Source organism: Procambarus clarkii, chromosome 26 (assembly GCF_040958095.1).
Source record: "Procambarus clarkii isolate CNS0578487 chromosome 26, FALCON_Pclarkii_2.0, whole genome shotgun sequence".
Classification (NCBI taxonomy): Eukaryota; Metazoa; Arthropoda; class Malacostraca; order Decapoda; family Cambaridae; genus Procambarus; species Procambarus clarkii.
Window position 1 is genome coordinate 45,120,798 of NC_091175.1, and position 71,265 is coordinate 45,192,062.

At 51.0% G+C, this 71,265-nt stretch overlaps 3 protein-coding genes across 3 annotated transcripts in view; 1 reads left to right on the forward strand and 2 right to left on the reverse strand.

Annotated features, from left to right (window-relative positions):
• Window positions 1-1,140, reverse strand: part of LOC138368968 (phospholipid scramblase-like) — a 39,811-nt gene extending 38,671 nt beyond the window's left edge. The window contains exon 1 of the mRNA XM_069331699.1: window positions 1,098-1,140. Within this exon, the coding sequence (XP_069187800.1) occupies window positions 1,098-1,140 (43 nt within the window). The remainder of the gene's footprint in view (window positions 1-1,097) is intronic.
• Window positions 1,141-11,055: 9,915 nt separating this feature from the next.
• Window positions 11,056-22,764, forward strand: LOC138368969 (mucin-22-like). The gene is made up of 4 exons (XM_069331700.1): window positions 11,056-11,682; window positions 15,286-16,284; window positions 21,460-22,458; window positions 22,750-22,764. The coding sequence occupies exons 1-4, from the start codon at window positions 11,056-11,058 to the stop codon at window positions 22,762-22,764; spliced, it is 2,640 nt and encodes an 879-aa protein (XP_069187801.1).
• A 49-nt stretch (window positions 22,765-22,813) lies between these two features.
• Window positions 22,814-56,890, reverse strand: LOC138368970 (dentin sialophosphoprotein-like). The gene is made up of 4 exons (XM_069331701.1): window positions 56,820-56,890; window positions 32,013-33,427; window positions 25,973-27,314; window positions 22,814-23,804 (listed from the first exon to the last, which is right to left on the reverse strand). The coding sequence occupies exons 1-4, from the start codon at window positions 56,888-56,890 to the stop codon at window positions 22,814-22,816; spliced, it is 3,819 nt and encodes a 1,272-aa protein (XP_069187802.1).
• Window positions 56,891-71,265: the final 14,375 nt, after the last annotated feature.

Below are 71,265 nucleotides of genomic sequence, written 5' to 3' on the forward strand. Positions count from 1 at the left end.
TTTTCTCTCGGGGATGGAGAACTCTGGATTTAGTTATAGAGATAACAAGACCACATTCAATGCTTTTAGCAGCGAGTGAATCCAGTAGAGCTTGCAGTCTAGTTTGGGTGTTTGCAACAATGCATATATCATCGGCATAACAGATGACGGCTTCGTCAGGTAGTGTAGGAAGTATTTATTTGTTTTTTGTTTTTTTTATTAAGATATGAGGTACATGTGCATTAGTGCAGCTACCCTAGACTATATGAAGTGGAGTACAGTGTGTCAAAAAAGCTAACTAGGTGATGCTAAAAAATCCCCATCACACAGGATGGTTAGTCATACAGAGGCATGTGGTAAGCGGTCTGCACTGGCAGACTCCGGATGCATTTTGAGGATATCAACAACACAAGATTGAATAAGGCAGCAGTGGTAATACAAGTCCCCATCTCGCAGGATGGTTAGTCATACAGGGCCATGTGTTTAATAGCCTGCACTGACAAATTTTGGGTATACTGTGAGGATATCTTCAAGAATACGAGAGTGAATACAGTAATTGCAAAGCTCCAGGTACCTCATGCCAACTGGTCTGAAAGGTCTAATAACTGGGCATTCAGTGATGTAGTGCGGGAGATCATGCCGTAGTTCCTGCTCACAGAGTTTGCAACTGGAGTGCTCAGGATTGGGAGACCCGTCACCTGCAGCCACCTGCCACAGGTAACGGTAACCCAACCTGATCCTGGCAACCACTGTGTCGCACAGTCTAGTGTACGCACAGTCTCACCTGTACTCACCCAATGGGTGAGTACAGGTGAGTCTGTGAGTACAGGAACACCTAGTACCCAATGGGTGAGTACAGGTGAGTCTGTGAGTACAGGAACACCTAGTACCAAATGGGTGAGTACAGGTGAGTCTGAGAGTACAGACAGACAGACAGACAGTCAGGCATTATCTCTAAAAGATGGAGATATATAAGTGTTAAAACTTGAGTAACGATTTTATGAAGCTTAAAGGTAATCTTTAGTGTTGAATTGCCTTTGTGACCCCTCCCCCCGAGTCATGGGTATGGGGTGCATAATGAATGACTACACTAGCTGTGCTCCTGTGAGAATACTTACCAATCGGGGAAGAGTCATCAAGTTTCTGTGGGTCCCCTCCCATGTTGGGGATCTCATCCCATGTTGGAATATGTGGGAATGAACGAGCATATGTGCTGGCTGCTGAAGGCGCTGAAGGAGACCATATTGAATACTTCATACCCAAGACTCAACTACAAATTAGAGGTATTATCAGGCAACATCACCGTGACAAGGTAACTGAGGAAAGGAGGATAGAAGCACAAACCAGTGAATCTGTACGATGGTACAACATGGTTGCAGCTGGCAATCCCAATCACTATGGCTGAAGAGGAGGAGGACGAGGGAGAGAATCAGTAATAGCGAGAATCCGTCTTGGATACAAATATCCATGGAGATTTGGAATGGAAACAACAGTTGATCAGCGAAGTTGCAGAATCTGTGGTGAGAGTGATGGACACCGCCTTGACCACTATCTACGTGAATGTGAACACCTGAGAGACATTAGGAATAACTGTAGAATAATAAACCCCACATTGTTTGAGTTAGGAAAACACTATTTGTCAAATATTGATACTGATCTTAAAAGATTTCTCCATTTTGCACCCGCAAGATAACGTAAGCTTTTAAGGGTTGATAAATGTTAATCTTCTTGTTTGAGGAGCTGTTCACTTGAGACAGTTAAGCAAGTCCCAGCTGTGTCTGGGTACAAGTGACAGGATGAACAACCCAGCGGGTTTTCTTCCTATTGGGGAGTGTTGTACATTCTGCTATGGCGGTGTGTCCACTCACAAGATGAGTGGCGCTGCCCAATAAACTCGCCCCTCAGGGAAAAATTAAAAAAAAAAATTTTGTGCTCCTGGTACTTAGAAAGTATCTTTTAGATACTAGTAGCTCCTTGTACCTCCACTTGTGTACACCACTTGTGTACAAGGCACCAAGCTTATCTGAGGGTGATCAGGATGGGACCCCATCGTTAAGGCGATTGTGCTCTGTGCTGGTTGGGGTGGTGGTGTAGGGTGGTAGAGGGTGGTGGTGAGGGTGGTATTAGAGGGTGGTGATAGGGTGGTGGTAGAGTGGTGGTAGGGCTGTGGTAGGGTGGTGGTAGAGGGTGGTGGTAGGGTGGTGGTAGGGCTGTGGTAGGGTGGTGGTAGAGGGTGGTGGTGAGAGGAGGGGAGTGGAGAGGGAGAGCAACAATATTTATTGGTTCTAGTGAGCCATGTTTGGTAAGGCAAGACCCGGAATATAGCAGAGGCTGGCCGTCTGGTGCTACCCTCCCCCATAGTTACACCCCCTGGCGCCCTCCTCCGCCCCTCACACGCTCTCACGCAAGCACACACGCTCCCACACGCTCGCACACACACGCACACACTAGGCACAAGGGGACACAGGTGGAAACTGAGTGCCCAAATGAGCCACAGAAGTATTAGAAAGAACTTTTTTAGTGTCAGAGTGGTTGACAAATGGAATGCACTAGGAAGTGATGTGGTGGAGGCTGACTCCATACACAATTTAAAGTGTGGTGGTGGTAGAGGGTGGTGGTGAGAGGAGGGGAGTGGAGAGGGAGAGCAACAACAAAAGGTATGCTGAACTCTGTAGTTACTATATGAGTACTGGAACACTTGATGATATATTGGACTTGTATCCAAAATTTACCATGTAATGTATCAATCATACAATGTATGTATGTGATGTAACTATATAACCTGAGCTTGTAAAAGCACCTTCATCACCTTCAGTGATTAAGTGCTTAATTGCACACTAGTTTCTTTATCAGCTACCTCACCCTGTCAGGGTAAATGAGACAAATGTATGTGAATGCATGTATGTGTGTATATATGTATGTGTATGTGTGTGTGTGTATGTATATGTATGGGTATAAAGCAAATATGGAAGCTGATCAGAATTACATTTCACCTTTGTGAATGTACATTAATGACACTATGTAAAAGACACATCTAATACTTTATGTAGGGCGTACGTAAATCTGTGTATCTTTGTATTTACGTATGTAGGTTAGCTTAGCATTTTAAAAGCACCGAATCACCTTCTGTGGTTGAGTGTTCAATAAACCCTTGAACTGTATGTTTAACACATCTCTAACCCTGTCCATGGAGGACAGAAGAAAATGTATATATGCTGGTTAGCATTGTAAATGTGTGGCCACGTCTGTGGTAGGAAAAAAAAAAAAAAAAAAAAAAAAAAAAAAAAAAAAAAAAAAAAAAAAAAAAAAAAAAAATTAAAGTGTAGATATGATAGAGCCCAGTAGGCTCAGGAATCTGTACACCAGTTGATTGACAGTTGAGAGGCGGGACCAAAGAGCCAAAGCTTAAACCCCGCAAGCACAATTAGGTGAGTAGATGAGTACACTCACACAATCACGGCAGGATTGATTGGGAGAACAAGGAACCGCATGGAGGCGAGGATACATGGAGAGCCAAACTACTGGAGGTGGCGACTAGAAACTTCTTAACCCAGCATGTCAGAGAACCCACAAGGATGAGAGGAAATGACAAACCAGCGAGACTCGACCTGGTCTTCACCCTGAACGACTCCGACATAAGAGAAATCAGTTTTGAGGCAACAGTAGGAATGAGCGACCACAGTGTATTGGTGTTTGAGTTCCTGATTGAAGAAGGGTTATTGAACTCGAGGAGGGATACCGAAACCAAAAGGTTAGCATACCGAAAGAGAAACTATGAGGAGATAAGAAAATTCCTAACAGATATAGTATGGGAAACAGAGCTCAGGGAAAAGATGGCCCAAGATATGATGGACTACATCACGCAGAAGTGCAAGGACGCAGCAAACAAGTTTGTCCCAGTCCAAAAGGAAAACAGTGAAAAGAAGATGAGAAACCCATGGTTTAATCAGAGATGTAGGCTAGCTAAGCAGCAAAGTAAAAGGGCATGGAGAAACTATAGGAATAACAGGACACTGGAGAGCAGAGAAAGATACCAGAATGCCAGGAATGAATATGTCAGGATGAGAAGAGAGGCAGAAAGACAATACGAAAATGACATCGCAAGCAAGGCAAAGACTCAGCCTAAATTGCTGCACAGCCACATCAGGAGAAAAACAACAGTAAAGGAACAGGTTATGAAATTAAAGATAGGGGCAGAAGGATTCACTACAAACGACAAGGAAGTGTGTGAGGAACTGAATAAGAAATTCCAAGAGGTCTTCACCTTAGAGCAAGGAGAAATCCCAGAGATAAGAGAGGGAATAGCCAACCAGGAACCACTGGAAGAGTTTGAGATTACCAGCGGGGAAGTAAGGAAGTGTTTACTAGAATTGGATGTGACAAAGGCTATAGGCCCAGATGGAATCTCCCCTTGGATACTAAAGGAAGGAGCAGAAGAACTGTGCCTCCCGCTCTCCATGGTGTATAACAAATCACTGGCAACAGGGGAACTGCCAGAAATTTGGAAAGCAGCTAACGTAGTCCCGATATACAAGAGAGTGGATTGACAGGAGGCACTGAATTACAGGCCAGTGTCCCTAACCTGCATACTATGCAAGATGATGGAGAAGATTGTGCGAAGAAAGCTAGTGGAGCACCTGGAGCAAAAGAACTTTGTAACACAGCATCAACATGGATTCAGGGATGGCAGGTCCTGCCTCACAGGGTTACTTGAATTCTACGACCAGGCAACAAAAATAAGGCAAGAAAGAGAAGGGTGGGCAGACTGCATATTTTTGGAACCAAGAACAAGTATGTTAGTGTGAGAAGAGCAGCTGAGAAAAGGTAAGAAAATGATATAGCTAATAAAGCCAAGACCAAACCAAAGCTACTACTGTCACATCAGGAGGAAGACAACAGTGAAGGAACAGGTGATGAAACTTAGGGTGGGCGAGGACAGATACACAGAGAATGACAAAGAGGTGTGTGAAGAACTCAACAAAAGGTTCCAGGAGGTCTTTACAATAGAACAGGGAGAAGTCATGGCGCAAGGAGAGGTGGCAGCAAACCAGGTGGCCTTGGAAAGGTTCGAAATTACAAGAGATGAGGTCAAGAAGCACCTATTGGAGCTGGATGTGAGAAAAGCTGTTGGGCCAGATGGAATCTCACCATGGGTATTGAAAGAGTGTGCAGGAGCACTTTGCTTGCCATTCTCCATAGTGTATAGTAGGTCACTGGAAATGGGAGACCTACCAGAAATATGGAAGACTGCTAATGTAGTACCAATATACAAAAAGGGTGACAGACAAGAGGCACTGAACTACAGGCCAGTGTTCTTAACTTGTATGCCATGCAAGGTGATGGAGAAGATTGTGAGAAAAAACCTAGTGTCGAAAAATCCGACACCATTTAATATAACATACAGACAGATAATAATTGCTGTATTGTATAAACAAGTTACCCATAGAAAATGTAACTGTAGTGGAATTACCGTCTATAGAAAACGGGATATCATCACCACATACTATTATAAATTCACCAGCTATTCTGCTGGGAATTATTCTTAAATACATTAGTCTTTGGACTTTACCATCATAAAACATTTCATATAAATTAACTTAATTATCAATATTAAAGTAGAGTAAATGTGACCCTTCTATCACTTTCTGTCATCTGGACAATGTAAACCAGGCGTCAGGGGAGAGGGAGGGGCAGCCATTGTTTATACTAAGACCACAGAGGCTCACGGGAGCAAATACGGCTCCTGTTAATTTTACTTGCACGTAGTGTTATGGAAACCAAAGGTGTACCATCTTCAACACGCTGTCAACAAATTCAAGTTAAGTGTTCTTCCGAAACCCATTTATCTTTCATTTATGGCCATTAATGTCTGGATATAGGGTGACCCGGTTAGAGCACGATATAGCCTCATACTAAAGGTAATTAAGCCAGGTCTTCATTGTTCCATGTACAGTGTTTTCTCTGATATAGCTTGTTATATATTAGGAACCTGGCTTCACAGTTAGCGCCCTTTTGACAGGTCAAGACAAGGAAGCATGCTTTGTGCATCAGTTACCAGGGTGATGGAAGCTACCTCAAAGAGGGAAAATGTGGTGTCTACATCCTGGTTATACCTGGTGTACTAAGGCCTGCTGTACAATAAGATAAGGAACCTCTTCAATGTATGTAGTCTATTACTGTAGTTTGATTGGCTGCATATAAATAAATTAAATTAATATAAACCCCCCCTAATGTGTAGAGGATCGATTTGTGAGATTATGAGATTATTGCAGAAATACAGTCCACTTATCATTATACAAATTGCTATCGAAGTATATAAATTAATGTAAATATAAATTCTATATAAATTCATATAAATTAAATAAATATAAATCTCACAGGTCGGTTCCCACACCTAGTAACACATCTGGAGAGAAGAGACTTCGTGACAACCCATCAACATGGGTTCAGGGAGGGTAAATCTTGCCTTACAGGCTTGATAGAATTCTACGATCAGGTGACACAGATTAAGCAAGAAAGAGAAGGATGGGCGGACTGCATTTTTTTGGACTGTCGGAAAGCCTTTGACACAGTACCCCATAAAAGGTTGATGCATAAGCTGGAGAAACAGGCAGAAGTAACTGGTAGGGCGCTCCAGTGGATAAAGTACCTAAGCAATAGAAAGCAGAGAGTTATAGTGAGTGGTGAGACCTCAGAATGGCGTGAAGTTATCAGTGGAGTCCCACAGGGCTCTGTGCTTGGACCTTATCCTGTTTCTGATATATGTAAATGATCTCCTAGAGGGTTTAGACTCATTCCTCTCAATGTTTGCTGACGACGCCAAAATTATGAGAAGGATTAAGACAGAGGAGGACAGCTTGAGGCTTCAAGAAGACCTGGACAAGCTGCAGGAATGGTCGAACAAATGACTGTTAGAGTTTAAGCCAAGCAAATGTAACGTAATGAAGATAGGGGTAGGAAGCAGAAGACCAGATACAAGGTATCATTTGGGAGATGAAATACTTCAAGAGTCAGAGAGAGAGAAAGACCTGGGGTTGATATCACGCCAGACCTGTCCCCTGAAGCTCATATCAAGAGGATAACATCAGCAGCATATGCCAGGTTGGCTAACAGAAGAACGGCTTTTAGAAACTTGTGTAAGGAATCTTTCAGAACATTATATACCACATATGTCAGACCCATCCTGGAGTATGCGGCTCCAGCATGGAATCCATATCTAGTCAAGCATAAGACTAAACTGGAAAAGGTTCAAAGGTTTGCCACCAGACTAGTACCCGAGCTGAAAGGTATGAGCTACGAGGAGAGACTACGGGAATTAAACCTCACTTCGTTGGAAGACAGAAGAGTTAGGGGAGACATGATCACCACATTCAAGATTCTCAAGGGAATCGACAGGGTTGATAAAGACAGGCTATTTAACACAAGGGGCACACACACTAGGGGGTCACAGGTGGGAACTGAGTGCCCAAATGAGCTACAGAAATATTTGAAAGAACTTTTTTAGTGTCAGAGTGGTTGACAAATGGAATGCATTAGGAAGTAATGTGGTGGAGGCTGACTCCATACACAGTTTCAAGTGTAGATATGATAGAGCCCAGTAGGCTCAGGAACCTGTACACCTGTTGATTGACGGTTGAGAGGCGGGACCAAAGAGCCAGAGCTCAACCCCCGCAAGCACAACTAGGTGAGTACACACACAAACACACACGCACACACACACACACACACACACACACACACACACACACACACACACACACACACACACACACACACACACACACACACACACACACACACACACACACACACACACGGGAATGGAGTTTTAAGGAGATGGCCATCCCGGGCTGTGAGGAGTTCAGAGACTACATAGCAGGCACCATAACAATGGGAGGACCAAGGATAGTAGTAGCAGTAATATACAACCCTCCACCAAATGACAGGAGACCCAGTCAAGAGTATGAAAACAACAACAAGGCAGTTAACACTATAATTGAGAGGGCAGCCTCTGCTGCCTGTAGAAATAGATCCCACCTGCTCATCATGGGCGACTTCAATCACGGAAAGATTGACTGGGAGAACAAGGAACAGCATGGAGGCGAGGATACGTGGAGAGCCAAACTATTGGAGGTGGTGACAAGCAACTTTTTAACGCAGCATGTCGGAGAACCCACAAGGATGAGAGGCAATGACGAACCAGCGAGACTCGACCTAGTCTTCACTCTGAACGACTCCGACATAAGAGAAATCGGTTTTGAGGACCCAGTAGGAATGAGCGACCACAGTGTACTGGTGTTTGAGTACTTGATTGAAGAAGGGTTATTGAACTCGAGGAGGGATACCGAAACCAAAAGGTTAGCATACCGAAAGGGAAACTATGAGGGGATAAGAAAATTCCTAACAGATATAGCATGGGAAACAGAGCTCAGGGGAAAGACGGCCCAAGATATGATGGATTACATCACGCAGAAGTGCAAGGACGCAGCAAACAAGTTTGTCCCAGTCCAAAAGGAAAACAGAGAAATGAAGATGAGAAACCCATGGTTTAATCAAAGATGTAGGCTAGCTAAGCAGCAAAGTAAAAGGGCATGGAGAAACTATAGGAATAACAGGACACTGGAGAGCAGAGAAAGATACCAGAATGCCAGGAATGAATATGTCAGGATGAGAAGAGAGGCAGCAAGACAATACGAAAATGACATCGCAAGCAAGGCAAAGACTCAGCCTAAATTGTTGCATAGCCACATTAGGAGAAAAACAACAGTAAAGGAACAGGTTATGAGATTAAGGATAGGGGCGGAAGGATTCACTACAAATGACAAGAAAGTGTGTGAGGAATTGAATAAGAAATTCCAGGAGGTCTTCACCTTAGAGCAAGGAGAAATTCCAGAGGTAAGTGAGGGAATAGCTAACCAGGAACCACTGGAAGAGTTTGAGATTACCAGTGGGGAAGTAAGGAAGTGTTTACTAGAGTTGGACGTGACGAAGGCAATAGGCCCAGATGGAATCTCCCCTTGGGTTCTAAAGGAAGGAGCAAGAGAACTGAGCCTACCACTCTCCATAGTGTATAACAAATCACTGGCAACAGGGGAACTGCCAGATATTTGGAAAGCAGCTAACGTAGTCCCGATATACAAGAAAGGGGATAGACAGGAGGCACTGAACTACAGGCCAGTGTCCCTAACCTGCATACCATGCAAGCTGATGGAGAAGATTGTGCGAAAAAAACTAGTGGAGCATCTGGAGCGAAGGAACTTTGTAACACAGCATCAACACGGGTTCAGGGATGGCAGGTCCTGCCTCACAGGGTTACTTGAATTCTACGACCAGGCAACAAAAATAAGGCAAGAAAGAGAAGGGTGGGCAGACTGCATATTTTTGGATTGTCAGAAAGCCTTTGATACAGTGCCACACAAGAGGCTAGTGCGAAAGTTGGAGATGCAGGCTGGAGTGAGAGGGAAGGTACTCCGGTGGATAGAGGAGTACCTAAGCAACAGGAGACAACGAGTCTGTGTGAGGGGTGAGGTCTCAGATTGGCGAGACGTCACAAGTGGAGTCCCGCAGGGGTCAGTCCTTGGACCTATACTGTTTCTGGTATATGTAAATGATCTCCCAGAGGGTATAGATTCGTTCCTCTCAATGTTTGCCGACGATGCAAAAATTATGAGGAGGATTGAAACAGAGGATGATAGTAGGAGGCTACAAGATGATCTGGATAGACTGAGTGAATGGTCCAACAAATGGCTGTTGAAGTTCAACCCGAGTAAATGCAAAGTAATGAAACTAGGCAGTGGAAACAGGAGGCCAGGCACAGGATACAGAATAGGAGATGAAGTACTTAATGAAACAGACAGAGAGAAAGATCTAGGAGTTGATATCACACCAGACCTGTCTCCTGAAGCCCACATAAAGAGAATAACGTCTGCGGCATATGCGAGGCTGGCTAACATCAGAACGGCGTTCAGGAACCTGTGTAAGGAATAATTCAGAATCTTGTACACCACATATGTAAGACCAATCCTGGAGTATGCGGCCCCAGCATGGAGCCCGTACCTTGTCAAGCACAAGACGAAGCTGGAAAAAGTCCAAAGGTATGCTACTAGACTAGTCCCAGAACTAAGAGGCATGAGTTATGAGGAAAGGCTGCGGGAAATGCACCTTACGACACTGAAAGACAGAAGAGTAAGGGGGGACATGATCACAACCTACAAAATCCTCAGGGGAATCGACCGGGTAAACAAGGATGAACTATTCAACACTGGTGGGACGCGAACAAGGGGACACAGGTGGAAGCTGAGTACCCAAATGAGCCACAGAGACGTTAGAAAGAACTTTTTCAGTGTCAGAGTAGTTAGTAAATGGAATGCATTAGGCAGTGATGTGGTGGAGGCTGACTCCATACACAGCTTCAAATGTAGATATGATAGAGCCCAATAGGCTCAGGAATCTGTACACCAGTTGATTGACGGTTGAGAGGCGGGACCAAAGAGCCAGAGCTCAACCCCCGCAAGCAAGTACAATTAGGTGAGTACACACAGGGAAGTTAAGATGGAGGCCCCCTTGGGAATGAGTGATCACAGTGTATTGATCTTTAAGTGCCTGGTAAAGCTAGGACTTATCTTCCCCCCTAAAAAAGAACCAGGAAACAAAGGGCTGGCATACCGAAAGGGGAATTATGAAGAGATGAGAAGTTTCCTAAGGGATATTTCATTGGAAATAGAACTCAGAACTAAGACCGTACAAGACATGATAGATTATGTCACCCAAAACTGTCAGGAGGCAGTAAACAGGTTTATCCCGGCCCGGCAGGAAAAACCCGCAAAGCAAAATAAGAATCCATGGTTTAATAGGGTAAGTATTGAAGCAAAGGAGCTGAACAGAAGGGCGTGGAGGAACTTCCGAAATAACAGAACACCAGAAAAGAGAGAAAGATACCAGAGAACCAGGAACGAGTATGTCAGGGTGAGAAGAGAAGCTCAGGGACAGTATGAAAATGACATAGCTAATAAAGCCAAGACCGAACCTAAGCTGCTCCACTGTCACAGGGGGACAACAACAGTGAAGAAACAGGTGATGAAACTTAGAACGGGTGAGGACAGGTACATAGACAATGATAAGAATGAGGCTACTGTTAGCAAAGTTTCTGTTAGCGAGGCTTCTGTTAGCGAGGGTACTGTTAGCGAGGCTACTAATAGCGAGGCTTCTGTTATCGAGGCTGCTGTTAGCGAGCCCACTGTTATCGAGGCTACTGTTAGCGAAGCTACTGTTAGCGAGGCTACTGTTAGCGAGGCTACTGTTAGCGAGCCTATTGTTATCGAGGCTACTGTTATCGAGGCTACAGTTAGCGAATCTTCTGTTTGCGAAACTACTGTTAGCGAGGCTACTGTTATCGAGGTTACTGTTAGCGAGGCTACTGTTAGTGAGGCAATTGTTAGCGAGGACCCTGTTAGCGAGGCTACTGTTAGCGAGGCTTCTGTTAGCGCGGCTACTGTTGACGTGACTACTGTTATCGTAGCTAATGTTATCGTGGCTGCTGTTGTCGTGAATAATGTTATCGTGGCTACTGTTGACGTGACTACTGTTATCGTGACTACTGTTATCGTGACTACTGTTATCGTGGCTGCTGTTGTCGTGGCTACTGTTGTCGAGGCTACTGTTATCGTGGCTACTGTTATTGAGGCTACTGATAACGAGGCTTCTGTTAGCGAGGCTACTTGTTAGCGAGGCTACTGTTAGCGAGGCTTCTGTTAGCGAGGCTACTGTTAGCGAGGCTTCTGTTAGCTAGGCTACTGTTAGCGAGGCTACTGTTAACGAGGCTACTTGCTAGCGAGGCTTCTGTTAGCGAGGCTACTTTTAGGGAGGCTTCTGTTAGCGAGGCTACTGTTAGCGAGGGTTCTGTTAGCGAGGCTACTGTTAGCGAGGCTACTGTTAGCAAAGCTTCTGTTAGTGAGGCTTCTGTTATCGAGGCTACTGGTAGCGAGGCTACTGTTAGCGAGGCTACTGTTAGCAAAGCTTCTGTTAGCGAGGCTTCAGTTAGCGAGGGTAATGTTAGCGAGGCTACTAATAGCGAGGCTTCTGTTTTCGAGGCTGTTGTTAGCGAGCCCACTGTTATCGAGGCTACTGTTAGCGAGGCTACTGTTAGCGAGGCTACTGTTAGCGAGGCTACTGTTTGCGAGGCTACTGTTAGCGAGCCTATTGTTATCGAGGCTACTGCTATCGAGGCTACTGTTAGCGAATCTTCTGTTTGTGAGGCTACTGTTAGCGAGGCTACTGTTATCGAGGCTACTGTTAGCGAGGCTACTGTTAGTGAGGCAATTGTTAGCGAGGCTACTGTTATCGAGGCTACTGTTAGCAAGGCTACTGTTAGCGAGGCTTCTGTTAGCGCGGTTACTGTTGTCGTGACTACTGTTATCGTAGCTACGGTTATCGTGGCTGCTGTTGTCGTGACTACTGTTGTCGGGACTACTGTTATCGTGACTACTGTTATCGTGACTACTGTTCTCGTGACAACTGTCATCGTGACTACTGTTGTCGTGACTACTGTTATCGTGACTACTGTTATCGTGGCTACTGTTGTCCTGACTACTGTTATCGTGGCTGCTGTTGTCGTGGCTACTGTTGTCGAGGCTACTGTTATCATGGCTACTGTTATTGAGGCTACTGTTAGCGAGGCTTCTGTTAGCGAGGCTACTGTTAGCGAAGCTTCTGTTAGCTAGCCTACTGTTAGCGAGGCTACTGTAAGCGAGGCTACTTGCTACCGAGGCTTCTGTTAGCGAGGCTACTGTTAGCGAGGCTTCTGTTAGCGAAGCTACTGTTATCGAGGGTTCTGTTAGCGAGGCTACTGTTAGCGAGGCTTCCGTTAGCGAGGCTACTGTTAGCAAGGCTTCAGTTAGCGAGGCTACTGTTAGCGAGGCTATTTGCTAGCGAGGCTACTGTTAGCGAGGCTTCTGTTAGCGAGGCTTCTGTTATCGAGGCTACTGTTAGCGAGGATACTGTTAGCGAGGCTACTTGTTAGCGAGGCTACTGTTAGCGAGGCTACTGTCATCGTGACTACTGTTATCGTGACTAATGTTGTCGTGGTTACTGTTGTCGTGACTACTGTTATCGTGGCTACTGTTATCGTGGGTACTGTTGTCGTGAGTACTGTTATCGTGGCTACTGTTATCGAGGCTTCTGTTGTCGTGACTACTGTTATCGTGGCTACTGCTATCGTTGCTACTGTTATCGTGGCTACTGCTATCGTTGCTACTGTTATCGTGGCTACTGTTGTCGAGGCTACTGTTATCGTGGCTACTGTTATTGAGGCTACTGTTAGCGAGGCTTCTCTTATCGAGGCTACTGTTAGCGAGGCTACTGTTAGCAAGGCTACTGTTAGCAAAGCTTCTGTTAGCAAGGGTACTGTTAGCGAGGCTACTGTTAGCGAGGCTACTGTTAGCAAAGCTTCTGTTAGCGAGGCTTCTGTTATCGAGGCTACTGTAAGCCAGGCTACTGTTAGCGAGGCTACTGTTAGCAAAGCTTCTGTAAGCGAGGCTTCTGTTAGCGAGAGTACTGTTAGCGAGGCTACTGTTATCGAGGCTACTGTTAGCGAGGCTACTGTTATCGAGGGTACTGTTAGCGAGGCTACTGTTTGCAAGGCTACTGTTAGCGAGCCTATTGTTATCGAGGCTACTGTTTGCAAGGCTACTGTTAGCGAGCCTATTGTTATCGAGGCTACTGTTATCGAGGCAACTGTTAGCGAATCTTCTGTTTGCGAGGCTACTGTTAGCGAGGCTACTATTATCGAGGCTACTGTTAGCGAGGCTACTGTTAGTGAGGCAATTGTTAGCGAGGCTACTGTTAGCGAGGCTTCTGTTAGCGAGGCAACTGTTATCGAGGCTACTGTTAGCAAGGCTACTGTTAGCGAGGCTACTGTCGTCGTGACTACTGTTATCGTAGCTATTGTTATCGTGGCTGCTGTAGTCGTGACTACTGTTGTCGGGACTACTGTTATCGTGACTACTGTTATCGTGACTACTGTTCTCGTGACTACTGTTATCGTGACTACTGTTATCATGGCTACTGTTGTCGTGACTACTGTTATCGTGACTACTGTTATCGTGACTACAGTTATCGTGGCTGCTGTTGTCGTGGCTACTGTTGTCGAGGCTACTGTTATCGTGGTACTGTTATTGAGGCTACTGTTAGCGAGGCTTCTGTTAGTGAGGCTACTTGTTAGCAAGGCTACTGTTAGCGAGGCTTCTGTTAGCGAGGCTTATGTTAGCTAGGCTTCTGTTAGCTAGGCTACTGTTAGCGAGGCTACTGTTAGCGAGGCTACTTGCTAGCGAGGCTTCTGTTAGCGAGGCTACTGTTAGCGAGGCTTCTGTTAGCGAGGCTACTGTTAGCGAGGGTTCTGTTAGCGAGGCTACTGTTAGCGAGGCTATTTGCTAGCGAGGCTACTTGCTAGCGAGGCTACTGTTAGCGAGGCTTCTGTTAGCGAGGCTACTGTTAGCGAGGGTTCTGTTAGCGAGGCTACTGTTAGCGAGGCTATTTGCTAGCGAGGCTACTTGCTAGCGAGGCTACTATTAGCGAGGCTTCTGTTAGTGAGGCTTCTGTTATCGAGGCTACTGTTAGCAAGGCTACTGTTAGCGAGGTTACTGTTAGCGAGGCTACTGTTAGCGAGGCTACTGTTAGCGAGGCTACTTGCTAGCGAGGCTACTGTTAGCGAGGCTTCTGTTAGCGAGGCTTCTGTTATGAGGCTACTGTTAGCGAGGCTACTGTTAGCGAGGTTACTGTTAGCGAGGCTACTGTTAGCGAGGCTACTGTTAGCGAGGCTACTTGCTAGCGAGGCTACTGTTAGCGAGGCTTCTGTTAGCGAGACTTCTGTTATGAGGCTACTGTTAGCGAGGCTACTGTTAGCGAGGCTACTGTTAGCGAGGCTACTGGTAGCAAGGCTTCTGTTAACGAGGCTACTGTTAGCGAGGTAACTGTTAGCGAGGCTACTGTTAGTGAGGCTACTTGCTAGCGAGGCTTCTGTTAGCGAGGCTACTGTTAACGAGGCTTCTGTTAGCGAGGCTACTGTTAGCGAGGCTTCTGTTAGCGAGGCTACTGTTAGCGAGGCTATTTGTAAGCGAGGCTACTGTTAGCGAGGCTTCTGTTAGCGAGGCTTCTGTTATCGAGGCTACTGTTAGCGAGGCTACTGTTAGCGAGGCTATTGTTAGCAAGGCTATTGTTAGCGAGGTTACTGTTAGCGAGGCTACTGTTAGGTAGGCTACTGTTAGCGAGGCTACTTGCTAGCGAGGCTACTGTTAGCGAGGCTTCTGTTAGCGAGGCTTCTGTTATGAGGCTACTGTTAGCGAGGCTACTTTTAGCGAGGTTACTGTTAGCGAGGCTACTGGTAGCAAGGCTTCTGTTAACGAGGCTTCTGTTAGCGAGGTAACTGTTAGCGAGGCTACTGTTAGCGAGGCTACTGTTAGCGAGGCTTCTGTTAGCGAGGCTTCTGTTATCGAGGCTACTGTTAGCAAGGCTACTGTTAGCGAGGCTACTGTTAGCGAGGCTACTGGTAGCAAGGCTTCTGTTAACGAGGCTTCTGTCAGCGAGGTAACTGTTTGCGAGGCTACTGTTAGCGAGGCTACTGTTAGCGAGGCTTCTGTTACCGAAGCTACGGTTGGCGAGCCCACTGTTATCGAGGCTGCTGTTAGCGAGGCTACTGTTAGCGAGGCTTCTGTTACCGAAGCTACGGTTGGCGAGCCCACTGTTATCGAGGCTTCTGTTGGCGAGGCTTCTGTTATCGAGGCTACTGTTAGCGAGGCTTCTGTTATCGAGGCTGCTGTTAGCGAGGCTATTGTTAGCGAGGCTACTGGTAGCGAGGCTACTGTTAGCGAGGCTTCTGTTATCGAGGTTTCTGTTATCAAGGCTACTATTATCGAGGCTACTGTTATCGAGGCAACTGTTAGCGAGGCTACTGTTAGCGAGGCTTCTGTTAGCGAGGCTATTGTTAGCGAGGCTACTGTTAGCGAGGCTACTGTTAGCGAGGCTTCTGTTAGCGAGGCTTCTGTTTGCGAGGCTACTGTTAGCGAGGCTACTGTTATCGAGGTTACTGTTAGCGAGTCTACTGTTAATGAGGCAATTGTTAGCGAGACTACTGTTAGCGAGGCTACTGTTAGCGAGGCTTCTGTTTGCGAGGCTACTGTTAGCGAGGCTACTGTTATCGAGGTTACTGTTAGCGAGTCTACTGTTAATGAGGCAATTGTTAGCGAGACTACTGCTAGCGAGGCTACTGTTAGCGAGGCTTCTGTTAGCGAGGCTACTGTTAGCCCGACTTCTGTTAGCGAGGCTACTTGTTAGCGAGGCTACTGTTAGCGAGGCTTCTGTTTGCGAGGCTACTGTTAGCGAGGCTACTGTTAGCGAGGCTACTGCTATCGAGGCTACTGTTAGCGAGGTTACTGTTAGCGAGGCTACTTTTAACGAGGCTACTCTTAGCGAGGGTACTGTTATCGAGGCTACTGTTATCGAAGCTACTGATAGCGAGGCTACTGTTAGCGAGGCTACTGTTAGCGAGGCTACTGTTAGCGAGGCTATTGTTAGCAAGGCTACTGTTAGCGATTCTACTGTTAGCGAGGCTACTGTTAGCGAGGCAATTGTTAGCGAGGCTACTGTTAGCGAGGCTACTGTAACGAGGCTATTGTATCGAGGCTACTGTTAGCGAGGTTACTGTTAACGAGGTTACTGTTAGCGAGGCTACTGTTGTCGTGACTACTGTTATCGTGACTACTGTTATCGTGGCTACTGTTAGCGAGGCTATTGTATCGAGGCTAATGTTAGCGAGGTTACTGTTAGCGAGGCTACAGTTGTCGTGACAACAGTTATCGTGGCTACTGTTATCGTGGCTATTGTTATCGTGAATACTGTTATCGTGACTATTGTTATCGTGGCTGCTGTTGTCGTGACTACTGTTATCGTGACTACTGTTATCGTGGCTACTGTTGTCTTGACTACTGTTATCGTGACTACTGTTATCGTGACTACTGTTATTGTAGCTGCTGTTGTCGTGGCTACTGTTATTATGACTACTGTTATCGAGGCTACTGTTGTCGTGACTGCTGTTGTCGTGGCTTCTGTTGTCGTGAATTCTGTTTTCGTGGCTACTCTTGTCGTGACTACTGTTGTCGTTGCTACTGTTATTGTCGCTACTGTTGCCGTGACTACTGTTATCGCGGATACTGTTATCGTGGCTACTGTTGTCCTGACTACTGTTATCGTGGCTACTGTTATCGTGGCTACTGTTTTCGTGACTACTGTTATCGCGGCTCCTGCTATCGTTGCTACTGGTGTCGTGATTACTTTTATAGTGGCTACTGTTCTCGTGGCTACTGTTGTCGTGACTACTGTTGTCGTGGCTATTGTTATCGTGGCTACTGTTGTCGTGACTACTGTTATCGCGGCTGCTGTTATAGTGGCTACCGTTGTCGTGACTACTGTTATCTCGGCTACTATTATCGTGGCTACTGTTGTCTTGGCTACTGTTATCGTGGCTACTGTTGTCGTGACTACTGTTATCGCGACTACTCTTTTCGTGGCTACTGTTGTCATAGCTACTGTTATCGTGGTTACTGTTGTCGTGACTACTGTTGTCGTGGCTACTGTTGTCGTGACTACTGTAATCGTGGCTACTGTTATCGTAGCTACTGTTGTCCTGACTACTGTTATCGTATCTGCTGTTGTCGTGGCTACTGTTGTCCTGACTACTGTATCGTGGATACTGTTGTCCTGACTACTGTTATCGTGACTACTGTTGTCCTGACTACTGTTATCGTGGCTACTGTTGTCGTGACTACTGTTGTCGTGGCTACTGTTATCGTGGCTACTGTTGTCGTGACTACTGTTATCCTGGCTACTGTTATCCTGGCTATTGTTATCGTGGATACTGTTATCGTGCCTACTGCTGTCGTGACTACTGTTATCGTGGCTACTGTTGTCCTGACTACTGTTATCGTTGCTACTGTTTTCGTGGCTACTGTTGTCCTGACTACTGTTATCGTGGCTACTGTTATCGTGACTACTGTTTTCGTGACTTTTGTTTTCGAGGCTACTGTTATCGTAGCTACTGCTATTGAGGCTACTCTTATCGAGGCTTCTGTTAGCGACGCTACTTGTTAGCGAGGCTACTGTTATCGAGGCTTCTGTTAGCGAGACTACTATTAGCGAGGATTCTGTTAGCAAGGTTACTGTTAGCGAGGCTACTGTTAGCGAGGCTACTTGCTAGCGAGGCTACTGTTAGCGAGGCTTCTGTTAGCGAAGCTACTGTTAGCGAGGCTTCTGCTAGCGAGGCTACTGTTATCGAGGCTACTGGTAGCGAGGCTACTGCTAGCGACGCAACTGTTAGCGAGGCTACTGTTAGAGAAGCTACTGTTAGCGAGGCTTCTGTTAGCGAATCTTCTGTTTGTGAGGCTACTGTTAGCGAGGCTACTGTTATCGAGGCTACTGTTAGCGAGGCTACTGTTAGTGAGGCAATTGTTAGCGAGGCTACTGTTATCGAGGCTACTGTTAGCAAGGCTACTGTTAGCGAGGCTTCTGTTAGCGCGGTTACTGTTGTCGTGACTACTGTTATCGTAGCTACGGTTATCGTGGCTGCTGTTGTCGTGACTACTGTTGTCGGGACTACTGTTATCGTGACTACTGTTATCGTGACTACTGTTCTCGTGACAACTGTCATCGTGACTACTGTTGTCGTGACTACTGTTATCGTGACTACTGTTATCGTGGCTACTGTTGTCCTGACTACTGTTATCGTGGCTGCTGTTGTCGTGGCTACTGTTGTCGAGGCTACTGTTATCATGGCTACTGTTATTGAGGCTACTGTTAGCGAGGCTTCTGTTAGCGAGGCTACTGTTAGCGAAGCTTCTGTTAGCTAGCCTACTGTTAGCGAGGCTACTGTAAGCGAGGCTACTTGCTACCGAGGCTTCTGTTAGCGAGGCTACTGTTAGCGAGGCTTCTGTTAGCGAAGCTACTGTTATCGAGGGTTCTGTTAGCGAGGCTACTGTTAGCGAGGCTTCCGTTAGCGAGGCTACTGTTAGCAAGGCTTCAGTTAGCGAGGCTACTGTTAGCGAGGCTATTTGCTAGCGAGGCTACTGTTAGCGAGGCTTCTGTTAGCGAGGCTTCTGTTATCGAGGCTACTGTTAGCGAGGATACTGTTAGCGAGGCTACTTGTTAGCGAGGCTACTGTTAGCGAGGCTACTGTCATCGTGACTACTGTTATCGTGACTAATGTTGTCGTGGTTACTGTTGTCGTGACTACTGTTATCGTGGCTACTGTTATCGTGGGTACTGTTGTCGTGAGTACTGTTATCGTGGCTACTGTTATCGAGGCTTCTGTTGTCGTGACTACTGTTATCGTGGCTACTGCTATCGTTGCTACTGTTATCGTGGCTACTGCTATCGTTGCTACTGTTATCGTGGCTACTGTTGTCGAGGCTACTGTTATCGTGGCTACTGTTATTGAGGCTACTGTTAGCGAGGCTTCTCTTATCGAGGCTACTGTTAGCGAGGCTACTGTTAGCAAGGCTACTGTTAGCAAAGCTTCTGTTAGCAAGGGTACTGTTAGCGAGGCTACTGTTAGCGAGGCTACTGTTAGCAAAGCTTCTGTTAGCGAGGCTTCTGTTATCGAGGCTACTGTAAGCCAGGCTACTGTTAGCGAGGCTACTGTTAGCAAAGCTTCTGTAAGCGAGGCTTCTGTTAGCGAGAGTACTGTTAGCGAGGCTACTGTTATCGAGGCTACTGTTAGCGAGGCTACTGTTATCGAGGGTACTGTTAGCGAGGCTACTGTTTGCAAGGCTACTGTTAGCGAGCCTATTGTTATCGAGGCTACTGTTTGCAAGGCTACTGTTAGCGAGCCTATTGTTATCGAGGCTACTGTTATCGAGGCAACTGTTAGCGAATCTTCTGTTTGCGAGGCTACTGTTAGCGAGGCTACTATTATCGAGGCTACTGTTAGCGAGGCTACTGTTAGTGAGGCAATTGTTAGCGAGGCTACTGTTAGCGAGGCTTCTGTTAGCGAGGCAACTGTTATCGAGGCTACTGTTAGCAAGGCTACTGTTAGCGAGGCTACTGTCGTCGTGACTACTGTTATCGTAGCTATTGTTATCGTGGCTGCTGTAGTCGTGACTACTGTTGTCGGGACTACTGTTATCGTGACTACTGTTATCGTGACTACTGTTCTCGTGACTACTGTTATCGTGACTACTGTTATCGTGGCTACTGTTGTCGTGACTACTGTTATCGTGACTACTGTTATCGTGACTACAGTTATCGTGGCTGCTGTTGTCGTGGCTACTGTTGTCGAGGCTACTGTTATCGTGGTACTGTTATTGAGGCTACTGTTAGCGAGGCTTCTGTTAGTGAGGCTACTTGTTAGCAAGGCTACTGTTAGCGAGGCTTCTGTTAGCGAGGCTTATGTTAGCTAGGCTTCTGTTAGCTAGGCTACTGTTAGCGAGGCTACTGTTAGCGAGGCTACTTGCTAGCGAGGCTTCTGTTAGCGAGGCTACTGTTAGCGAGGCTTCTGTTAGCGAGGCTACTGTTAGCGAGGGTTCTGGTAGCGAGGCTACTGTTAGCGAGGCTATTTGCTAGCGAGGCTACTTGCTAGCGAGGCTACTGTTAGCGAGGCTTCTGTTAGCGAGGCTACTGTTAGCGAGGGTTCTGTTAGCGAGGCTACTGTTAGCGAGGCTATTTGCTAGCGAGGCTACTTGCTAGCGAGGCTACTATTAGCGAGGCTTCTGTTAGTGAGGCTTCTGTTATCGAGGCTACTGTTAGCAAGGCTACTGTTAGCGAGGTTACTGTTAGCGAGGCTACTGTTAGCGAGGCTACTGTTAGCGAGGCTACTTGCTAGCGAGGCTACTGTTAGCGAGGCTTCTGTTAGCTAGGCTTCTGTTATGAGGCTACTGTTAGCGAGGCTACTGTTAGCGAGGTTACTGTTAGCGAGGCTACTGTTAGCGAGGCTACTGTTAGCGAGGCTACTTGCTAGCGAGGCTACTGTTAGCGAGGCTTCTGTTAGCGAGACTTCTGTTATGAGGCTACTGTTAGCGAGGCTACTGTTAGCGAGGCTACTGTTAGCGAGGCTACTGGTAGCAAGGCTTCTGTTAACGAGGCTACTGTTAGCGAGGTAACTGTTAGCGAGGCTACTGTTAGTGAGGCTACTTGCTAGCGAGGCTTCTGTTAGCGAGGCTACTGTTAACGAGGCTTCTGTTAGCGAGGCTACTGTTAGCGAGGCTTCTGTTAGCGAGGCTACTGTTAGCGAGGCTATTTGTAAGCGAGGCTACTGTTAGCGAGGCTTCTGTTAGCGAGGCTTCTGTTATCGAGGCTACTGTTAGCGAGGCTACTGTTAGCGAGGCTATTGTTAGCAAGGCTATTGTTAGCGAGGTTACTGTTAGCGAGGCTACTGTTAGGTAGGCTACTGTTAGCGAGGCTACTTGCTAGCGAGGCTACTGTTAGCGAGGCTTCTGTTAGCGAGGCTTCTGTTATGAGGCTACTGTTAGCGAGGCTACTTTTAGCGAGGTTACTGTTAGCGAGGCTACTGGTAGCAAGGCTTCTGTTAACGAGGCTTCTGTTAGCGAGGTAACTGTTAGCGAGGCTACTGTTAGCGAGGCTACTGTTAGCGAGGCTTCTGTTAGCGAGGCTTCTGTTATCGAGGCTACTGTTAGCAAGGCTACTGTTAGCGAGGCTACTGTTAGCGAGGCTACTGGTAGCAAGGCTTCTGTTAACGAGGCTTCTGTCAGCGAGGTAACTGTTTGCGAGGCTACTGTTAGCGAGGCTACTGTTAGCGAGGCTTCTGTTACCGAAGCTACGGTTGGCGAGCCCACTGTTATCGAGGCTGCTGTTAGCGAGGCTACTGTTAGCGAGGCTTCTGTTACCGAAGCTACGGTTGGCGAGCCCACTGTTATCGAGGCTTCTGTTGGCGAGGCTTCTGTTATCGAGGCTACTGTTAGCGAGGCTTCTGTTATCGAGGCTGCTGTTAGCGAGGCTATTGTTAGCGAGGCTACTGGTAGCGAGGCTACTGTTAGCGAGGCTTCTGTTATCGAGGTTTCTGTTATCAAGGCTACTATTATCGAGGCTACTGTTATCGAGGCAACTGTTAGCGAGGCTACTGTTAGCGAGGCTTCTGTTAGCGAGGCTATTGTTAGCGAGGCTACTGTTAGCGAGGCTACTGTTAGCGAGGCTTCTGTTAGCGAGGCTTCTGTTTGCGAGGCTACTGTTAGCGAGGCTACTGTTATCGAGGTTACTGTTAGCGAGTCTACTGTTAATGAGGCAATTGTTAGCGAGACTACTGTTAGCGAGGCTACTGTTAGCGAGGCTTCTGTTTGCGAGGCTACTGTTAGCGAGGCTACTGTTATCGAGGTTACTGTTAGCGAGTCTACTGTTAATGAGGCAATTGTTAGCGAGACTACTGCTAGCGAGGCTACTGTTAGCGAGGCTTCTGTTAGCGAGGCTACTGTTAGCCCGACTTCTGTTAGCGAGGCTACTTGTTAGTGAGGCTACTGTTAGCGAGGCTTCTGTTTGCGAGGCTACTGTTAGCGAGGCTACTGTTAGCGAGGCTACTGCTATCGAGGCTACTGTTAGCGAGGTTACTGTTAGCGAGGCTACTTTTAACGAGGCTACTCTTAGCGAGGGTACTGTTATCGAGGCTACTGTTATCGAAGCTACTGATAGCGAGGCTACTGTTAGCGAGGCTACTGTTAGCGAGGCTACTGTTAGCGAGGCTATTGTTAGCAAGGCTACTGTTAGCGATTCTACTGTTAGCGAGGCTACTGTTAGCGAGGCAATTGTTAGCGAGGCTACTGTTAGCGAGGCTACTGTAACGAGGCTATTGTATCGAGGCTACTGTTAGCGAGGTTACTGTTAACGAGGTTACTGTTAGCGAGGCTACTGTTGTCGTGACTACTGTTTTCGTGACTACTGTTATCGTGGCTACTGTTAGCGAGGCTATTGTATCGAGGCTAATGTTAGCGAGGTTACTGTTAGCGAGGCTACAGTTGTCGTGACAACAGTTATCGTGGCTACTGTTATCGTGGCTATTGTTATCGTGAATACTGTTATCGTGACTATTGTTATCGTGGCTGCTGTTGTCGTGACTACTGTTATCGTGACTACTGTTATCGTGGCTACTGTTGTCTTGACTACTGTTATCGTGACTACTGTTATCGTGACTACTGTTATTGTAGCTGCTGTTGTCGTGGCTACTGTTATTATGACTACTGTTATCGAGGCTACTGTTGTCGTGACTGCTGTTGTCGTGGCTTCTGTTGTCGTGAATTCTGTTTTCGTGGCTACTCTTGTCGTGACTACTGTTGTCGTTGCTACTGTTATTGTCGCTACTGTTGCCGTGACTACTGTTAACGCGGATACTGTTATCGTGGCTACTGTTGTCCTGACTACTGTTATCGTGGCTACTGTTATCGTGGCTACTGTTTTCGTGACTACTGTTATCGCGGCTCCTGCTATCGTTGCTACTGGTGTCGTGATTACTTTTATAGTGGCTACTGTTCTCGTGGCTACTGTTGTCGTGACTACTGTTGTCGTGGCTATTGTTATCGTGGCTACTGTTGTCGTGACTACTGTTATCGCGGCTGCTGTTATAGTGGCTACCGTTGTCGTGACTACTGTTATCTCGGCTACTATTATCGTGGCTACTGTTGTCATAGCTACTGTTATCGTGGTTACTGTTGTCGTGACTACTGTTGTCGTGGCTACTGTTGTCGTGACTACTGTAATCGTGGCTACTGTTATCGTAGCTACTGTTGTCCTGACTACTGTTATCGTATCTGCTGTTGTCGTGGCTACTGTTGTCCTGACTACTGTATCGTGGATACTGTTGTCCTGACTACTGTTATCGTGACTACTGTTGTCCTGACTACTGTTATCGTGGCTACTGTTGTCGTGACTACTGTTGTCGTGGCTACTGTTATCGTGGCTACTGTTGTCGTGACTACTGTTATCCTGGCTACTGTTATCCTGGCTATTGTTATCGTGGATACTGTTATCGTGCCTACTGCTGTCGTGACTACTGTTATCGTGGCTACTGTTGTCCTGACTACTGTTATCGTTGCTACTGTTTTCGTGGCTACTGTTGTCCTGACTACTGTTATCGTGGCTACTGTTATCGTGACTACTGTTTTCGTGACTTTTGTTTTCGAGGCTACTGTTATCGTAGCTACTGCTATTGAGGCTACTCTTATCGAGGCTTCTGTTAGCGACGCTACTTGTTAGCGAGGCTACTGTTATCGAGGCTTCTGTTAGCGAGACTACTATTAGCGAGGATTCTGTTAGCAAGGTTACTGTTAGCGAGGCTACTGTTAGCGAGGCTACTTGCTAGCGAGGCTACTGTTAGCGAGGCTTCTGTTAGCGAAGCTACTGTTAGCGAGGCTTCTGCTAGCGAGGCTACTGTTATCGAGGCTACTGGTAGCGAGGCTACTGCTAGCGACGCAACTGTTAGCGAGGCTACTGTTAGAGAAGCTACTGTTAGCGAGGCTTCTGTTAGCGAGGTTATGTTAGCGAGGCTACTGTTATTGAGGCTACTGTTAGTGAGGCTACTGTTAGCGAGGCTTCTGTTATTGAGGCTACTGTTAGCGACGCTACTGTTAGCGAGGCTTCTGTTAGCGAGGCTTCTGTTAGCGAGGGTACTGTTAGCGAGGATACTGTTGCGAGGCAATTGTTAGCGAGGCTTCTGTTATCGAGGCTACTGTTAGCGAGGCTACTGTTATCGAGGCTACTGTTAGCGAGGCTACTGTTAGCGAGGCTACTGTTAGCGAGGCTACTGTTATCGAGGCTACTTTTAACGAGGCTACTGTTAGCGAGGCTTCTGTTATCGAGGCTACTGTTAGCGAGGCTACTGTTATCGAGGCTACTGTTAGCGAGGCTACTCTTTGTGAGACTACTGTTAGCGAGGCAATTGTTATTGAGGCTACTGTTATCGAGGCTACTGTTATCGAGGCAACTGTTAGCGAAGCTATTGTTATCGAAGCTACTGTTAGCGAGGCTTCTGTTAGCGAGGCTACTGTTAGCGAGGCTATTTGCTAGCGAGGCTACTGTTAGCGAGGCTTCTGTTATCTAGGCTTCTGTTATCGAGGCTCCTGTTAGCGAAGCTACTGTTAGCGAGGCTATTTGTTAGCGAGGCTACTGTTAGCGAGGCTACTGTTAGCAAAACTACTGTTAGCGAGGCTACTGTTAGCGAGGCTACTGTTAGCGAGGCTACTTGCTAGCGAGGCTACTGTTAGCGAGGCTTCTGTTAGCGAGGCTTCTGTTATCGAGGCTACTATTAGCGAGGCTACTGTTAGCGAGGTTACTGTTAGCGAGGCTACTGGTTGCAAGGCTTCTGTTAGCGAGGTAACTGTTAGCGAGGCTTCTGTTAGCGAGGCTACTGTTAGCGAGGCTTCTGTTATCGAGGCTTCTGTTGGCGAGGCTTCTGTTATCGAGGCTACTGTTAGCGAGGCTTCTGTTATCGTGGCTGCTGTTAGCGAGGCTACTGGTAGCGAGGCTACTGGTAGCGAGGCTACTGGTAACGAGGCTACTAGTAGCGAGGCTACTGTTAGCGAGGCTTCTGTTATCGAGGCTTCTGTTACCAAGGCTACTGTTATCGAGGCTTCTGTTAGCGAGGCTATTGTTAGCGAGGCTACTGTTAGCGAGGCTACTGTTAGCGAGGTTTCTGTTAGCGAGGCTTCTGTTTGCGAGGCTACTTATAGCGAGGCTACTGTTATCGAGGTTACTGTTAGCGAGGCTACTGTTGGTGAGGCAATTGTTAGCGAGGCTACTGTCAGCGAGACTACTGTTAGCGAGGCTACTGTTAGCGAGGCTTCTGTTAGCGAGGCTACTGTTAGCGAGACTTCTGTTAGCGAGGTTACTGTTAGCGAGGTTACTGCTAGCGAGGCTACTGTTAGCGAGGCAATTGTTAGCGAGGCTACTGTTAGCGAGGCTACTGTAACGAGGCTATTGTATCGAGGCTACTGTTAGCGAGGTTACTGTTAACGAGGCTACTGTTGGCGAGGCTACTGTTGTCGTGACTACTGTTATCGTGACTATTGTTATCGTGGCTACTGTTAGCGAGGCTATTGTATCGAGGCTAATGTTAGCGAGGTTACTGTTAGCGAGGCTACTGTTGTCGTGACAACAGTTATCGTGGCTACTGTTATCGTGGCTATTGTTATCGTGAATACTGTTATCGTGACTATTGTTATCGTGGCTGCTGTTGTCGTGACTACTGTTATCGTGACTACTGTTATCGTGGCTACTGTTGTCTTGACTACTGTTATCGTGACTACTGTTATCGTGACTACTGTTATCGTGGCTGCTGTTGTCGTGGCTACTGTTATTATGACTACTGTTATCGAGGCTACTGTTGTCGTGACTGCTGTTGTCGTGGCTACTGTTGTCGTGAATTTTGTTTTCGTGGCTACTGTTGTCGTGACTACTGTTGTCGTTGCTACTGTTATTGTCGCTACTGTTGCCGTGACTACTGTTATCGCGGATACTGTTATCGTGGCTACTGTTGTCCTGACTACTGTTATCGTGGCTACTGTTATCGTGGCTACTGTTTTCGTGACTACTGTTATCGCGGCTCCTGCTATCGTTGCTACTGGTGTCGTGATTACTTTTATAGTGGCTACTGTTCTCGTGGCTACTGTTGTCGTGACTACTGTTGTCGTGGCTATTGTTATCGTGGCTACTGTTGTCGTGACTACTGTTATCGCGGCTGCTGTTATAGTGGCTACCGTTGTCGTGACTACTGTTATCTCGGCTACTATTATCGTGGCTACTGTTGTCTTGGCTACTGTTATCGTGGCTACTGTTGTCGTGACTACTGTTATCGCGACTACTCTTGTCGTGGCTACTGTTGTCATAGCTACTGTTATCGTGGTTACAGTTGTCGTGACTACTGTTGTCGTGGCAACTGTTGTCGTGACTACTGTAATCGTGGCTACTGTTATCGTAGCTACTGTTGTCCTGACTACTGTTATCGTGGCTACTGTTCTCGTGACTACTGTTGTCGTGGCTACTGTTATCGTGGCTACTGTTGTCGTGACTACTGTTATCCTGGCTACTGTTATCCTGGCTACTGTTATCGTGGATACTGTTATCGTGCCTACTGCTGTCGTGACTACTGTTATCGTGGCTACTGTTATCGTTGCTACTGCTTTCGTGGCTACTGTTGTCGTGACTACTGTTATCGTGGCTACTGTTTTCGTGACTACTGTTTTCGTGACTTTTGTTTTCGAGGCTACTGTTATCGTTGCTACTGTTATTGAGGCTACTCTTATCGAGGCTTCTGTTAGCGAGGCTACTTGTTAGCGAGGCTACTGTTAGCGAGGCTTCTGTTAGCGAGACTACTATTAGCGAGGCTTCTGTTAGCAAGGTTACTGTTAGCGAGGCTACTGTTAGCGAGGCTACTTGCTAGCGAGGCTACTGTTAGCGAGGCTTCTGTTAGCGAGGCTACTGTTAGCGAGGCTTCTGCTAGCGAGGCTACTGTTATCGAGGCTACTGGAAGCGAGGCTACTGCTAGCGAGGCTACTGTTAGCGAGGCTACTGTTAGAGAGGCTACTGTTAGCGAGGCTTCTGTTAGCGAGGCTATGTTAGCGAGGCTACTGTTATCGAGGCTACTGTTAGTGAGGCTACTGTTAGCGAGGCTTCTGTTATTGAGGCTACTGTTAGCGACGCTACTGTTAGCGAGGCTTCTGTTAGCGAGGCTTCTGTTAGCGAGGGTACTGTTAGCGAGGATACTGTTGCGAGGCTTCTGTTAGCGAGGCTACTTGTTAGCGAGGCTACTGTTAGCGAGGCTTCTGTTAGCGAGACTACTATTAGCGAGGCTTCTGTTAGCAAGGTTACTGTTAGCGAGGCTACTGTTAGCGAGGCTACTTGCTAGCGAGGCTACTGTTAGCGAGGCTTCTGTTAGCAAGGCTACTGTTAGCGAGGCTTCTGCTAGCGAGGCTACTGTTATCGAGGCTACTGGTAGCGAGGCTACTGCTAGCGAGGCTACTGTTAGCGAGGCTACTGTTAGAGAGGCTACTGTTAGCGAGGCTTCTGTTAGCGAGGCTATGTTAGCGAGGCTACTGTTATCGAGGCTACTGTTAGTGAGGCTACTGTTAGCGAGGCTTCTGTTATTGAGGCTACTGTTAGCGACGCTACTGTTAGCGAGGCTTCTGTTAGCGAGGCTTCTGTTAGCGAGGGTACTGTTAGCGAGGATACTGTTGCGAGGCTACTGTTAGCGAGGCTTCTGTTATCGAGGCTACTGTTAGCGAGGCTACTGTTATCGAGGCTACTGTTAGCGAGGCTACTGTTAGCGAGGATACTGTTAGCGAGGCTACTGTTATCGAGGCTACTTTTAACGAGGCTACAGTTAGCGAGGCTTCTGTTATCGAGGCTACTGTTAGCGAGGCTACTGTTATCGAGGCTACTGTTAGCGAGGCTACTCTTTGTGAGACTACTGTTAGCGAGGCAATTGGTTTTGAGGCTACTGTTATCGAGGCTACTGTTATCGAGGCAACTGTTAGCGAAGCTATTGTTATCGAAGCTACTGTTAGCGAGGTTTCTGTTAGCGAGGCTACTGTTAGCGAGGCTATTTGCTAGCGAGGCTACTGTTAGCGAGGCTTCTGTTAGCGCGGCTTCTGTTATCGAGGCTACTGTTAGCGAAGCTACTGTTAGCGAGGCTATTTGTTAGCGAGGCTACTGTTAGCGAGGCTACTGTTAGCAAAACTACTGTTAGCGAGGCTACTGTTAGCGAGGCTACTGTTAGCGAGGCTACTTGCTAGCGAGGCTACTGTTAGCGAGGCTTCTGTTAGCGAGGCTTCTGTTATCGAGGCTACTATTAGCGAGGCTACTGTTAGCGAGGTTTCTGTTAGCGAGGCTACTGGTTGCAAGGCTTCTGTTAGCGAGGTAACTGTTAGCGAGGCTTCTGTTAGCGAGGCTACTGTTAGCGAGGCTTCTGTTATCGAGGCTACTGTTGGCGAGCCCACTGTTATCGAGGCTGCTGTTAGCGAGGCTACTGTTATCGAGGCTTCTGTTATCGAGGCTTCTGTTGGCGAGGCTTCTGTTATCGAGGCTACTGTTAGCGAGGCTTCTGTGATCGTGGCTGCTGTTAGCGAGGCTACTGGTAGCGAGGCTACTGGTAGCGAGGCTACTGGTAGCGAGGCTACTGGTAGCGAGGCTACTGGTAGCGAGGCTGCTGTTAGCGAGGCTTCTGTTATCGAGGCTTCTGTTACCAAGGCTACTGTTATCGAGGCTTCTGTTAGCGAGGCTATTGTTAGCGAGGCTACTGTTAGCGAGGCTACTGTTAGCGAAGCTTCTGTTAGCGAGGCTTCTGTTTGCGAGGCTACTTATAGCGAGGCTACTGTTATCGAGGTTACTGTTAGCGAGGCTACTGTTGGTGAGGCAATTGTTAGCGAGGCTACTGTCAGCGAGACTACTGTTAGCAAGGCTACTGTTAGCGAGGCTTCTGTTAGCGAGGCTACTGTTAGCGAGACTTCTGTTCGCGAGGTTACTGTTAGCGAGGCTACTTTTAGCGAGGCTACTGTTAGCGAGGCTACTGCTTGCGAGGCTACTGTTAGCGAGGATACTGTTAGAGAGGCTACCGTTGTCGTGACTACTGTTATCGCGGCTACTATTATCGTGGCTACTGTTGTCTTGGCTACTGTTATCGTGGCTACTGTTGTCGTGACTACTGTTGTCGTGGCTACTGTTGTCGTGACTACTTTAATCGTGGCTACTGTTATCGTAGCTACTGTTATCGTAGCTACTGTTGTCCTGACTACTGGTATCGTATCTACTGTTGTCGTGGCTACTGTGGTCCTGACTACTGTATCGTGGCTACTGTTGTCCTGACTACTGTTATCGTGACTACTGTTGTCCTGACTACTGTTATCGTGGCTACTGTTATCGTGGCTACTGATATCATGACTACTGTTATCGTGACTACTGTTGTCCTGACTACTGTTATCGTGGCTACTGTTGTCGTGACTACTGTTCTCGTGGCTTCTGTTATCGTGCCTACTGCTCTCGTGACTACTGTTATCGTGGCTACTGTTATCGTTGCTACTGCTTTCGTAGCTACTGTTGTCGTGACTACTGTTATCGTGGCTACTGTTATCGTGACTACTGGTATCGTGACTTTTGTTTTCGAGGCTACTGTTATCGTGGCTACTGTTGTCGAGGCTACTGTTGTCGTGGCTACTGTTATTGAGGCTACTCTTATCGAGGCTTCTGTTAGCGAGGCTTCTTGTTAGCGAGGCTACTGTTAGCGAGGCTTCTGTTAGCGAGGCTACTATTAGCGAGGCTTCTGTTAGCAAGGTTACTGCTAGCGAGGCTACTGTTAGCGAGGCTATTGTTAGCGAGGCTACTTGCTAGCGAGGCTACTGTTAGCGAGGCTTCTGTTAGCGAGGCTACTGTTAGCGAGGCTTCTGCTAGCGAGGCTACTGTTAGCGAGGCTTCTGTTAGCGAGGCTACTGTTAGCGAGGCTTCTGTTAGCGAGGCTACTGTTAGCGAGGCTTCTGTTAGCGAGGCTACTGTTAGCGAGGCTACTGTTATCGAGGCTACTGTTAGCGAGGCTACTGCTAGCGAGGCTACTGTTCGCGAGGCTACTGTCAGAGAGGCTACTATTAGCGATCCTTGTGCTAGCGAGGCTACTGTTAGCGAGGCTACTGTTATCGAGGCTTCTGTTATTGAGGCTATTGTTTGCGAGGCTACTGTTAGCGAGGCTACTCTTTGTGAGACTACTGTTAGCGAGGCAAATGTTATCGAGGCTACTGTTATCGAGGCTACTGTTATCGAGGTTACTGTTAGCGAGGCTACTGTTGGTGAGGCAATTGTTAGCAAGGCTATTGTTAGCAAGGCTACTGTTAGCGAGGCTACTGTTAGCGAGGCTACTGTTTGCGAGGCTACTGTTAGCGAGGCTACTGTTAGTGAGGCTACTGTTAGCGAAGCTATTGTTAGCAAGGCTACTGTTAGTGAGGCTACTGTTAGCGAGGCTACTGTTAGCGAGGCAATTGTTAGCGAGGCTACTGTTAGCGAGGCTACTGTTAGCGAGGCTTCTGTTAGCGAGGCTACTGTTAGCGAGACTTCTGTTAGCGAGGTTACTGTTAGCGAGGCTACTTTTAGCGAGGCTACTGTCAGCGAGGCTACTGTTATCGAGGATACTGCTATCGAGGATACTGTTAGCGAGGCTACTGTTAGCGAGGCTACTGTTAGGGAGGCTATTGTTAGCGAGGCTATTGTTAGCAAGGCTACTGGTAGCGAGGCTACTGTTAGCGAGGCTACTGTTAGCGAGGCTACTGTTAGCGAGGCTACTGTTAGCGAGGCTACTGTTAGCGAGGCTATTGTTAGCAAGGCTACTGTTAGTGAGGCTACTGTTAGCGAGGCTACTGTTAGCGAGGCAATTGTTAGCGAGGCTACTGTTAGCGAGGCTACTGTTAGCGAGGCTACTGTTAGCGAGGCAATTGTTAGCGAGGCTACTGTTAGCGAGGCTACTGTTAGCGAGGCTTCTGTTAGCGAGGCTACTGTTAGCGAGGCTACTGTTATCGAGGCTACTGTTAGCGAGGTTACTGTTAGCGAGGCTACTTTTAGCGAGGCTACTGTTAGCGAGGCTACTGTTAGCGAGGCTACTGTTTTCGAGGCTACTGTTAGCGAGGCTACTGTTAGCGAGGCTACTGTTTGCGAGGCTACTGTTAGCGAGGCTATTGTTAGCAAGGCTACTGTTAGCGAGGCTACTGTTAGCGAGGCTACTGTTAGCGAGGCAATTGTTAGCGAGGCTACTGTTAGCGAGGCTACTGTTAGTGAGGCTACTGTTAGCGAGGCAATTGTTAGCGAGGCTACTGTTAGCGAGGCTACTGTTAGCGAGGCTATTGTATCGAGGCTACTGTTAGCGAGGTTACTGTTAGCGAGGCTACTGTTAGCGAGGCAATTGTTAGCGAGGCTACTGTTAGCGAGGCTACTGTTAGCGAGGCTACTGTTAGCGAGGCAATTGTTAGCGAGGCTACTGTTAGCGAGGCTATTGTTAGCGAAACTATTGTTATCGAGCCTACTGTTGTCGTGACTACTGTTATCGTGACTACTGTTATCGAGGCTACCGTTGTCGTGACTACAGTTATCGTGGCTACTGTTATCGTGGCTACTGTTGTCGTGACTACGGTTATCGTGACTACTGTTATCGTGGCTACTGTTATCGTGGCTATTGTTATCGTGACTACTGTTATCGTTACTACTGTTATCGTGACTACTGTTATCGTGACTACTGTTGTCGTGACTACTGTTATCGTGGCTACTGTTGTCGTGACTACTGTTATCGTGACTATTGTTATCGTGACTACTGTTATCGTGACTACTGTTATCGTCACTACCGTTATCGTGGCTACTGTTGTCGTGACTACTGTTATCGTGGCTGCTGTTTTCGTGGCTACTGTTATCGTGGCTAATGTTGTCGTGACAACTGTTATCGTGGCTACTGTTATCGTGGCTACTGTTGTCGTGACTACTGTTGTCGTAACTACTGTTGTCGTGACTACTGTTATCGTGACTACTGTTATCGTGGCTACTGTTATCCTGACTACTGTTATCGTGACTACTGTTATCGTGGCTACTGTTGTCCTGACAACTGTTATCGTGACTACTGTTGTCGTGACTACTGTTGTCGTGGCAACTGTTATCGTGACTACTGTTATCGTGGCTACTGTTGTCCTGACTACTGTTTTCGTGACTACTGTTATCGTTGCTACTGTTGTCCTGACTACTGTTATCGTGACTACTGTTGTCGTGACTACTGTTGTCGTGACTACTGTTATCGTGGCTACTGTTGTCCTGACTACTGTTATCGTGACTACTGTTATCGAGGCTACTGTAATCGTGGCTACTGTTGTCCTGACTACTGTTATCGTGACTATTGTTATCGCGGCTACTGTTATCCTGACTACTGTTATCGTGACTACTGGTATCGAGGCTACTGTAATCGTGGCTACTGTTGTCCTGACTACCGTTATCGTGGCTACTGTTATCCTGACTACTGTTATCGTGACTACTGTTAACGAGGCTACTGTAATCATGGCTACTGTTGTCCTGACTACTGTTATCGAGGCTACTGTAATCGTGGCTACTGTTGTCCTGACTACTGTTATCGTGACTACTGTTGTCGTGACTACTGTTATCGTGGCTACTGTTTTCAAGGCTACTGTAATCGTGGCTACTGTTTTCCTGACTACTGTTATCGAGGCTACTGTAATCGTGGCTACTGTTGTCTTGACTACTGTAATCGTGGCTACTGTTTTCCTGACTACTGTTATCGTGACTACTGTTATCGTGGCTACTGTTGTCTTGACTACTGTTGTCTTGACTACTGTTATCGTGACTACTGTTAGCGAGGCTACTGTTATCGAGGCTACTGTTATCGAGGCTACTGTTAGCGAGGCTAGTGATATCCTGGCTACATGGTGTATAGAGTGACGAGCTACAGCACCAAGCTTTACAGGGATGGGAAATTGGGATCACATTTATTTACTTGAGTTTTAAATAGCGTAAAAATGTTCAAAAAATCTTTCCAGTGTCCTCCAGCCTTCCCCTCCCCTCTCCCACCCCTCCCACCACCCTTCCTCCCCTCCCCTCCCCCTACCCCACCCCTACTGCCCTCCCTTCCCATCCCCCATCCCCCCTCCCCCCCCCTTCTTCTCTCCTCCAGATGTCCTCAATGAGAATATTATGGTAATTCTCCTGATAGTATCCAGGCGTACCATGAGGTTTGTGGGGGGAGGACATTTGTGGGAGGGGGAGGACATTTGTGGGAGGGAGAGGACATTTGTGGAAGGGGGAGGACATTTGTGGGAGGGGAAGGACGTTTGTGGGAGGGAGAGGACATTTGTGGGAGGGGGAGGACATTTGTGGGAGGGGGAGGACATTTGTGGGAGGGAGAGGACGTTTGTGGGATGGGGAGGACATTTTTGGGAGGGGGAGGACATTTTTGGGAGGGGGAGGACGTTTGTGGGAGGGGGAGGACATTTGTGGGAGGGGGAGGACGTTTGTGGGATGGGGAGGACATTTTTGGGAGGGGGAGGACATTTTTGGGAGGGGGAGGACGTTTGTGGGAGGGGGAGGACGTTTGTGGGAGGGGGAGGGCATTTGTGGGAGAGGGAGGACATTTGTGGGAGGGGGAGGACATTTGTGGGAGAGGGAGGACATATGTGGGAGAGGGAGGACATTTGTGGGAGGGGGAGGACGTTTGTGGGATGGGGAGGACATTTTTGGGAGGGGGAGGACATTTTTGGGAGGGGGAGGACGTTTGTGGGAGGGGGAGGACGTTTGTGGGAGGGGGAGGGCATTTGTGGGAGAGGGAGGACATTTGTGGGAGGGGGAGGACATTTGTGGGAGAGGGAGGACATATGTGGGAGAGGGAGGACATTTGTGGGAGGGGGAGGACGTTTGTGGGAGGGGGAGGACGTTTGTGGGAGGGGGAGGACATTTGTGGGAGGGGAGGACATTTGTGGGAGGGGGAGGACATTTGTGGGAGGAGAAGGACATTTGTGGGAGGGGGAGGACATTTGTGGGAGGGGGAGGATATTTGTGGGAGGGGGAGGACGTTTGTGGGAGGGGGAGGACGTTTGTGGGAGGGGGAGGACGTTTGTGGGAGGGGGAGGACGTTTGTGGGAGGGGGAGGACGTTTGTGGGAGGGGGAGGACATTTGTGGGAGGGGGAGGACATTTGTGGGATGGAGAGGACATTTGTGGGAGGGGGAGGACATTTGTGGGAGGGGAAGGACGTTTGTGGGAGGGAGAGGACATTTGTGGGAGGGGGAGGACATTTGTGGGAGGGGGAGGACATTTGTGGGAGGGAGAGGACATTTGTGGGAGGGGGAGGACATTTGTGGGAGGGGGAGGACATTTGTGGGAGGGAGAGGACATTTGTGGGAGGGGGAGGACATTTGTGGGAGGGGGAGGACGTTTGTGGGATGGGGAGGACATTTTTGGGAGGGGGAGGACATTTTTGGGAGGGGGAGGACGTTTGTGGGAGGGGGAGGACGTTTGTGGGAGGGGGAGGACATTTGTGGGAGAGGGAGAACATTTGTGGGAGGGGGAGGACATTTGTGGGAGAGGGAGGACACATGTGGGAGAGGGAGGACATTTGTGGGAGGGGGAGGACGTTTGTGGGAGGGGGAGGACGTTTGTGGGAGGGGGAGGACATTTGTGGGAGGGGAGGACATTTGTGGGAGGGGGAGGACATTTGTGGGAGGAGAAGGACATTTGTGGGAGGGGGAGGACATTTGTGGGAGGGGGAGGATATTTGTGGGAGGGGGAGGACGTTTGTGGGAGGGGGAGGACGTTTGTGGGAGGGGGAGGACGTTTGTGGGAGGGGGAGGACGTTTGTGGGAGGGGGAGGACGTTTGTGGGAGGGGGAGGACATTTGTGGGAGGGGAGGACATTTGTGGGAGGGGGAGGACGTTTGTGGGAGGGGGAGGACATTTGTGGGAGGGGAGGACATTTGTGGGAGGGGAGGACATTTTTGGGAGGGGGAGGACATTTGTGGGAGGGGGAGGACATTTGTGGGAGGAGGTGGACATTTGTGGGAGGAGAAGGACATTTGTGGGAGGGGGAGGACATTTGTGGGAGGGGGAGGATATTTGTGGGAGGGGAGGACATTTGTGGGAGGGGGAGGACATTTGTGGGAGGGGGAGGACATTTGTGGGAGGGGGAGGACATTTGTGGGAGTAGGAGGACATTTGTGGGAGGAGAAGGACATTTGTGGGAGGACATTTGTGGGAGGAGGAGGACATTTGTGGGATGGGGAGGATATTTGTGGGATGGGGAGGACATTTGTGGGAGGGGGAGGACATTTGTGGGAGGGGGAGGACATTTGTGGGAGGGGAGGACATTTGTGGGAGGGGGAGGACATTTGTGGGAGGGGGAGGACATTTGTGGGAGGGGAGGACATTTGTGGGAGGGAGAGGTCATTTGTGGGAGGGGGAGGACATTTGTGGGAGGAGAAGGACATTTGTGGGAGGGGGAGGACATTTGTGGGAGGGGGAGGATATTTGTGGGAGGGGGAGGACATTTGTGGGAGGGGGAGGATATTTGTGGGAGGAGGTGGACATTTGTGGGAGGAGAAGGACATTTGTGGGAGGGGGAGGACATTTGTGGGAGGGGGAGGACATTTGTGGGAGGAGGTGGACATTTGTGGGAGGAGAAGGACATTTGTGGGAGGGGGAGGACATTTGTGGGAGGGGGAGGACATTTGTGGGAGGAGGTGGACATTTGTGGGAGGAGAAGGACATTTGTGGGAGGGGGAGGACATTTGTGGGAGGGAGAGGACATTTGTGGGAGGGGGAGGACATTTGTGGGAGGGGGAGGATATTTGTGGGAGGGGGAGGACATTTGTGGGAGGGGGAGGATATTTGTGGGAGGAGGTGGACATTTGTGGGAGGAGAAGGACATTTGTGGGAGGGGGAGGACATTTGTGGGAGGGGGAGGACATTTGTGGGAGGAGGAGGACATTTGTGGGAGGAGAAGGACATTTGTGGGAGGGGGAGGACATTTGTGGGAGGGGGAGGACATTTGTGGGAGGAGGTGGACATTTGTGGGAGGAGAAGGACATTTGTGGGAGGGGGAGGACATTTGTGGGAGGGGGAGGACATTTGTGGGAGGGGGAGGACATTTGTGGGAGGGGGAGGACATTTGTGGGAGGGGGAGGACATTTGTGGGAGGGGGAGGACATTTGTGGGAGGGGGAGGACATTTGTGGGAGGGGGAGGACATTTGTGGGAGGGGGAGGACGTTTGTGGGAGGGGGAGGACGTTTGTGGGAGGGGGAGGACATTTGTGGGAGGGGGAGGACGTTTGTGGGAGGGGGAGGATATTTGTGGGAGGGGGAGGACGTTTGTGGGAGGGGGAGGACATTTGTGGGAGGGGGAGGACATTTGTGGGAGGGGGAGGACATTTGTGGGAGGGGGATGACATTTGTGGGAGGGGGAGGACATTTGTGGGAGGGGGAGGACATTTGTGGGAGGGGGAGGACTTTTGTGGGAGGGGGAGGACATTTGTGGGAGGGGGAGGACGTTTGTGGGAGGGGGATGACATTTGTGGGAGGGGGAGGACATTTGTGGGAGGGGGAGGACGTTTGTGGGAGGGGGAGGACATTTGTGGGAGGGGGAGGACGTTTGTGGGAGGGGGAGGATATTTGTGGGAGGGGGAGGACGTTTGTGGGAGGGGGAGGACATTTGTGGGAGGGGGAGGACATTTGTGGGAGGGGGAGGACATTTGTGGGAGGGGGATGACATTTGTGGGAGGGGGAGGACATTTGTGGGAGGGGGAGGACATTTGTGGGAGGGGGAGGACATTTGTGGGAGGGGGAGGACATTTGTGGGAGGGGGATGACATTTGTGGGAGGGGGAGGACATTTGTGGGAGGGGGAGGACATTTGTGGGAGGGGGAGGACTTTTGTGGGAGGGGGAGGACATTTGTGGGAGGGGGAGGACGTTTGTGGGAGGGGGATGACATTTGTGGGAGGGGGAGGACATTTGTGGGAGGGGGAGGACGTTTGTGGGAGGGGGAGGACATTTGTGGGAGGGGGAGGACGTTTGTGGGAGGGGGAGGATATTTGTGGGAGGGGGAGGACGTTTGTGGGAGGGGGAGGACATTTGTGGGAGGGGGAGGACATTTGTGGGAGGGGGAGGACATTTGTGGGAGGGGGATGACATTTGTGGGAGGGGGAGGACATTTGTGGGAGGGGGAGGACATTTGTGGGAGCATGTATATAATACATCAGTTATACAACGTATGCGCCTATAACCTGCCTGGGCTTATAAAAGCATCTTAATCACCTTCAGTGGTTCAGTGTTTTATATAGTTCCTATAGCAGCTTTCTTACCCTGTCAGAGTAGGAGAGACGTAGGTACTCTCCTAGTTATACTCACCTAGTTGTGCTTGCGAGGGTTGAGCTCTGGCTCTTTGGTCCCGCCACTCAACTGTCAATCAACTGGTGTTCAGATTCCTGAGCCTATTGGGCTCTATCATATCTACATTTGAAACTGTGTATAGAGTCAGCCTCCACCACATCACTGCCTAATGCATTCCACCTGTTAACTACTCTGACACTGAAAAAGTTCTTTCTAACGTCTCTGTGGCTTATGTGGGTACTCAGTTTCCATCTGTGTCCCCTTGTTCCTGTACCACCAGTGTTAAACAGTATATCTTTATCTACCTTGTCAATTCGTCTAAGAATTTTGTAGATAGTGATCATGTCTTCCCTTACTCATCTGTCTTCCCGTGTCGTGAGGTGCATTTCACGCAGCCTTTCTTTGTAAGTATATACGAGGAAAGGTGTCTTTCCTAGGTATATATATATATATATATATATATATATATATATATATATATATATATATATATATATATATACATATGTGACTGGATATGTGTATATATGTATATGTGTGTATGTGTATACAGGGTATATAGAAGCTGGTCAGTATTGCATTTCACCTTTGTAAACGCACATTAATGACACTGGTAAACAGACACCTCGAACACTGTTTATGTAGGAGAGACGTAAGTCTGTGAACATCTGTCTGTAGCTTAACACGGCATTTTAGAAGCGCTACAATCACCTTATATGGTTGATTGTTCAGTAAATCACTCAACTATATGTTATAACACATCTCTAACACCGAAGAAAATGTATATATCCTCTTTAGCACCGTAAATGTCTGGCCACGTCTGTGGTAGAAATAAAATAGTTGTGGAAGAGAAGAACATTTTTAGAGGGTTGGTGGACGGGAGGGAAGGCTTGGGCTAGGGACGGGAGGGAAGGATGGGGCTAGAGACGGGAGGGAAGGTCGGGGCTAGGGACGGGAGGGAAGGATGGGGCTAGGGACGGGAGGGATGGTTAAGGGCTAGGGACGGGAGGGAACGTCGGGGCTAGGGACGGGAGGGAAGGTTGGGGCTAGGGACGGGACGGAAGGTCGGGGCTAGGAACGGGAGGGAAGGTTGGGGCTAGGGACGGGAGGGAAGGTCAAGGGCTAGGGACGGGAGGGAAGGTCAAGGGCTAGGGATGGGAGGGAAGGTTAATGGCTAGGGACGGGAGGGAAGGTTGGGGCTAGGGACGGGAGGGAAGGTTGGGGCTAGGGACGGGAGGGAAGGTTGGGGCTAGTGACGGGAGGGAAGGTTGGGGCTAGGGACGGGAGGGAAGGTTGGGGCTAGGGATGGGAGGGAAGGTCAAGAGCTAGTGACGGGAGGGAAGGTTAGGGCTAGGGACGGGACGGAAGGTCGGGGCTAGGGACGGGAGGGAAGGCCAAGGGCTAGGGACGGGAGGGAAGGTCAAGGGCTAGGGACGGGAGGGAAGGTTGGGGCTAGGGACGGGAGGGAAGGTCAAGAGCTAGTGACAGGAGGGAAGGTTGGGGCTAGGGACGGGAGGGAAGGTTGGGGCTAGGGACGGGACGGAAGGTCGGGGCTAGGGACGGGAGGGAAGGTTGGGGCTAGGGACGGGAGGGAAGGTCAAGGGCTAGGGACGGGAGGGAAGGTTGGGGCTAGGGACGGGAGGGAAGGTCAAGTGCTAGGGACGGGAGGGAAGGTTGGGGCTAGGGACGGGAGGGAAGGATGGGGTTAGGGACGGGAGGGAAGGTCAAGGGCTAGGGATGGGAGGGAAGGTTGGGGCTAGGGACGGGAGGGAAGGTCAAGGGCTAGGGACGGGAGGGAAGGTTGGGGCTAGGGATGGGAGGGAAGGTTGGGGCTAGGGACGGGAGGGAAGGTCAAGGGCTAGGGACGGGAGGGAAGGTTGGGGCTAGGGACGGGAGGGAAGGTTGGGGCTAGGGACGGGAGGGAAGGTTGGGGCTAGGGACGGGAGGGAAGGTTGGGGCTAGTGACGGGAGGGAAGGTCAAGGGCTAGGGACGGGAGGGAAGGTTGGGGCTAGGTATGGGAGGGAAGGCCAAGGGCTAGGGACGGGAGGGAAGGTTGGGGCTAGGGACGGGAGGGAAGGTCAAGAGCTAGTGACGGGAGGGAAGGTTGGGGCTAGGGACGGGAAGGAAGGTCAAGAGCTAGTGACGGGAGGGAAGGATGGGGTTAGGGACGGGAGGGAAGGTTGGGGCTAGGGATGGGAGGGAAGGTTGGGGCTAGGGACGGGAGGGAAGGTCAAGGGCTAGGAACGGGAGGGAAGGTTGGGGCTAGGGATGGGAGGGAAGGTCAAGAGCTAGTGACGGGAGGGAAGGATGGGGTTAGGGACGGGAGGGAAGGTTGGGGCTAGGGACGGGAGGGAAGGTTGGGGCTAGGGACGGGAGGGAAGGTTGGGGCTAGGGACGGGAGGGAAGGTTGGGGCTAGGGACGGGAGGGAAGGTTGGGGCTAGGGACGGGAGGGAAGGTTGGGGCTAGGGATGGGAGGGAAGGTCAAGAGCTAGTGACGGGAGGGAAGGATGGGGTTAGGGACGGGAGGGAAGGTCGGGGCTAGGGACGGGAGGGAAGGTTGGGGTTAGGGACGGGAGGGAAGGTTGGGGCTAGGGACGGGAGGGAAGGTTGGGGCTAGGGACGGGAGGGAAGGTTGGGGCTAGGGACGGGAGGGAAGATTGGGGCTAGGGACGGGAGGGAAGGTCAAGGGCTAGGGACGGGAGGGAAGGTTGGGGCTAGGGACGGGAGGGAAGGTTGGGGCTAGGGACGGGAGGGAAGGTCAAGAACTAGGGACGGGAGGGAAGGTTGGGGCTAGGGATGGGAGGGAAGGTCAAGAGCTAGTGACGGGAGGGAAGGATGGGGTTAGGGACGGGAGGGAAGGTTGGGGCTAGGGACGGGAGGGAAGGTTGGGGCTAGTGACGGGAGGGAAGGTCAAGGGCTAGGGACGGGAGGGAAGGTTGGGGCTAGGTATGGGAGGGAAGGCCAAGGGCTAGGGACGGGAGGGAAGGTTGGGGCTAGGGACGGGAGGGAAGGTCAAGAGCTATTGACGGGAGGGAAGGTTGGGGCTAGGGACGGGAGGGAAGGTTGGGGCTAGGGACGGGAGGGAAGGTCAAGAGCTATTGACGGGAGGGAAGGTTGGGGCTAGGGACGGGAGGGAAGGTTGGGGCTAGGGACGGGAGGGAAGGTCAAGAGCTATTGACGGGAGGGAAGGTTGGGGCTAGGGACGGGAGGGAAGGTCAAGGGCTAGGGACGGGAGGGAAGGTCAAGGGCTAGGGACGGGAGGGAAGGTCAAGGGCTAGGGACGGGAGGGAAGGTTGGGGCTAGGGATGGGAGGGAAGGTCAAGGGCTAGGGTTGGGAGGGAAGGTTGGGGCTAGGGACGGGAAGGAAGGTCAAGAGCTAGTGACGGGAAGGATGGGGTTAGGGACGGGAGGGAAGGTTGGGGCTAGGGATGGGAGGGAAGGTTGGGGCTAGGGACGGGAGGGAAGGTCAAGGGCTAGGGACGGGAGGGAAGGTTGGGGCTAGGGATGGGAGGGAAGGTCAAGAGCTAGTGACGGGAGGGAAGGATGGGGTTAGGGACGGGAGGGAAGGTTGGGGCTAGGGACGGGAGGGAAGGTTGGGGCTAGGGATGGGAGGGAAGGTTGGGGCTAGGGACGGGAGGGAAGGTTGGGGCTAGGGACGGGAGGGAAGGTTGGGGCTAGGGATGGGAGGGAAGGTCAAGAGCTAGTGACGGGAGGGAAGGATGGGGTTAGGGACGGGAGGGAAGGTCGGGGCTAGGGACGGGAGGGAAGGTTGGGGTTAGGGACGGGAGGGAAGGTTGGGGCTAGGGACGGGAGGGAAGGTTGGGGTTAGGGACGGGAGGGAAGGTTGGGGCTAGGGACGGGAGGGAAGGTTGGGGCTAGGGACGGGAGGGAAGGTTGGGGCTAGGGACGGGAGGGAAGGTTGGGGCTAGGGACGGGAGGGAAGGTTGGGGCTAGGGATGGGAGGGAAGGTCAAGAGCTAGTGACGGGAGGGAAGGTTAGGGCTAGGGACGGGACGGAAGGTCGGGGCTAGGGACGGGAGGGAAGGTTGGGGCTAGGGACGGGAGGGAAGGTTGGGGTTAGGGACGGGAGGGAAGGTTGGGGCTAGGGATGGGAGGGAAGGTTGGGGCTAGGGACGGGAGGGAAGGTCAAGGGCTAGGGACGGGAGGGAAGGTTGGGGCTAGGGATGGGAGGGAAGGTCAAGAGCTAGTGACGGGAGGGAAGGATGGGGTTAGGGACGGGAGGGAAGGTTGGGGCTAGGGACGGGAGGGAAGGTTGGGGCTAGGGATGGGAGGGAAGGTTGGGGCTAGGGACGGGAGGGAAGGTTGGGGCTAGGGACGGGAGGGAAGGTTGGGGCTAGGGATGGGAGGGAAGGTCAAGAGCTAGTGACGGGAGGGAAGGATGGGGTTAGGGACGGGAGGGAAGGTCGGGGCTAGGGACGGGAGGGAAGGTTGGGGTTAGGGACGGGAGGGAAGGTTGGGGCTAGGGACGGGAGGGAAGGTTGGGGTTAGGGACGGGAGGGAAGGTTGGGGCTAGGGACGGGAGGGAAGGTTGGGGCTAGGGACGGGAGGGAAGGTTGGGGCTAGGGACGGGAGGGAAGGTTGGGGCTAGGGACGGGAGGGAAGGTTGGGGCTAGGGATGGGAGGGAAGGTCAAGAGCTAGTGACGGGAGGGAAGGTTAGGGCTAGGGACGGGACGGAAGGTCGGGGCTAGGGACGGGAGGGAAGGTTGGGGCTAGGGACGGGACGGAAGGTCGGGGCTAGGGACGGGAGGGAAGGTTGGGGCTAGGGACGGGAGGGAAGGTTGGGGCTAGGGACGGGACGGAAGGTCGGGGCTAGGGACGGGAGGGAAGGTTGGGGCTAGGGATGGGAGGGAAGGTCAAGGGCTAGGGACGGGAGGGAAGGTTGGGGCTAGGGATGGGAGGTAAGGTCAAGAGCTAGTGACGGGAGGGAAGGATGGGGTTAGGGACGGGAGGGAAGGTTGGGGCTAGGGACGGGACGGAAGGTCGGGGCTTGGGACGGGAGGGAAGGTTGGGGCTAGGGACGGGAGGGAAAGTTGGGGCTAGGGACGGGAGGGAAGGTTGGGGCTAGGGACGGGAGGGAAGGTTGGGGCTTGGGACGGGAGGGAAGGTTGGAGCTAGGGACGGGAGGGAAGGTTGGGGCTAGGGACGGGAGGGAAGGTTGGGGCTAGGGACGTGAGGGAAGGATGGGGCTAGTGACCGGAGGGAAGGATGGGGCTAGGGACGGGAGGGAAGGTTGGGGCTAGGGACGGGACGGAAGGTCGGGGCTTGGGACGGGAGGGAAGGTTGGGGCTAGGGACGGGAGGGAAAGTTGGGGCTAGGGACGGGAGGGAAGGTTGGGGCTAGGGACGGGAGGGAAGGTTGGGGCTAGGGACGGGAGGGAAGGTTGGGGCTAGGACGGGAGGGAAGGTTGGGGCTAGGGACGGGAGGGAAGGTTGGGGCTAGGGACGTGAGGGAAGGATGGGGCTAGTGACCGGAGGGAAGGATGGGGCTTGGGACGGGAGGGAAGGTTGGGGCTAGGGACGGGAGGGAAAGTTGGGGCTAGGGGCGGGAGGGAAGGTTGGGGCTAGGGACGGGAGGGAAGGTTGGGGCTAGGGACGGGAGGGAAGGTTGGGGCTAGGGACGGGAGGGAAGGTTGAGGCTAGGGACGGGTGGGAAGGTTGGGGCTAGGGACGGGAGGGAAGGTTGGGGCTAGGGACGGGAGGGAAGGTTGGGGCTAGGGACGGGACGGAAGGTTGGGGCTAGGGACGGGAGGGAAGGTTGGGGCTAGGGACGGGAGGGAAGGTTGGGGCTAGAGACGGGAGCGAAGGTCGGGCTAGGGACGGGAGGGAAGGTTGGGGCTAGTGACGGGAGCGAAGGTCGGGGCTAGGGACGGGAGGGAAGGTTGGGGCTAGGGACGGGAGGGAAGGATGGGGTTAGGGACGGGAGGGAAGGTTGGGGTTAGTGACGGGAGGGAAGGTCAAGGGCTAGGGACGGGAGGGAAGGTTGGGGCTAGTGACGGGAAGGAAGGTTGGGGCTAGGGACGGGAGGGAAGGTTGGGGCTAGGGACGGGAGGGAAGGTTGGGGCTAGGGACGGGAGGGAAGGTTGGGGCTAGTGACGGGAGGGAAGGTCAAGGGCTAGGGACGGGAGGGAAGGTTGGGGCTAGGTATGGGAGGGAAGGCCAAGGGCTAGGGACGGGAGGGAAGGTTGGGGCTAGGGACGGGAGGGAAGGTCAAGAGCTAGTGACGGGAGGGAAGGTTGGGGCTAGGGACGGGAGGGAAGGATGGGGTTAGGGACGGGAAGGAAGGTTGGGGCTAGGGACGGGAGGGAAGGTCAAGGGCTAGGGACGGGAGGGAAGGTCAAGGGCTAGGGACGGGAGGGAAGGTCAAGGGCTAGGGACGGGAGGGAAGGTTGGGGCTAGGGATGGGAGGGAAGGTCAAGGGCTAGGGTTGGGAGGGAAGGTTGGGGCTAGGGACGGGAAGGAAGGTCAAGAGCTAGTGACGGGAGGGAAGGATGGGGTTAGGGACGGGAGGGAAGGTTGGGGCTAGGGATGGGAGGGAAGGTTGGGGCTAGGGACGGGAGGGAAGGTCAAGGGCTAGGAACGGGAGGGAAGGTTGGGGCTAGGGATGGGAGGGAAGGTCAAGAGCTAGTGACGGGAGGGAAGGATGGGGTTAGGGACGGGAGGGAAGGTTGGGGCTAGGGACGGGAGGGAAGGTTGGGGCTAGGGATGGGAGGGAAGGTCAAGAGCTAGTGACGGGAGGGAAGGATGGGGTTAGGGACGGGAGGGAAGGTCGGGGCTAGGGACGGGAGGGAAGGTTGGGGTTAGGGACGGGAGGGAAGGTTGGGGCTAGGGACGGGAGGGAAGGTTGGGGCTAGGGACGGGAGGGAAGGTTGGGGCTAGGGACGGGAGGGAAGGTTGGGGCTAGGGACGGGAGGGAAGGTCAAGGGCTAGGGACGGGAGGGAAGGATGGGGCTAGGGACGGGAGGGAAGGTTGGGGCTAGGGACGGGAGGGAAGGTCAAGAACTAGGGACGGGAGGGAAGGTTGGGGCTAGGGATGGGAGGGAAGGTCAAGAGCTAGTGACGGGAGGGAAGGAGGGGGTTAGGGACGGGAGGGAAGGTTGGGGCTAGGGACGGGAGGGAAGGTTGGGGCTAGTGACGGGAGGGAAGGTCAAGGGCTAGGGACGGGAGGGAAGGTTGGGGCTAGGTATGGGAGGGAAGGCCAAGGGCTAGGGACGGGAGGGAAGGTTGGGGCTAGGGACGGGAGGGAAGGTCAAGAGCTATTGACGGGAGGGAAGGTTGGGGCTAGGGACGGGAGGGAAGGTTGGGGCTAGGGACGGGAGGGAAGGTCAAGAGCTATTGACGGGAGGGAAGGTTGGGGCTAGGGACGGGAGGGAAGGTTGGGGCTAGGGACGGGAGGGAAGGTCAAGAGCTATTGACGGGAGGGAAGGTTGGGGCTAGGGACGGGAGGGAAGGTCAAGGGCTAGGGACGGGAGGGAAGGTCAAGGGCTAGGGACGGGAGGGAAGGTCAAGGGCTAGGGACGGGAGGGAAGGTCAAGGGCTAGGGACGGGAGGGAAGGTTGGGGCTAGGGATGGGAGGGAAGGTCAAGGGCTAGGGTTGGGAGGGAATGTTGGGGCTAGGGACGGGAAGGAAGGTCAAGAGCTAGTGACGGGAAGGATGGGGTTAGGGACGGGAGGGAAGGTTGGGGCTAGGGATGGGAGGGAAGGTTGGGGCTAGGGACGGGAGGGAAGGTCAAGGGCTAGGGACGGGAGGGAAGGTTGGGGCTAGGGATGGGAGGGAAGGTCAAGAGCTAGTGACGGGAGGGAAGGATGGGGTTAGGGACGGGAGGGAAGGTTGGGGCTAGGGACGGGAGGGAAGGTTGGGGCTAGGGATGGGAGGGAAGGTTGGGGCTAGGGACGGGAGGGAAGGTTGGGGCTAGGGACGGGAGGGAAGGTTGGGGCTAGGGATGGGAGGGAAGGTCAAGAGCTAGTGACGGTAGGGAAGGATGGGGTTAGGGACGGGAGGGAAGGTCGGGGCTAGGGACGGGAGGAAAGGTTGGGGTTAGGGACGGGAGGGAAGGTTGGGGCTAGGGACGGGAGGGAAGGTTGGGGTTAGGGACGGGAGGGAAGGTTGGGGCTAGGGACGGGAGGGAAGGTTGGGGCTAGGGACGGGAGGGAAGGTTGGGGCTAGGGACGGGAGGGAAGGTTGGGGCTAGGGACGGGAGGGAAGGTTGGGGCTAGGGATGGGAGGGAAGGTCAAGAGCTAGTGACGGGAGGGAAGGTTAGGGCTAGGGACGGGACGGAAGGTCGGGGCTAGGGACGGGAGGGAAGGTTGGGGCTAGGGACGGGAGGGAAGGTTGGGGTTAGGGACGGGAGGGAAGGTTGGGGCTAGGGATGGGAGGGAAGGTTGGGGCTAGGGACGGGAGGGAAGGTCAAGGGCTAGGGACGGGAGGGAAGGTTGGGGCTAGGGATGGGAGGGAAGGTCAAGAGCTAGTGACGGGAGGGAAGGATGGGGTTAGGGACGGGAGGGAAGGTTGGGGCTAGGGACGGGAGGGAAGGTTGGGGCTAGGGATGGGAGGGAAGGTTGGGGCTAGGGACGGGAGGGAAGGTTGGGGCTAGGGACGGGAGGGAAGGTTGGGGCTAGGGATGGGAGGGAAGGTCAAGAGCTAGTGACGGGAGGGAAGGATGGGGTTAGGGACGGGAGGGAAGGTCGGGGCTAGGGACGGGAGGGAAGGTTGGGGTTAGGGACGGGAGGGAAGGTTGGGGCTAGGGACGGGAGGGAAGGTTGGGGTTAGGGACGGGAGGGAAGGTTGGGGCTAGGGACGGGAGGGAAGGTTGGGGCTAGGGACGGGAGGGAAGGTTGGGGCTAGGGACGGGAGGGAAGGTTGGGGCTAGGGACGGGAGGGAAGGTCAAGAGCTAGGGACGGGAGGGAAGGTTAGGGCTAGGGACGGGACGGAAGGTCGGGGCTAGGGACGGGAGGGAAGGTTGGGGCTAGGGACGGGACGGAAGGTCGGGGCTAGGGACGGGAGGGAAGGTTGGGGCTAGGGACGGGAGGGAAGGTTGGGGCTAGGGACGGGACGGAAGGTCGGGGCTAGGGACGGGAGGGAAGGTTGGGGCTAGGGATGGGAGGGAAGGTCAAGGGCTAGGGACGGGAGGGAAGGTTGGGGCTAGGGATGGGAGGGAAGGTCAAGAGCTAGTGACGGGAGGGAAGGATGGGGTTAGGGACGGGAGGGAAGGTTGGGGCTAGGGACGGGACGGAAGGTCGGGGCTTGGGACGGGAGGGAAGGTTGGGGCTAGGGACGGGAGGGAAAGTTGGGGCTAGGGACGGGAGGGAAGGTTGGGGCTAGGGACGGGAGGGAAGGTTGGGGCTAGGGACGGGAGGGAAGGTTGGGGCTAGGGACGGGAGGGAAGGTTGGGGCTAGGGACGGGAGGGAAGGTTGGGGCTAGGGACGTGAGGGAAGGATGGGGCTAGTGACCGGAGGGAAGGATGGGGCTAGGGACGGGAGGGAAGGTTGGGGCTAGGGACGGGACGGAAGGTCGGGGCTTGGGACGGGAGGGAAGGTTGGGGCTAGGGACGGGAGGGAAAGTTGGGGCTAGGGACGGGAGGGAAGGTTGGGGCTAGGGACGGGAGGGAAGGTTGGGGCTAGGGACGGGAGGGAAGGTTGGGGCTAGGGACGGGAGGGAAGGTTGGGGCTAGGGACGGGAGGGAAGGTTGGGGCTAGGGACGTGAGGGAAGGATGGGGCTAGTGACCGGAGGGAAGGATGGGGCTTGGGACGGGAGGGAAGGTTGGGGCTAGGGACGGGAGGGAAAGTTGGGGCTAGGGACGGGAGGGAAGGTTGGGGCTAGGGACGGGAGGGAAGGTTGGGGCTAGGGACGGGAGGGAAGGTTGGGGCTAGGGACGGGAGGGAAGGTTGGGGCTAGGGACGGGAGGGAAGGTTGGGGCTAGGGACGGGACGGAAGGTTGGGGCTAGGGACGGGAGGGAAGGTTGGGGCTAGGGACGGGAGGGAAGGTTGGGGCTAGAGACGGGAGCGAAGGTCGGGTCTAGGGACGGGAGGGAAGGTTGGGGCTAGTGACGGGAGCGAAGGTCGGGGCTAGGGACGGGAGGGAAGGTTGGGGCTAGGGACGGGATGGAAGGTTGGGGCTAGTGACGGGAGGGAAGGTTGGGGCTAGGGACGGGAGGGAAGGTTGGGGCTAGGGACGGGAGGGAAGTTTGGGGCTAGGGACGGGAGGGAAGGTTGGGGCTAGGGACGGGAGGGAAGGTTGGGGCTAGGGACGGGAGGGAAGGTTGGGGCTAGGGACGGGAGGGAAGGTTGGGGCTGGGGACGTGAGGGAAGGATGGGGCTAGTGACGGGAGGGAAGGATGGGGCTAGGGACGGGAGGGAAGTTTGGGGCTAGGGACGGGAGGGAAGGTTGGGGCTAGGGACGGGAGGGAAGGTTGGGGCTAGGGACGGGAGGGAAGGTTGGGGCTAGGGACGGGAGGGAAGGTAAAGAGCTAATGACGGGAGGGAAGGTTGGGGCTAGGGACGGGAGGGAAGGTTGGGGCTAGGGACGGGAGGGAAGGTTGGGGCTAGGGACGGGAGGGAAGGTCGTGGGGTGGGGGGAAGGGTGGGGGGGAGCGTTAGGGGGGGCGATATTATTAACAGTAGAATTATGCAAAAGTTGGAAAGAATAAATTTATGATAATGTGGAAGGGTCTGAGGGAGGGGGCGGGGGGGGGGTGGTGCACAGTGAAGGAGCACAGTGAAGGAGCACAGTGAAGGAGCACAGTGAAGGACCACAGTGAAGGACCACAGTGAAGGACCACAGTGAAGGACCACAGTGAAGGACCACAGTGAAGGACCACAGTGAAGGAGCACAGTGAAGGACCACAGTGAAGGAGCACAGTGAAGGACCACAGTGAAGGACCACAGTGAAGGACCACAGTGAAGGACCACAGTGAAGGACCACAGTGAAGGACCACAGTGAAGGACCACAGTGAAGGAGCACAGTGAAGGAGCACAGTGAAGGAGCACAGTGAAGGACCACAGTGAAGGACCACAGTGAAGGACCACAGTGAAGGAGCACAGTGAAGGACCACAGTGAAGGAGCACAGTGAAGGAGCACAGTGAAGGAGCACAGTGAAGGACCACAGTGAAGGACCACAGTGAAGGAGCACAGTGAAGGAACACAGTGAAGGACCACAGTGAAGGACCACAGTGAAGGAGCACAGTGAAGGACCACAGTGAAGGAGCACAGTGAAGGACCACAGTGAAGGACCACAGTGAAGGACCACAGTGAAGGAGCACAGTGAAGGACCACAGTGAAGGAGCACAGTGAAGGAGCACAGTGAAGGTGCACAGTGAAGGACCACAGTGAAGGAGCACAGTGAAGGACCACAGTGAAGGAGCACAGTGAAGGAGCACAGTGAAGGAGCACAGTGAAGGACCACAGTGAAGGACCACAGTGAAGGTGCACAGTGAAGGACCACAGTGAAGGAGCACAGTAAAGGACCACAGTGAAGGTGCACAGTGAAGGAGCACAGTGAAGGAGCACAGTGAAGGAGCACAGTGAAGGACCACAGTGAAGGACCACAGTGAAGGACCACAGTGAAGGACCACAGTGAAGGAGCACAGTGAAGGACCACAGTGAAGGAGCACAGTGAAGGAGCACAGTGAAGGACCACAGTGAAGGAGCACAGTGAAGGAGCACAGTGAAGGACCACAGTGAAGGAGCACAGTGAAGGACCACAGTGAAGGAGCACAGTGAAGGAGCACAGTGAAGGACCACAGTGAAGGAGCACAGTGAAGGACCACAGTGAAGGACCACAGTGAAGGACCACAGTGAAGGACCACAGTGAAGGTGCACAGTGAAGGACCACAGTGAAGGAGCACAGTGAAGGACCACAGTGAAGGTGCACAGTGAAGGAGCACAGTGAAGGAGCACAGTGAAGGACCACAGTGAAGGACCACAGTGAAGGACCACAGTGAAGGAGCACAGTGAAGGACCACAGTGAAGGAGCACAGTGAAGGACCACAGTGAAGGACCACAGTGAAGGACCACAGTGAAGGAGCACAGTGAAGGAGCACAGTGAAGGAGCACAGTGAAGGACCACAGTGAAGGAGCACAGTGAAGGACCACAGTGAAGGAGCACAGTGAAGGACCACAGTGAAGGAGCACAGTGAAGGACCACAGTGAAGGAGCACAGTGAAGGAGCACAGTGAAGGACCACAGTGAAGGAGCACAGTGAAGGACCACAGTGAAGGACCACAGTGAAGGACCACAGTGAAGGAGCACAGTGAAGGAGCACAGTGAAGGACCACAGTGAAGGACCTCAGTGAAGGAGCACAGTGAAGGACCACAGTGAAGGAGCACAGTGAAGGACCACAGTGAAGGAGCACAGTGAAGGACCACAGTGAAGGACCACAGTGAAGGAGCACAGTGAAGGTGCACAGTGAAGGACCACAGTGAAGGAGCACAGTGAAGGACCACAGTGAAGGACCTCAGTGAAGGAGCACAGTGAAGGACCACAGTGAAGGAGCACAGTGAAGGACCACAGTGAAGGAGCACAGTGAAGGACCACAGTGAAGGACCACAGTGAAGGAGCACAGTGAAGGACCACAGTGAAGGACCACAGTGAAGGACCACAGTGAAGGACCACAGTGAAGGAGCACATTGAAGGACCACAGTGAAGGACCACAGTGAAGGAGCACAGTGAAGGACCACAGTGTAAGAGCCACAGTGTCAGCAGAGACAGTGTAAGAGCCACAGTGTGAGCAGGGACAGTGTAAGAGCCACAGTGTGAGCAGGGACAGTGTAAGAGCCACAGTGTGAGCAGAGACAGTGTAAGAGCCACAGTGTGAGCAGAGACAGTGTAAGAGCCACAGTGTCAGCAGGGACAGTGTAAGAGCCACAGTGTGAGCAGGGACAGTGTAAGAGCCACAGTGTGAGCAGAGACAGTGTAAGAGCCACAGTGTGAGCAGGGACAGTGTAAGAGCCACAGTGTGAGCAGGGACAGTGTAAGAGCCACAGTGTCAGCAGAGACAGTGTAAGAGCCACAGTGTGAGCAGGGACAGTGTAAGAGCCACAGTGTGAGCAGAGACAGTGTAAGAGCCACAGTGTGAGCAGGGACAGTGTAAGAGCCACAGTGTGAGCAGGGACAGTGTAAGAGCCACAGTGTGAGCAGAGACAGTGTAAGAGCCACAGTGTGAGCAGGGACAGTGTAAGAGCCACAGTGTGAGCAGAGACAGTGTAAGAGCCACAGTGTGAGCAGAGACAGTGTAAGAGCCACAGTGTGAGCAGAGACAGTGTAAGAGCCACAGTGTGAGCAGGGACAGTGTAAGAGCCACAGTGTGAGCAGGGACAGTGTAAGAGCCACAGTGTGAGCAGGGACAGTGTAAGAGCCACAGTGTGAGCAGGGACAGTGTAAGAGCCACAGTGTGAGCAGGGACAGTGTAAGAGCCACAGTGTGAGCAGGGACAGTGTAAGAGCCACAGTGTGAGCAGGGACAGTGTAAGAGCCACAGTGTGAGCAGGGACAGTGTAAGAGCCACAGTGTGAGCAGGGACAGTGTAAGAGCCACAGTGTGAGCAGGGACAGTGTAAGAGCCACAGTGTGAGCAGGGACAGTGTAAGAGCCACAGTGTGAGCAGGGACAGTGTAAGAGCCACAGTGTGAGCAGGGACAGTGTAAGAGCCACAGTGTGAGCAGGGACAGTGTAAGAGCCACAGTGTCAGCAGGGACCTACGCTACCCTACGCTAAGTACCTGCCATAAAGTTTGAACAAAATAACATACTTAATATTACAAATATTCGGTATACATATAATATTATAAATATTAAATATATAAATATATACATATAATTTTATAAAGAGTTAAAAGGACTGACATCAACAAGTGATCCATACAGTGAACCACAAATACAATACAATACATCAGGCAATGGAGAGGTGTGGCGAGTGTTCGGGAGTACTGGGAAAACGTAATGCAGGCGTAACGTGCTGCATCTGTAACATAAGATTCCACCTGGGCTGTACAGAAGTATCTCCAGGATGCACAAACAGGCAGGGAATTTACTGGGTTTGCAAAGATGACAGATTAATGTTAGAGAACATAACTAAACTGATGAAAAACATTCCCGAGTCACAGAGATTATCATTCACAGACAAGCTACCAGTGATATATGCGGACTGGGAAAAGACAACATTGGATTACGACCAAAACTCAGGAACAGATAGTTTAGAGAACCGCAGCAGTAGTGTGGAGGAAGAGGGTATTGTGGTACAAAATAACAGCAATATTGCAGAGCCAGATAATATAAACAATGAGAGCAACAGTGAGACACAGTGCATAAATGAAGAAATTGGGACGAAAGACGGAGATGGCTCCAATAAAGAGGTAGACAAAACAGACACAGATATAAATACCTTGAAAAACGCAAAACCGGAACACATTTGCAAATTCTACGCTAAAGGAATATGCAAATAATGAAAATTAGGAGCAAAATGTCATTTTCTGCATCCTCGAAAATGCAGGAACATGTTGGCGAGGGGTACATGTCGTTTTGAAACAGGGTGTAGATACTTCCACCCTAAATTATGTCAATTCTCAATTTGGGACAAAAAATGCTACAATCTTCAGTGTCCGGAATTCCACGTGAGAGGTACAGAGCGTTATAGACGGGAAGATCAATATGACACTACTGGAAATTATTTTAGAGGAAGGCAGAAACAGAGCAGTAAATATAAGAGAGAGGACCAGTCAGATGGAACCACTACAGGATTACAGAGGGGAAGGGAGATACCCACAAGACTGGAATACAAACTATCAACAAGCACACAGGTACTACACCACACAACACCCGTCCTACTACCAAAACTGGACGAATCACTTCCAAAACAACACACCCTGGACGCAAACACAGTGGCCTCCTTACCAGAGCCTCAGATATTAACACCAAGTAAGGCATCCAGCACTTCCACTAACACGATAACATCATTTATATTTGCCAACATCCAGGGTATAAAAACACGCAAATCCAACAAAGTTCACTTCATAGATGGTCTCCTTCATGAGGCAAATGCAGTGTTTGCAGCCCTAACAGAAAACCACACAAAGGACTACCTTGATGGTGAAATATGGATCTCAGAGTACAATCTTTTCAGATGTGATAGGAAACACCGGCTTCAGGGTGGGGTCAGCCTCTACATCATGGACACACTCATCTGTACTGAGCTGCTAAACACGTCATATGATATGGTGGAAGTGCTGATAATCAAAATAGAGATTCTAAATGTAGTTATTGTCCTTGTATATAAGTCACCGGAGGCAAACCCTCAGCAGTTTAAAGACCAACTAATGAAAATAGAACACTGCTTGGAAAACCTCACAAATCCAGCTCCGAACATCATCCTGCTTGGGGACTTCAACCTACGGCACCTGAAATGGAAGCACCTGGCTAATACAGTAATATCAGAAAGAATACCAGGAAGTAGCCTAAATGAACAGGCACATGCAAATGACCTGCTACGGTTGTGCGACAGGTTTGCCTTAAACCAGCAAATAGTAGAACCAACTAGGAAGGAGAACACGCTGGACCTCATTTTCACTAATAATGATGAATTGATCAGGAAAATAATGATTACAAATACCTGTTACTCAGGTCACAACTTAATTGAAGTTATGACAACCATGGGGAGTAGACCTTCAAAACCAGTCCAGATTCCCAGTGGAGGAGATTTCGGCAAATTCAACTTCAATAATAAACAGATAAACTGGGAGAAAATAAACCAGGACTTCACAGAAATAAACTGGGAAGAACAGCTAGAAAATGCAAACCTGAACCAGTGCATGGAAAAAATAAGCTCAGTAGCAATAGAAATATGTTCAAACCCCATACCCCTGAGAAAAAAGAGGAAGAGATGCAGATTGGAACGGGGACGTCATTCCTTATATAGGCGAAGAAAACGAATCGCGGAACAACTTGAGAGTCGGACCCTATCTCAAGAACGGTGAAGAAGGTTAGGTAGAGAAATAGAAACAATTGAACTCAAGCTACAAGAATCATACAAAACCCAGGAAAGGCAAAGAGAGCAAAAGGCCATCAGTGAAATAGAGAGAAATCCGAAATATTTTTTCTCTTATGCAAAATCAAGATAAAAAACCACATCTAGGATCGGGCCCCTGCGAAAGGGAGATGGAACTTTCACCGATGACAACAAAGAAATGAGCGAGCTACTGAGGAAGCAGTACGACTCTGTTTTCAGTGAGCCATTAAACGCAATAAAGATTGATAACCCAAATGAATTTTTCATGGATTTGATACCAACATCAAATCATATATCAGACGTTACCCTATCCCCACTGGATTTTGAAGAAGCCATAAACAGTATGCCTATGCACTCTGCACCAGGCCCGGATTCTTGGAACTCCATATTCATCAAGAACTGTAAAAAAAACACTATCGCAGGCCCTCCACATTTTGTGGAGACAAAGCCTAGATACTGGCGTTATTCCTGATATACTAAAAACAGCAGAGATAGCACCACTTCATAAAGGAGGAAATAAGGCAGAGGCAAAAAATTACAGACCGATAACACTAGCATCGCACATTATAAAAATTTTTGAGAGAGTGCTAAGAAGTAAGATCACAAAATACATGGAATCACAGCATCTCCATAACCCTGGACAACATGGTTTCAGAACAGGGCGCTCTTGCCTGTCGCAGTTGCTGGACCATTATGATATGGCATTAGATGCTATAGAAGACAAACAAAACGCTGATGTAATTTACACAGATTTCGCAAAAGCTTTTGATAAATGTGACCATGGCGTTATTGCACATAAAATCCGTTCAAAAGGAATTACCGGAAAAATAGGCAGATGGATCTACAATTTCCTGACCAACAGAACCCAATGTGTAATAGTCAACAAAATAAAATCCAGCCCATCAACCGTGAAGAGCTCAGTCCCCCAGGGTACTGTGCTTGCTCCAGTACTTTTTCTCATCCTCATATCGGACATAGACAAGAACACAACCTATAGCACTGTATCATCCTTTGCAGATGACACTAGGATCTTCATGAGAGTAGGCAACATAGAGGATACGGCAAACCTCCAGTCAGATGTAGATCAGGTCTTTCTATGGGCTACAGAAAATAATATGGTGTTTAACGAAGATAAGTTCCAGCTCATGCGCTATGGAAAAAATGAAAATATAAAAACGGAAACCACGTACAAAACTCAGGCAAATCATAACATAGAACGAAAAGGCAATGAAAAGGATCTGGGTGTACTCATGTCGGAAGACCTTACCTTTAAAGAACACAATAAAGTAGCCGTCACAACTGCAAGAAAAATGACAGGTTGGATAACAAGAACCTTTCACACTAGAGATGCTATACCGATGATGATACTTTTCAAAACGCTTGTGCTCTCTAGAGTGGAGTACTGCTGCACAATGACAGGCCCTTACAAAGCTGGAGAAATTGCTGACCTGGAGAGCGTGCAGAGATCCTTTACTGCTGGAATCCACTCAGTAAAACATCTAAACTATTGGGACTGACTAAAGAGCCTAAATTTGTAATCCCTTGAGCGCAGGCGGGAGAGATACATAATAATTTACACATGGAAAATATTAGAGGGGCTGGTCCCAAACCTGCACACAGAAATAACATCACAAGAGATCAGAAGACATGGCAGGATGTGCAGAATACCCCCTTTGAAAAGCAGAGGTGCAACAGGTACTCTGAGAGAGAACTCTATCAACATCAGAGGCCCGAGACTGTTCAACACGCTTCCGCTTCACATAAGGGGCATAAGTGGCTAACCCCTCACAGTGTTTAAGAGAGAACTGGATAAGCACCTCCAAAGGATATCTGATCAACCAGGCTGTGACTCATACGTCAGGCTGCGAGCAGCCACGTCCAACAGCCTGGTTGATCAGTCCAGCAACCAGGTGGCCTGGTCGACGACCGGGCCGCGGGGACGCTAAGCCCCGGAAGCACCTCAAGGTATTCATTACATCCGAAAATCCACTGCCGCAGGTACTGGAAGCGTATCCGCAAGATAGCAGGTAAGTTCGTTCCCAGTGTCTTGCCGGTCCTTCACCTCCGTGGTACTCTTTTGGCGGACCCGTTGCAAGTTACTACCGAACTGGGTTCCCACTTTTCTTCTGTTAGCTCTGGTTCTAATCTTCCACAATCTTTCCTTCTTCGTAAACCCTCCTTGAATCTCGTCCTTTAGATTTCTGCACTTCGTCTTCCCTATAACGATCCCTTCTCTCTCCCTGAACATCGGTCTGTCCTGACCCTTTGCGGTTCTACGGTGGCGGGCTCCAATGGCATTCATTATGAGATGCTTCGCCATCTCTCTCCGTGTACGTCTCAGTATTGACTGAGTCTGTATAATCGGATCTTGGAGTCGTCGTCAGTCCCTGAGGACTGGCTCGATGCCGTTGTCCTCCCTGTTCGAAAATCAGGGTCTCTGGGGACTTCCCCTAAGGACTTTCGGCCAATTGCCTTCATGAGTTGTGTCTGTAAACTCTTTTCAACGTATGGTAAACGTTCGCCTGATGGGGTTCTTAGAACACTATTACCACCTCTTCCCTTCTCAATTTGGTTTCCGCAAGTACCACAGCACAACAGATGTCCTGGTGAACTTGGAGGTCTATATTCGTACTGCTTTTGCTGCAAAGACCTCCGTTGTTGCCGTCCTTTTTGACCTGGAAAAGGCTTACACCATCACTTGGCTATATCATATTCTGTCTCAACCTCATTCTTTTGGCCTTCGTGGTAATGTCCCTCTCTTTCTCCGCAGCTTCCTCTCTCGTCGTTTCTTTCGGGTGAGGTTTGGTACCGCTCTCTCAGGCTCTTTTCAGCAATACGAAGGTGTGCCTCAAGGTAGTGTTCTGAGCAATACTCTTTTTTTTGGTTGCCATTAATGGTCTTCTTTCTTCTCTTCTTCTCCCCTCTCTATGTCAACCATTTTACCCTTTGCTGTCAGGGTGATGATGCGCCTCTCCTTCAACGCCGGCTTCAACTTGCGATTGATGCCGTGTCATCTTGGCCCACTAATCATGGCTTCAGGTTCTCTACGTCTAAGACATGTGCTATGACTTTTGTGCAGAAGCGTGTCGTATATATATATATATACACTTCTGCTTCACAGGAGTGTTATATAATATATATATATATATATATATATATATATATATATATATATATATATATATATATATATATATATATATATATATATATATATATATATATATATATATATATATATATATATATATATATATGACAGTGTCAGACCACGGTCGAAAATTGAAACAGGAATTTCCTTAAGTACTTTCGTATATTATTACATCTTCAGAAGGAGTCCTTCTGAAGATGTATTAATATACGAAAGCCCTTAAGGAAATTCCTGTTTCAATTTTCCTCCGTGGTCTGACACTGTCACATTTTTAATCATGTGTTTATTTTCGTGATACACACACACACACACACACACACACACACACACACACACACACACACACACACGCACACACACACACACACACACACACACACACACACACACACACACACACACACACACACACACACACACACACACACACACACACACACACACACACACACACACACACACACACACACACACACACACACACACACACACACACACACATATATATATATATATATATATATATATATATATATATATATATATATATATATATATATATATATATATATATATATATATATATATAACCAAATAACAAAATTGTTATACTCGCATCGAGCATGATTTAGTTTTTTGTTAAACTCAAACAACAGAGGATTTAGTCTGACAAACTTGGAGGCAGGGCTGGCTGACTGACGTACTGGCTGACTGACGTACTGGCTGACTGACGTACTGGCTGACTGACGTACTGGCTGACTGACGTACTGGCTGACTGACGTACTGGCTGACTGACGTACTGGCTGACTGACGTATTGGCTGACTGACGTACTGGCTGACTGACGTACTGGCTGACTGACGTACTGGCTGACTGACGTACTGGCTGACTGACGTACTGGCTGACTGACGTACTGGCTGACTGACGTATTGGCTGACTGACGTACTGGCTGACTGACGTACTGGCTGACTGACGTACTGGCTGACTGACGTACTGGCTGACTGACGTACTGGCTGACTGACGTACTGGCTGACTGTTGGACTCATAGACTGTTTGAGTGATTAACTGAGTGAATGAGTGAGTGACTGTAATGTTTTGTTAGCTTGCTCGCTCTGTGAAACAATAGTTTTACTTAAAAAAAAATCGTTTATACTGGTGCTGGCTAGCTTCCCTAGGTTGCCCGGAGGAGGGGATTAGGATTTTGACAGGTGACGAAACCTGGCCAGGTGACCTATAGGCTGGGGGGGGGGAGGGGGGGGGAGGAGGGACACGGGGAAGATGTATGTGGTTTGACATGGTGAGGATGACAGGTACAGATGTGGGTAGCGTGTTGACATGAGAGGGTGTCTGGGAGTGTGGGGAAGGAGTGCGGGGGAATACAACACTAGACTACATCAGTGTGGTTCCCGTCAGGGTAACTCCCTCTGCGGAAGTCCTCTCCTTCAAGATGTGTGCCCAATGTGTCTTAAGTGTTTGGCCCATGTGTTAACAACCCTAGTAAGGAGACATCAGTTTCTGCACATTTAAGTAAACTATATTAGTATTATTATTGCTAATATTATTATTATTATAGTAAAAAAAAGAAATCCTATGAATTAACTATTTTAATTCTCTGGACAAAACATTTTAGGTTTTCGTTCACTCGTTCATATAAATGGAACAGGAAACCCAACATACACTGAACGATCCTTGTGACATTTTTTTTTTTTTTTACAATTTAGTTTTCTTAAATTTTTTAATTTTGTTTCAATACTTTGCAACATTACATCAGTCTTCCCCTTACATCATCCTCATCATCATCATCATTATCATCATACAACGTTCATTAACATATGGATGGGGACACTGACCATGCGACGCCATCTTGGGTTGCAACATGTTGCACAGCTGGTGCCCATGTGGCAACCCATGATGGGCATGCATGGTCTACGTCGTAAATACCCCTACTTGCCAATACCCCGCCCACGCCCTGCACCACCCACACGCCGTCCACGCCCTGCACCACCCAGACGCCGCCCACGCCCTGCACCACCCAGACGCCGCCCACGCCCTGCACCACCCACACGCCGCCCACGCCCTGCACCACCCACACGCCGCCCACGCCCTGCACCACCCACACGCCGCCCACGCCCTGCACCACCCAGACGCCGCCCACGCCCTGCACCACCCAGACGCCGCCCACGCCCTGTACCACCCACACGCCGCCCACGCCCTGCACCACCCACACGCCGCCCACGCCCTGCACCACCCAGACGCCGCCCACGCCCTGCACCACCCAGACGCCGCCCACGCCCCGCACCACCCAGACGCCGCCCACGCCCTGCACCACCCAGACGCCGCCCACGCCCTGCACCACCCAGACGCCGCCCACACCCTGCACCACCCAGACGCCGCCCACGCCCTGCACCACCCAGACGCCGCCCACACCCTGCACCACTCAGACGCCGCCCACACCCTGCACCACCCAGACGCCGCCCACACCCCATCTCACCCATGCCGCCCACGCCCTGCACCCCCCAGACACCGCCCACACCCCATCTCACCCATGCCGCCCACGCCCTGCACCCCCCAGACACCGCCCACACCCCATCTCACCCATGCCGCCCACGCCCTGCACCCCCCAGACACCGCCCACACCCCATCTCACCCATGCCGCCCACGCCCTGCACCACCCAGACACCGCCCACACCCCATCTCACCCATGCCGCCCACGCCCTGCACCACCCAGACACCGCCCACACCCCATCTCACCCATGCCGCCCACGCCCTGCACCACCCAGACGCCGCCCACGCCCTGCACCACCCAGACGCCGCCCACGCCCTGCACCACCCAGACGCCGCCCACGCCCTGCACCACCCAGACGCCGCCCACGCCCTGCACCCCCCAGACACCGCCCACGCCCTGCACCACCCAGACGCCGCCCACGCCCTGCACCACCCAGACGCCGCCCACGCCCTGCACCACCCAGACGCCGCCCACGCCCTGCACCCCCCAGACACCGCCCACGCCCTGCACCACCCAGACGCCGCCCACGCCCTGCACCACCCAGACGCCGCCCACGCCCTGCACCACCCAGACGCCGCCCACGCCCTGCACCACCCAGACACCGCCCACACCCCATCTCACCCATACCGCCCACGCCCTGCACCACCCAGACGCCGCCCACACCCCATCTCACCCATGCCGCCCACGCCCTGCACCACCCACACACCGCCCACACCCCATCTCACCCATGCCGCCCACGCCCTGCACCACCCAGACGCCGCCCACACCCCATCTCACCCAGGCCGCCCACGCCCTGCACCACCCAGACACCGCCCACACCCCATCTCACCCAGGCCGCCCACGCTACCTCCTGCCAGGAATCTCCTACTTGACTTCAATCGCCGTCATTTCCTGCCAATTTCCCGACATCTTCGAAAGTTGCATGTGTTTGTTGATGTTGGGAGTTGTCCATTGACAGCGCTGCTCTCTCACACTCTGGGCTCCTCCTGCATGTTGCAAGTGGTCCAGTTGCAACGCAGTTTGCTCTCCCCAGCATCTCAAGACGTGAGCCTCGGACTCGTACCCTGAGGCAGCCGCTCCAATGGTCCAGTTTGAGCAAGTCTGGCCTCTCAATAGCCAGGATGTAGTGCACCTTGCAGCACCTTGCAGCACCTTGCAGCACCTTGGAGAGTGACTCGGGGTATTGCTCTATTTCTTGTTTGTTGAACGTTATTTGTAAGCATGTGCACCTGGGTGTGAGTGTGCTTGGGTGTGCGTTCATGCGTGCGTCTGTGCGTTCATGCGTGCGTGTGTGCGTTCATGCGTGCGTGTGTGCGTTCATGCGTGAGTATGTGCGTTCATACGTGCGAGTGTGCGTTTATACGTGCGAGTGTGCGTTCATACGTGAGTGTGTGCGTTCATGCGTGCGTGTGTGCGTTCATGCGTGCGTGTTTGATCCGTGCCTCAATGAGCACATGTGTGTACACCTGTCAACAGATCTCTGTACACCTGTCAACAGATCTCTGTACACCTGTCTCCAGATCTCTGTACACCTGTCTCCAAATCTTTGTACACCTGTCGACAGATCTCTGTACACCTGTCGACAGATCTCTGTACACCTGTCGACAGATCTCTGTACACCTGTCGACTGATCTCTGTACACCTATCTACATATCTCTGTACACCTGTCTACAGATCTCTGTACACCTGTCTACAGATCTCTGTACTCCTGTCAACAGATCGCTAAACATCTGTCTCAAGGGGCCACTGAGGACGTTAGGGGGGATCGAGTGCAATAGTTAAATAGGGCTCTAATTGGCCAATTTTCCCTCTGGGTTGAACCAGAGACAAATGACGCTAATTGCTGTGGAGCCACAGACGAGCCGTCGTGATCACGTGCACCAACACACTTGCACTAACACACCTGCAGCAACACTTACCTGCAGCAACACACACCTGCTGCAACACACACCTGGATGTGAGAAAAGCTGTTGGGCCGGATGGAATCTCACCATGGGTATTGAAAGAGTGTGCAGGAGCACTTTGCTTGCCACTCTCCGTAGTGTATAGTAGGTCACTGGAAACGGGAGACCTACCAGAAATATGGAAGACTGCTAATGTAGTACCAATATTTAAAAAGGGTGACAGGCAAGAGGCACTGAACTACAGGCCAGTGTCCTTAACTTGTATACCATGCAAGGTGATGGAGAAGATTGTGAGAAAAAACCTAGTAACACATCTGGAGAGAAGAAACTTCGCGACAACCAATCAACATGGGTTCAGGGAAAGTAAATCTTGCCTTACAGGCTTGATAGAATTCTACGATCAGGTGACAAAGATTAAGCAAGAAAGAGAAGGATGGGCAGACTGCATTTTTTTGGACTGTCGGAAAACCTTTGACACAGTACCTCATAAAAGGTTGATTCATAAGCTGGAGAAACAGGCAGGAGTAACTGGTAGGGCGCTCCAGTGGATAAGGGAGTACCTAAGCAATAGGAAGCAGAGAGTTACAGTGAGGGGTGAGACCTCAGAATGGCGTGAACTCATCAGTGGAGTCCCACAGGGCTCTGTACTCGGACCTATCCTGTTTCTGATATACGTAAATGATCTCCCAGAGGGTATAGACTCATTCCTCACAATGTTTGCTGACGACGCCAAAATTATGAGAAGGAATAAGACAGAGGAGGACAGCTTGAGGCTTCAAGAAGACCTGGACAAGCTGCAGGAATGGTCGAACAAATGGCTGTTAGTTTAAGCCAAGCAAATGTAATGTAATGAAGATAGGGGTAGGAAGCAGGAGACCAGATACAAGGTATCACTTGGGAGATGAAATACTTCAAGAGTCAGAGAGAGAGAAAGACCTGGGGGTTGATATCACGCCAGACCTGTCCCCTGATGCTCATATCAAGAGGATAACAGCAGCAGCATATGCCAGGTTGGCTAACATAAGAACGGCCTTTAGAAACTTGTGTAAGGAATCTTTCAGAACATTATATACCACATATGTCAGAACAATCCAGGAGTATGCGGCCCCAGCATGGAGTCCATATCTAGTCAAGCATAAGACTAAGCTGGAAAAGGTTCAAAGGTTTGCCACTAGACTAGTACCCGAGCTGAGAGGTATGAGCTACGAGGAGAGACTACGGGAATTGAACCTCACTTCGTTGGAAGACTGAAGAGTTAGGGGGGACATGATCACCACATTCAAGATTCTCAAGGGAATCGACAGGGTTGATAAAGACAGGCTATTTAACACACGGGGCACACGCACAAGGGGACACAGGTGGAAACTGAGTGCCCAAATGAGCCACTGAGATATTAAAAAGAACTTTTTTTAGTGTCAGAGTGGTTGACAAATGGAATGCATTAGGAAGTGATGTGGTGGAGGCTGACTCCATACACAGTTTCAAGTGTAGATATGATAGAGCCCAATAGGCTCAGGAACCTGTACACCTGTTGATTGACAGTTGAGAGGCGGGACCAAAGAGCCAGAGCTCAACCCCCGCAAGCACAATTAGGTGAGTACACATTTGCACCAACACACCTGCAACAACACACCTGCACCAACACCTGCACCAACACACTTGCAACAACACACCTTCACCAACACACTTGCACCAACACACCTGCAACAACACACCTGCAACAACATACCTACACCAACACACCTGCACCAACACACTTGCATCAACACACCTGCACCTACACACGTGCACCAACACCTGCACCAACACACCGTGGTAGAGAACACCTGCACCAATACACCATGGTAGAGAACACCTGCACCAACACCTGCACCAACACACCATGGTAGAGAACACCTGCACCAACACCTGCACCAACACACCATGGTAGAGAACACCTGCACCAACACACCATGGTAGAGAACACCTGCACCAACACACCATGGTAGAGAACACCTGCACCAACACACCATGGTAGAGAACACCTGCACCAACACACCATAGTAGAGAACACCTGCACGGACACACCTGCAACAACAACACACCTGCAACAACACACTTGCACCTACACACCTGCACCAGCACCTGCACCAACACACCATGGTAGAGAACACCTGCACCAACACACCGTGGTAGAGAACACCTGCACCAACACACCATGGTAGAGAACACCTGCACCAACACCTGCACCAACACACCATGGTAGAGAACACCTGCACCAACACACCATGGTAGAGAACACCTGCACCAACACCTGCACCAACACACCATGGTAGAGAACACCTGCACCAACACACCATGGTAGAGAACACCTGCACGGACACACCTGCAACAACACACTTGCACCTACACACCTGCACCAACACCTGCACCAACACACCATGGTAGAGAACACCTGCACCAACACACCGTGGTAGAGAACACCTCCAACAACAACACCACGGTAGAGAACACCTGAAACAACACACCGTAGTAGAGAACACCTGCAACAATACCTGCACCAACACACAATGGTAGAGAACACCTGCACGGACACACCTGCAACAACAACACACCATGGTAGAGAACACCTGCAACAACAACACACCATGGTAGAGAATACCTGCAACAACAACACACCATGGTAGAGAACACCTGCAACAACAACACACCATAGTAGAGAACACCTGCAATAACACACCATCGTAGAGAACACCTGCATCAACACACCGTGATAGAGAACACCTGCAACAACAACACCGTGGTAGAGAACACCTGCACCAACACCTGCAACAACACACCGTGGTAGAGAACAACTGCACCAGCACACCGTGGTAGAGAACACCTGGAACAACACACCGTGGTAGAGAACACCTGCACCAACACCTGGAACAACACACCGTGGTAGAGAACACCTGGAACAACACACCGTGGTAGAGAACACCTGGAACAACACACCGTGGTAGAGAACACCTGCACCAACACCTGGAACAACACACCGTGGTAGTGAACACCTGCACCAACACCTGGAACAACACACCGTGGTAGAGAACATCTGCAACAACACACCGTGGTAGAAAACACCTGCAACAACACACCGTGGTAAAGAACACCTGCACCAACACACCGTGGTAGAAAACACCTGCAACAACACACCGTGGTAAAGAACACCTGCACCAACACACCATGGTAGAGAACACCTGCACCAACACACCGTGGTAGAGAACACCTGCACCAACACACCGTGGTAGAGAACATCTGCAACAACACACTATGGTAGAGAACACCTGCACCAACACACCGAGGTAGAGAACACCTGCACCAACACACTATGGTAGAGAACACCTGCACCAAAACACCGTGGTAGAGAACACCTGCACCAACACACTATGGTAGAGAACACCTGCACCAACACACCGTGGTAGAGAACACCTGCACCAACACACTACGGTAGAGAACACCTGCAACAACACACCGTGGTAGAAAACACCTGCAACAACACACCGTGGTAGAGAACACCTGCACCAACACACCGTGGTAGAGAACACCTGCACCAACACACCATGGTAGAGAACACCTACACCAACACACCATGGTAGAGAACACCTGCAACAACAACACACCATAGTAGAAAACACCTGCAATAACACACCATCGTAGAGAACACCTGCACCAACACACCGTGATAGAGAACACCTGCAACAACAACACCGTGGTAGAGAACACCTGCAACAACAACACCGTGGTAGAGAACACCTGCACCAACACCTGCAACAACACACCGTGGTAGAGAACAACTGCACCAACACACCGTGGTAGAAAACACCTGCAACAACACACCGTGGTAGAGAACACCTGCACAACACACCATGGTAGAGAACATCTGCAACAACACACCGTGGTAGAAAACACCTGCAACAACACACCGTGGTAAAGAACACCTGCACCAACACACCGTGGTAGAGAACACCTGCACCAACACAACGTGGTAGAGAACACCTGCACCAACACACCGTGGTAGAGAACATCTGCAACAACACACCATGGTAGAGAACACCTGCACCAACACACCGAGGTAGAGAACACCTGCACCAACACATTATGGTAGAGAACACCTGCACCAACACACTGTGGTAGAGAACACCTGCACCAACACACCGTGGTAGAGAACACCTGCACCAACACACCGTGGTAGAGAACACCTGCACCAACACACCGTGGTAGAGAACACCTGCACCAACACACCGTGGTAGAGAACACCTGCACCAACACACCGTGGTAGAGAACACCTGCACCAACACACCGTGGTAGAGAACACCTGCACCAACACACCGTGGTAGAGAACACCTGCACCAACACACCATGGTAGAGAACACCTGCACCAACACACCATGGTAGAGAACACCTGCACCAACACACCATGTTAGAGAACACCTGCACAACACACCATGGTAGAGAACACCTGCACCAACACACCATGGTAGAGAACACCTGCACCAACACACCGTGGTAGAGAACACCTGCACCAACACACCATGGTAGAGAACACCTGCACAACACACCATGGTAGAGAACACCTGCACCAACACACCATGGTAGAGAACACCTGCACCAACACACCGTGGAAGAGAACACCTGCACCAACACACCATTGTAGAGAACACCTGCACAACACACCATGGTAGAGAACACCTGCTCCACTCACAATGGAGTTAAAAGAGAAAATTTTAATAAAAAATGATAAAAACTTTAATACAGATGATAAAAAATTATAATATAATAATGCCAATCAAAACAATCATTATATGTAACAAATTTTTAGCAACAATGAAAAATTAATGATTTTATTATTTTTTAATTTAAAATAAAAAGGAATTATTATTATAATCATATTAATTATCATACTAATATCTAAACATTAGTTCTAGCAACACCTTGGTGCTGCTAACATTGGTGTGCTGCCGCGTCCAACAGCCTGGTTGACCAGTCCAGCAGCAAAGAGGAGGCCTGGTCGACGACCGGGCCGCGGGGACGCTAAGCCCCGGGAACACCTCAAGGTAACCTCAAGGTAAGGTAGTACGTATGGATAAGAAGGGATGTTAACCCTCGGAGAATGTTGCACCCTGAGCCACATGGGTGGAGGGAGTTGGTCCCTGAGCCACATGGGTGGAGGGAGTTGGTCCCTGAGCCACATGGGTGGAGGGAGTTGGTCCCTGAGCCACATGGGTGGAGGGAGTTGGTCCCTGAGCCACATGGGTGGAGGGAGTTGGTCCCTGAGCCACATGGGTGGAGGGAGTTGGTCGCTGAGCCACATAGGTGGAGGGAGTTGGTCCCTGAGCCACATGGGTGGAGGGAGTTGGTCGCTGAGCCACATGGGTGGAGGGAGTTGGTCCCTGAGCCACATGGGTGGAGGGAGTTGGTCCCTGAGCCACATGGGTGGAGGGAGTTGGTCGCTGAGCCACATGGGTGGAGGGAGTTGGTCCCTGAGCCACATGGGTGGAGGGAGTTGGTCGCTGAGCCACATGGGTGGAGGGAGTTGGTCCCTGAGCCACATGGGTGGAGGGAGTTGGTCGCTGAGCCACATGGGTGGAGGGAGTTGGTCCCTGAGCCACATGGGTGGAGGGAGTTGGTCCCTGAGCCACATGGGTGGAGGGAGTTGGTCGCTGAGCCACATGGGTGGAGGGAGTTGGTCCCTGAGCCACATGGGTGGAGGGAGTTGGTCGCTGAGCCACATGGGTGGAGGGAGTTGGTCCCTGAGCCACATGGGTGGAGGGAGTTGGTCGCTGAGCCACATGGGTGGAGGGAGTTGGTCCCTGAGCCACATGGGTGGATGGAGTTGGTCCCTGAGCCACATGGGTGGAGGGAGTTGGTCCCTGAGCCACATGGGTGGAGGGAGTTGGTCCCTGAGCCACATGGGTGGAGGGAGTTGGTCCCTGAGCCACATGGGTGGAGGGAGTTGGTCCCTGAGCCACATGGGTGGAGGGAGATGGTCCCTGAGCCACATGGGAGGAGGGAGTTGGTCCCTGAGCCACATGGGTGGATGGAGTTGGTCCCTGAGCCACATGGGTGGAGGGAGTTGGTCCCTGAGCCACATGGGTGGAGGGAGTTGGTCCCTGAGCCACATGGGTGGAGGGAGTTGGTCCCTGAGCCACATGGGTGGAGGGAGTTGGTCCCTGAGCCACTTGGGTAGAGGGAGTTGGTCCCTGAGCTACATGGGTGGAGGGAGTTGGTCCCTGAGCCACATGGGTGGAGGGAGTTGGTCCCTGAGCCACATGGGTAGAGGGAGTTGGTCCCTGAGCCACATGGGTAGAGGGAGTTGGTCCCTGAGCCACATGGGTAGAGGGAGTTGGTCCCTGAGCAACATGGGTGGAGGGAGTTGGTCCCTGAGCCACATGGGAGGAGGGAGTTGGTCCCTGAGCCACATGGGTGGAGGGAGTTGGTCCCTGAGCCACATGGGTAGAGGGAGTTGGTCCCTGAGCCACATGGGTGGAGGGAGTTGGTCCCTGAGCAACATGGGTGGAGGGAGTTGGTCCCTGAGCCACATGGGAGGAGGGAGTTGGTCCCTGAGCCACATGGGTAGAGGGAGTTGGTCCCTGAGCCACATGGGTAGAGGGAGTTGGTCCCTGAGCAACATGGGTGGAGGGAGTTGGTCCATGAGCCACATGGGAGGAGGGAGTTGGTCCCTGAGCCACATGGGTGGAGGGAGTTGGTCCCTGAGCCACATGGGTAGAGGGAGTTGGTCCCTGAGCCACATGGGTGGAGGGAGTTGGTCCCTGAGCAACATGGGTGGAGGGAGTTGGTCCCTGAGCCACATGGGTGGAGGGAGTTGGTCCCTGAGCCACATGGGTAGAGGGAGTTGGTCCCTGAGCCACATGGGTAGAGGGAGTTGGTCCCTGAGCCACATGGGTGGAGGGAGTTGGTCCCTGAGCCACATGGGTGGAGGGAGTTGGTCCCTGAGCCACATGGGAGGAGGGAGTTGGTCCCTGAGCCACATGGGTGGAGGGAGTTGGTCCCTGAGCCACATGGGTGGAGGGAGTTGGTCCCTGAGCCACATGGGTGGAGGGAGTTGGTCCCTGAGCCACATGGGTGGAGGGAGTTGGTCCCTGAGCCACATGGGTGGAGGGAGTTGGTCCCTGAGCCACATGGGTGGAGGGAGTTGGTCCCTGAGCCACATGGGTGGAGGGAGTTGGTCCCTGAGCCACATGGGTGGAGGGAGTTGGTCGCTGAGCCACATGGGTGGAGGGAGTTGGTCCCTGAGCCACATGGGTGGAGGGAGTTGGTCCCTGAGCCACATGGGTGGAGGGAGGTCCTCCAAGTGTCGGGGAGAAACTCCATTTTTGGTAACGATAAATATTCTGACTGATGCATAATCCTGAACTTTATCAATCCTGGACTTCCTGGTACTGGCCTGTGTGGGTGGTGGGAGGGAGAGGGAGAGGGAGAGAGGGAGAGGGAGGGAGAGAGAGAGGGAGGGAGAGAGAGAGAGGGAGGGAGAGAGAGAGAGAGAGGGAGAGAGAGGGAGAGAGAGGGAGAGGAGGGGGATGCACACACATTCAAATAATTAATTCACACACACACACACACACACACACACACACACACACACACACACACACACACACACACACACACACACACACACACACACACACACACACACACACACACACACACACACACACACACACACACACACACACACACACACACACACACACACACACACACACACACACAGATTTATTCCAACAGTAAAGGAAAAAAGCAGGAGGGAATATAATAACCCATGGTTTAATAGACAGTGTCAGGAAGCAAAGGTGAGAAGCAGGAGGGAGTGGAGGAAGTACAGAAGACAAAGGACAGAGGACAACAGGATTAGATGTAACAGAGCTAGGAATGATTACATTCACATAAGACGAGTGTCGGAAAGAAATTATGAGAAAGATATTGCAGTCAAAGCGAAAAAACAACCTAAATTACTACATAGCCATATAAGAAGGAAGATGTCGGTAAATGACCAAGTGACAAGACTGAGGAAAACAGAGGGGGCATATACAGAAAGCGACAAGGAAATCTGCGAGGTACTGAATGCAAATTTCCATGGAGTGTTCACAACCGAGCCTTAGCAGCTCCCATTGATAGAAGCGATTACCCTAGATGAAAGACTATCAGATATAGAGGTGACAGCAGAGGAGGTAATGAAACAGTTGACAACATTGGATGCAAATAAAGCTGTTGGACCAGACAAAGTATCACCGTGGATACTTAAAGAGGCAGCGCAGGCTCTCAGCGTGCCTCTGGCAATGATCTTCAATGAGTCATTTATGTCGGGAGAATTGCCCAGTTGCTGGAAGGAGGCAAATGTCGTACCGATTTTCAAGAAAGGTGATAGGGAGGAGGCACTTAACTACAGACCCGTATCACAGACAAGCATCCCCTGCAAAATACTTGAAAGAATAATTAGGCTAAGACTTGTTGAGCACCTGGAGAGCATTGGGTTTGTAAACAAGCACCAACATGGGTTCTGGACAGGGAAATCATGCCTAACAAACCTTTTAGAATTCTATGATAAAGTAACAAGGATAAGGCAGGACAGAGAAGGCTGGGCAAAATGCATATTTCTTGACTGCCAAAAGGCCTTTGTTACAGTACCGCACATGAGACTGCTATACAAACTTGAGAGGCAGGCAGGAGTAAGCGGAAAGGCCCTAGTATGGGTGAGGAACTACCTAACAGGAAGGAGCCAGAGGGTAATGGTAAGGGGTAAGAAGTCGGACTGGCGAACAGTAACAAGTGGAGTACCTCAAGGATCGGTGCTGGGACCAATCCTCTTTCTAATTTACGTAAATGATGTGTTTACAGGAGTGGAATCATACATGTCAATGTTTGCGGATGACGCAAAATTAATGAGAAGAATTGTGACAGACGAGGATTGTAGGATCCTCCAAGAGGACTTAAACAGGTTGCAGAGATGGTCAGGGAAATGGCTACTGGAGTTTAACACCAGTAAATGTAAAGTTATGGAAATGGGATCAGGTGATAGGAGACCAAAGGGACAGTACACAATGAAGGGGAACAGCCTACCTGTGACGACGTGAGAAAGAGACCTGGGAGTGGATGTGACACCTAATCTAACTCCTGAGGCACATATAAATAGGATAACGACAGCAGCGTACTCTACACTGGCGAAAATTAGAACTTCATTCAGAAACCTAAATGAGGAGGCTTTTAGGGCGCTTAATTTACACTGCCTACGTGAGACCTGTCTTAAAGTATGCCGCGCTATCATGGAGCCCCCACCTGAAGAAACACATAAAGAAACTGGAGAAGGTTCAGAGGTTTGCGACAAGGCTTGTCCCAGAGTTACGAGGGATGGGATATGAAGAGCGTCTGCAGGAACTGAACCTTACGACACTAGAGAAAAGAAGGGAGAGAGGAGATATGATAGGGACATATAAAATACTCAGAGGAATTGACAAAGTGGAAATAGATGAAATGTTCACACGTAATAATAACAGAACGAGGGGACATGGGTGGAAACTGGAAACTCAGATGAGTCACAGAGATGTTAGGAAGTTTTCTTTTAGCGTGAGAGTAGTGGAAAAATGGAATGCACTTGGGGAACAGGTTGTGGAAGCAAATACTATTCATACTTTTAAAACTAGGTATGATAGGGACATGGGACAGGAGTCATTGCTGTAAACAACCGATAGCTGGAAAGGCGGGATCCAAGAGTCAATTCTCGATCCTGCAAGCACAAATAGGTTAGTAGAAATAGGTGAGTACTCACACACACAAACACACACACACAC

Coding starts and splice junctions, on each gene's coding strand:
- LOC138368970 (XM_069331701.1), bottom strand. CDS start 56,890: ATGACACGGCATCAATCGCAAGTTGAAGCCGGCGTTGAAGGAGAGGCG. Junction 27,315..32,012: donor TAACAGTAGTCACGACAACA/GTAGGCTCGATA, acceptor TCTCGCTAACAG/AAGCCTCGCTAACAGTAGCC. Junction 23,805..25,972: donor GCCTCGCCAACAGTAGCCTC/GTTAACAGTAAC, acceptor TCCACGATACAG/TAGTCAGGACAACAGTAGCC.
- LOC138368969 (XM_069331700.1), top strand. CDS start 11,056: ATGAAACTTAGAACGGGTGAGGACAGGTACATAGACAATGATAAGAAT. Junction 11,683..15,285: donor CTACTGATAACGAGGCTTCT/GTTAGCGAGGCT, acceptor GGCTTCTGTTAG/CGAGGCTTCTGTTATGAGGC. Junction 16,285..21,459: donor CTACTGTTAGCCCGACTTCT/GTTAGCGAGGCT, acceptor GGCTTCTGTTAG/CGAGGCTTCTGTTATGAGGC.